The sequence below is a fragment of the Sprattus sprattus genome (assembly GCF_963457725.1).
Source record: "Sprattus sprattus genome assembly, chromosome: 12".
Classification (NCBI taxonomy): domain Eukaryota; kingdom Metazoa; phylum Chordata; class Actinopteri; order Clupeiformes; family Clupeidae; genus Sprattus; species Sprattus sprattus.
In genome coordinates, this window is record NC_137910.1 from 17,941,984 (window position 1) to 18,014,072 (window position 72,089).

The 72,089-nt window shown below is 40.6% G+C and overlaps 2 protein-coding genes and 1 pseudogene across 3 annotated transcripts; 2 read left to right on the forward strand and 1 right to left on the reverse strand.

The window, feature by feature from the left end:
• Window positions 1-32,945: 32,945 nt before the first annotated feature.
• On the forward strand, window positions 32,946-44,987 carry LOC308373561 (cytosolic phospholipase A2 zeta-like; annotated as a pseudogene). Its single transcript has 20 exons — window positions 32,946-32,954; window positions 35,394-35,475; window positions 36,024-36,160; window positions 36,843-36,968; window positions 37,073-37,113; window positions 37,253-37,295; window positions 39,498-39,546; window positions 39,743-39,861; window positions 40,175-40,246; window positions 40,380-40,414; window positions 40,857-40,995; window positions 41,106-41,242; window positions 41,892-42,114; window positions 42,245-42,359; window positions 42,632-42,769; window positions 43,014-43,112; window positions 43,428-43,607; window positions 43,803-43,972; window positions 44,453-44,643; window positions 44,753-44,987. The product of its transcript is annotated as a cytosolic phospholipase A2 zeta-like (transcript).
• A 5,676-nt stretch (window positions 44,988-50,663) lies between these two features.
• LOC308373562 (cytosolic phospholipase A2 zeta-like) lies at window positions 50,664-60,272 on the forward strand (the record flags this gene model as incomplete). Its single annotated transcript, XM_080849134.1, has 16 exons — window positions 50,664-50,783; window positions 50,871-50,911; window positions 51,204-51,246; window positions 51,568-51,616; window positions 52,018-52,079; window positions 52,587-52,621; window positions 53,196-53,334; window positions 53,456-53,592; window positions 54,548-54,770; window positions 55,227-55,344; window positions 55,635-55,772; window positions 55,993-56,097; window positions 57,662-57,841; window positions 58,256-58,425; window positions 59,472-59,658; window positions 60,025-60,272. 16 exons carry the CDS (start codon window positions 50,664-50,666, stop codon window positions 60,270-60,272), a joined length of 1,995 nt encoding a protein of 664 aa, XP_080705260.1.
• A 1,617-nt stretch (window positions 60,273-61,889) lies between these two features.
• Window positions 61,890-68,102, reverse strand: cdk1 (cyclin dependent kinase 1; the record flags this gene model as incomplete). Its single annotated transcript, XM_080848485.1, has 8 exons — window positions 68,065-68,102; window positions 67,302-67,350; window positions 66,352-66,508; window positions 64,956-65,079; window positions 64,042-64,212; window positions 63,624-63,787; window positions 62,379-62,520; window positions 61,890-62,003 (listed from the first exon to the last, which is right to left on the reverse strand). Exons 2-8 carry the CDS (start codon window positions 67,336-67,338, stop codon window positions 61,890-61,892), a joined length of 909 nt encoding a protein of 302 aa, XP_080704611.1. The 5' UTR covers window positions 67,339-67,350; window positions 68,065-68,102.
• Between the last annotated feature and the right edge of the window lie 3,987 nt (window positions 68,103-72,089).

Here is a 72,089-nt window from a genome sequence, read left to right on the forward strand (position 1 = left end):
TCTAATTAATAAGAGGCTTTGTAATTAATTAATCGAAATTAATCGCATTTTAATCGCATATAAATATTTGACCTGAGAACAGTGAGAAGTAATTTTTTTCACATGGATTTTTAGTATACCATTGAATAATGACTGAATACATAAGCTTAAGCAACAAAAATATTGTTTATTTTTGTTGAAGTCCAACAGACCAGTGCAATTTTTGCCATTAAGTGTAGCAATACCACATTTAGAAATGTAGTACATTTCAGAAATTCAGGTAGCCTATAGATAGGTAGACCTTCTGTAAACTATAATACTTTGGGTTTTTTAAGTAAATCACAATACTTTCAAGTACATTCAGAATATTGTTAGACTGTTAGAAAACATCTCTGGTGGAGTGTTGGTTGTGTGTGGATTGTACCCGGAGTCAGGCTTTGCATTGAGGTGATACTCGATGTGTGCTGCAGTGATATGCAAATTCCTTGTTGCATAGCCTGCACTGAACCATGTTCTTATCGACGCTTCCATCCGTTCGTTTTTTTGTAACAAAATGTCCCATCCACTGACTGGGCCAACCAACAAGGTCTCATCAGCTTTTTTCTTCATGTTCACTGTGCGCCACTGGTTTGTTGTTCAACTCATGGTTCAACTTGTTTGAACCGAATTTATCCGCGTTAGTTGGTGCGCCAGTATAATCGGTCCGTCTGAAACTCACCCAGTAAGAAACGTTCCGCGGTGCAAAAATAGATACGATTAAAATGCGTCAATTTTTTTAACGCGTTAATTTTTGTGTAATTAATTAATCTAAATTAACGCGTTAAAGTCCCGGCCCTAATACAAATGCAAAAATGTAAAATCTTCAACTCTCCTTGAGCTAGCCGGAGGGTCAAGAGATTGCGTCTTTGGTTTCCCACATGGTTGCCCTGGTGGTAAGTCAGTGTTAGAATCTAAATGAGCACGCCAAAGAATGGACTGGTGGACGCAGTCAGGATTCTGGACTTTTATTTCAGCGTGGACACCCCATCTCAGCTGATGCTCAGAGAATGGCCTACCTGATTGTAGACTTTGTTGGCATTTTTACATTATAGTCTGGTAGAATACAAGAGGGGAGGGGAGACCACAAATCTTAATCATCATAGCAAATAACATCAGTTCAGAAATGAGGAAAATAAAAGTGCAATGCCGTCAATCGTTGCCTCAAATCGGCTGAGTTCCAAAAATGATTAATAAAAAGGTCCTTCCATGCAATTGTGTTATCAATGGTAGGCCAAGTTAAAATCTCACTTGTACTTCGCTTTGGATAAAAAGGTCTGCTAAATTACTAAATGTAATGTAATGTAAAATTGTCAAATTCTTTCTTTTAGGTTGATTTTTTGGTGGATCAGCTTCTTTTTTGCCACTGGTACTATATCACAAACCTTGGGGATAAATGTCCTAGGCCAAACTATACCCGGGGGTGTAAAATAACCTAGGCCAGACAGACTTTACCCCTCCAGGCAGGGCTGGTCCTTCCTATAGGCAAGAGGTCGCCAAAACGTCGATCGCGATCACTTTCCCAGTCGATCTCCCAAAAAAAAAATTTAAATAAAAAATCATTTTCATTTTCATTTTAGAACATTTTCTGAAATGTTTTCTTACGGACTTCGGAAGACCATAGTCAGAAAAGATCTCTGAACACAGATGAAGTGTTCTCAGGAGAATTCTTAAATTGAACTTGAAATTGAATAAGGTGCCAGATTTCTAGAGACTTCCAGGCGAAAAACACACCGTTAACAGCCCTGTATCCAGGTTTGCCAAACAGTCGATCACTGGGTGTGCCTTCTTCTACTGTCTATGCCTGGCAAGTGTGAGAGCGCCTAAGTTGCGTAGAGGCCGAGAGCGGTTTTGCAGGCAGATAGATATTTCAATCAAATTAGATTTTTAGATTAGATTCAACTTTATTATCCTTGCACAGAGTACAAGTACTGAGACAACGAAATGCAGTTTGGATATGAATATGAAATCTGACACATAGTTTCAGCATTAAACTAATAAAATAATTGCTGTCTGTGGTTTTTAAATATGGGCTGTGAAAATAATTTTGAAAAATGATAGTTTGAGATTGATTGATATAATTGAGAACCCCTGATAAAGTGTGTTCTTGGTCACATTAATTTGAAAGCTGGACCAAAGTATTAGATTTCATTCAATTGCAACTAGGCCCAATAAAAAGATAAGTTTAGGTACAGTCTGGAGTCTGGACAGTCTTTTTCTCTCAACGCCTCAATAGGTAGATCTTGCCTTCACCAAGGCAAAAGTCGGTGATCTTGGGCCTAAAAAGGTTGGTGACCACTGCTATAGGCGATAAAGGTGATTTTCTAGTTTTTTGCATTGATGGGTATGGGTCGAGTGTGGGTAGAACGCAGGGGGCAGAGATCCCATTTCATTGTAGGGGGGGACCATACATAGTAACATTTCAGAGAGTAATTCCGGGGGGGGGACATGAAAAAATAGCTTTCACAAGAGCTAGCATAAACTGCTAAATAACAAATTCTCTTATCACATTTACAAACAGAAATTCAAAGTGATTTTTGAATGATCTAAACGGCATTAAATTCACTGACACAAAATATAAGAACAGCTCAAGGACGCCTCGACACGGCATCGAACTTGCATCCTTCTTACTACTAATCGACCTCTCCTCTGCACCACTGTCGCCCCTCGCAATTTGTACCAGCATGGTTGATCCAGCCTAGGAAAAAATAACATTACCTTCAGTTAATTTAGCTAATATGGAAAGGGAACTGAGATGTAGACCTACGTTTATTAACTAGCATTAACATGCTCCTGAAAGGACAGTGTCCTAACTGTCTAGCTAGCTATCTATCTTAACAGTGTTAATTACCGGCATGCGTTTGTTATGGCAAACGTTCACTTTGTCATGTCAATCCATTATTAAACATATGTATACTTGTGCATATCGATTGGAACTTCGTAAATGAAGTTTAGAAAAACTTCTTCTTTGCATGTTCTTACTGCGTTCTACAATGAGGTAAATCTCTTTACACATCTTGTATCATAACAGGAGTGACAGGGGAGTGAGGAGGAAAACAATCTCACAACCTGACCGTGTACTGGGCAGATTGACTGAATGCAGAGATGTTGGTAGCCCAGCCAGTTGGAAACAGCATATGAAGCATTATGATTTTTCAACACTTAAGCACATTGTTTTACGTTTATAATAAGCACCGCTTGTGTCGTTGTGCGTTTATTTCATATTACCTTATTTAAAAAAAATTATCATTTTTTTTTCAAATGTTTGTTGGGGTGGACAACTTTATGGTGAAGCGGGATCCCCCCGGGATCTCTGCCTATGGTCAAACGGACAATCCAAAATTGAATTTTTTTTTTTTTCGAAACTTGCATGCACCTTCTTAATATCATTGGTTAAATGTTGCCTGGTCCTGTATCCCTCCCACCCAGACATGCAAGAGACGTCCTAACAAACGTTAGATGATGGCTGAAGTTCAAGCACGCTGAACTCTGGTACTGGAAGAAAAATAATAGATATCTGACACTCTTTTATTATGACTTGACAAACTTTGTGTTTTCAATTTTTAATAACTTTATTCTTGGTGTGGGAGTGGTACAGTGGTTAGCATTGCTGCCTACTAAGTGGTTAATTCTGGTTTGTTTCCTGGCCACTACAGGGTACCTATATAAGTCGCTTTGGATAAAAGCGTCTGCTCAATACTGGACCTTTGTGATTGATCACAGCAATGACAGTCAAACATCCGCTCTTGAACAACAATTCCAATACACACCGTCGGCTCTGAACTCAGGACACACTCACATTCAGTGATCAGTGGCTACCCTTAAGAGCACAGCCTCAAATACTGGGATCAGATGGCCCTCTACAGCAGTGGTGCTCAACCGAGGGGTACGCGTACCGAAGGCAGTCCAGGGGGTACATGAGATTTTTTAAAGATACATTTAAAATTTGCATCCATTCAAAAATCCTTTAAAAATTGTTGTAATACGGCTCTTCAGAATGTTCCAAAAAGTTCCGTTGATTTGAATGAGCCATTTCACCTGCTTTCCTCAGGTGGATACTTTTCTCTCTAGTGAGGATGTGGACAGAGCTCCAGTCAAGTTGTTCATCGTGGTCCGGTACATTTGACCAACTTGTTTCAAAATTGTATTCCTACTTTCCTGTCTTGGAGGATAAATCTACACAGCTGGATTGACTGAGAAACCCATTTATCTTGTCTGAAGCAAACGGAAGCAAGCTACCTGTCACTCATTAGGAAACACTCCTGGAAGTGTCATCTGACCGTGGCCTCCAGATGAAGTTTGCCACACCCACACTCACACAGTTTTGGGTGTGTGTGAAGCAGGAGCATCCTGACCTGGGACAGAAAGCTTTGGAGCATCTACTACCCTTTGCCAACACACATTTATGTGAGGCCTCTTTCTCTGCAATGACTGTGATCAAAACAAAGCAGAGAAACAGACTGTGCCTGGAGAAGAGCTTGATCACAGCAGTTGCCTCCCTGCCACCAAGACTGACAAAGATTCTCGGTGAAGCACAAGTACAAGTTTCTCACTAAAATGTAATTGCAAAAGCACTCAGTTCAATCGGCAATGTTCAATGTTCAGTGTTTTATAAATCAGACAATGATGGCATATCGCAGTGTATTACATATTTTTTTCAATCAAAAATGCTTTACACTGGTTAGGGGTTACTTGGCTGAAATATTTCACAGGGGGTACATCACTGAAAATAGGTTGAAACCACTGCTCTACAGGAAAGAACAACAACAACAGATTCAGTGCTAAACAACGACACCAGGTGCTCATTGCTACATAGTGTGGTGTCTTTAATTAAGCCATAGATGTAAAACATTGGCTAGTATCACCTCATTGACTGCTGTTTTAGACTGGATGATTTAATAATTAATGGATTCGAGTAGTTTAACCCTCAGTTAAAATGAACAATACAGTTTACGATTCTACTAAAGAAGTGAAAAATGTTCATATTTTTCAATTGTTCATTGTGATAACTGGGATGATCATATGTGGATAAAACAAAAGCATTTAGAGATACAGTCCATAATTAGTGTATTCCGCCCGTTTTTCTTGCATCGAATCAGGCCTCGCTCGTTCGAGGTACAGATGCCGTTCAAACACCGAAACGTCCGGCCCGATCCGGTGCAACCTGCTATATCTTTTCGTGGCGGTTCTCCTTGCCACTCCTTTTTTATTCCTCTTTTTCATCACCTTTTTCTCTCATAGACTAACATGGGGGAATCTTGAGCCATTGTGACGTCACCCACTCTAGGACAAGAGACTTTATTTCTGTAACACGGCGGTGGCATCAAAATAAATAAATGACTAGCTGGGCTGAGAGTTTCAACCTCCTCTTACACAGACAGTAAGAGACAGGGTTAACACAACACACACAGCCATGGAAATGTAAAAAGCAAGTGAAAGTATGAAAGAAAGAAAGACAGCTTGATCAACAACTCATTCGCGAACACCATAGCTACAATATGCGAAGCAACTAGCCTAGCCCCATAGTAAAACAATAGCAGCTAGCTAGCCTAAGCTAAGCTATTAGCATACATGCTAGCGGGGGCTAACATGCAAATGGCACTCAGATTAAATGTCTGTGCGATTATTTCAACTGCCATACTGGAGATTTCGGTTCGGTTCGGTTTAAGAGGTAGGCAGGCAATCTATCTGGCCAAAAAATCGACAATTTTAACAATCCCAACCATCATTGAGCCAAATACACCTCTAGGCTACATCAATTAAAAACAGCTGTGTAGACCACGGCGATTTTTCAATGTAATTCAAGTCTGTCTGTAGCTAGATTTAGAACAGTGCATCCACTAAATTCTACTTCGGTGTGCGTCTTCCTACAAATTATCCATATGATCGCGTTTACATACCTGTTTTCCGTATGAACAAGCCACCGCATTCATTCCAATATTGTTGCAGAGATGTTTCCTTTTACCTAGATAATAATTTCTTACGAAGTGTATCAACACTTAGCTCAGTAAATCAGTATAACGAAACTCTGGAACTATTATCACCATGACAGCTGAAATGTTTGTGCATAGTTAATATGCAAGTTCCATCATACATCTGATTTCCACCATAGAGAGACAATAAATATATTTACATTTGAAGCACAGACAAGATTTATTGCAGCCGCAACACACACAATTAAAACAAGCAGATTAAAACTCAGCAAATACCTCACAATTCAGGTGCACTCATGGATTAACACGACCTTTGGAGGTAAATTACACATACACAATGAGACAAATGTAACTTGGAGTCTATTTTAAGACTTCTCCAAGCTAAATGTAACACACTAGACCCTTTCACAATAAACAAGCAAACAAAAACAGAACAACAAAGACACCGTCATATGTCTAGACGTCAGTGGAGCCAAAATATAATGGTTGAGCTTGGTTGCCATGTCTGATCTTTTGTGTGATGTTATGGCTGCAACGTCAAAGGTCATGGCCGCAACAGAGCAAGCACACTCTCGCAGTTCGTTCACGAAACGCATTCTAGTTTTAATCAGATTTTTTGTATTGCTTCTCCCAGCTCGACGAACTTTGAGAAAAATCATGAACTGTAGCTTTAAAAATAACCAACACAGTTGCGCCTAGCGCCAGGTACGTCCCTGGATCCTCAACACTGAAAACCAGAAAGACAAGTCTCATTTTCCGCAACGCATGAGATTGATTTATTACATGCACGAAATAATGGCTAACTTTTTCTTTAGAGCTTAAAACATGTAGTATTACAAACAATTCAGGGCAGCAATTAGTGGACATTTCTTGCCATTATCTTCCATTTTGTAGATACTTTGCATGTCACAGCTAGAAAGTAGCACAGTTCAGAGATGAGCCTATTTTTTCTGCCGTAATTTGAGCTGCAAGATGTCCCACTATAGCCTGGGTGCCAGCCGGACTTAGCCCCGCCCACAACATTTGAGGTCGTCAGGTTCGGTCTGGCATTGCTCCGTTGGGGTGAAACTATGCCCAAACAAAAGCTGTTCAGACCAATCAAATTGTCAGGGCGGGCCTTATACGATGATGGACAGATGATCAACAGTAACATAATCAACCACGTCACCAAAGAGCGCTTGGGCTTTCAACAAACATGGCTGCCGCTGGAGAGCTATTTGTTGTAGGTCTATCCAATTGAGGGAAGAGGCCTTTTTTTCTTCCTGGTTCGGTTGAAACACGCCCCATAATCACAGCCCAATGGAATTAAGGTAAGTCAAAAGCAAAACAAAAGAGAATATAGCTGCAAGCAGCAATGGGGTGGGCAAGCAGGTCAGATGACCCAGAAAAAACTTTCAACATCCTCAGAAGAGGGTTCCGAGTACACGCAGCAAGCTTGGCGTGAATCCATCAAAGATTTGGTGAGATACAACACAACTTTCTGTTTGGCCAAACGGTTTTGAAAATATAAAATCATTTTGATAGTTGGTCCGAGGAATGAATTGACTATACAGGTTTATAGAGGTGTGTGACGGTAACACAGCCGGTTCAATATAACGTGTACCAGGGCATAAAGCCCGTGCCATTTTGCATTGAATTTGTGTTTAATGCTTAGTAGTAAAGCCAACATTTATTACGCTCTTCAGTTATTTGTTACAATAATATATAACTGGGTATGATGTCATATAGTGCGTTGAACTCGTCTTGAACAGAAATCCAACGATACCTCATTTTAGAAAATGCGGCATATGGTTCAAAAGTAACGTGTGCAAGCACATCTTCAACTTTGACCCATTGGCAGCGCTAGAGGGTTCGAATGGGAGACATTAAACTTGGTGAAACTGATGAGGGGACTGGTCCCAAAGAGTGTGCCAAATTTCACAACTTTTGACCATGCGGTTCTAGGGGCTGCCAAAGACTCCCACAGAAGACGCTGATGAACAGGTGAAAAAAAGTGTTCTACACAAGACTGCAAGACAAACTGGATAAGTGCAGCACACATGATAGGCCGGATAGTCATCAACTGAGTGAGAAATGGAGTGGACAAGAGATTGAGAAAAGAACAAGCAGGTTACAGAAAGGGAAGAGGAACAACAGAGCAAGTTTTCATACTATGGAACATAATTGAGCAAGTGAACGAGTGACAAGCAACGCTATATCTAGGGTTTGTAGACTGAAAGAAAGCTACTCCAGAAACCAAGAGCAAATAACCATTGGCAGGATATCGATGAGGTTGAAGAATGTATTTACCTAGGGACTATAAAGAAGGAGGTGGCATGAAAGATTTTTAGAACCGTCTATTTAAAGCTCGGGGTGCATTTGTGAGATTAAAGAAGACCTGGAGATCAAACAACATATCAAGAAAAACTACTGAAAATTGAAATTGTGTAAGACGTTAGTAGTGACAGTCCTGTTATATGGGAGGGAAACGTGGAAGATGGATAAGGGGGACAACAAAGAGGTAGATGTTTTTCAAAATAAGTGTCAAAAGACAAATCCTACGAATCCATTGGGAAGATTGGTACAGAGAAACATGCAAAGGTTTTTTTCTTGGATCTTAAAGATATTGTTTGTTTGTTTGTTTGTTGTTACTTAATTTCATCTATGCAAAACTTTGTGCACCTGTGAAAAGGGCTTGAGAAGCATCTATGTGGGAATACCAGGGGAAGAGGGTCCTCTTATGTTACCTCTGAGCCACTGCTGAGCGCTCACACTGGCACCTCTCTGACTCCTGGGTGTCTGGCACCACCTAGTGGCATTTTCTATACAGTATATCTAAGGATATGATGGGATCCTAACATATGTTATGCACCACTATGAGCTTATGAACACATGCTCTAAGACTAGACTTGAAATGGGCCATTTACATTAGAACTTGTGTGTGTGTGTGTGTGTGTGTGTGTGTGTGTGCGGTGATGAAAAAAGGATAAGAGGCAGTGTCTCAGATGTTTAAAAAAAATTGCAAAGGTTTTAATTGCCAGTTGCAGCTGGTAAACGTGGCAGAATGGAGGAACTAAAAACCAAAGAAAAAAAAAAAAAAAACTCCAAACAGTAACTTTCAATAATTAACTAAACTTTAAAATGACAAAGTAACTGAAATAATCAACCGAAATAATCGTACCTCCCAAATCTGGCATTCTATCTATGTGGTCTGGAGGTGTTGTTGCCAGCCTTTACCATTGCACATATCTGCAAATCAGTTATCAATACAAATATACATATAGGTCTTCTCCACTGCCTGAGTCTTTTTAAAGTGAACACCTGGACGTCCTGTGATAACTAATGCATCATAGAAGATGGACACCCCCACCTTCCATGACTAAATTGTCACTCACAAACACACACTATTTAACACACACGCATAAACTCTTACAAACAAACATGTGGTCTTTATCATCTTCAGTAGCATACTACTGTACAATGTTAGCAAGCCGACTGGCTTTTTGTAACTTTAAGACGTAAATAATACCATCCCACACACACACACACACACTCACACAGACACACTCAAACTCTCACACATTCACAAATACTCACAAAACACAAACGCTCACACACTCACACACACACACACACACACACACACACACATACACACACACACACACACACACACACACACTCAAACTCTCACACATTCACAAAGACTCCCCAAAACACAAACACACACACACACACACACTCAAACTCTCACACATTCACAAAGACTCCCCAAAACACAAACACGCACACGCACACACACACACACACACACACACACACACTCAAACTCTCACACATTCACAAAGACACACAAAAACACAAACACACACAAACACACACACACACACAACCTGACTGGTCCTTCCCTATTCCCAAATATGATGTTGACACGAGAAAATGAGAGAAAGTGCCCAACCCATACAGAAACAAATTGAAATATTAACCAATTTGCCAAGATAAGAACACAGTTCAAAGTAATCAGGGTGTAGCCGGGCTGACCTTGCAGCGATAAAAAAAGGATAAGAGGCAGTGTCTCAGATGTTTAGAAAAATGGCAAAGGTTTTAATTGCCAGTTGCAGCGGGTAAACGTGACAGAATGGAGGAAAGAAAAACCAAAGAAAACAAAAAAAACCTCCAAACAGTGACTTTCAATGATGAACTAAACTTTAAAATGACAAAGTAACTTAAACTAGAAAATGCATTTCCTGAAGGAAATACCAGTGCATGAAATGCAAAGGTTAAGAAAGGAAAGAAGAAAAGAAAGAAGAGTGAAAGAAGGAAAGAAGAAAGGAAAGAAGAGCGGAAGAAGGAAAGACAAAAGGAAAGAAGAGTGAAGAGTGGAAGAAGGAAAGAAGAGTGAAATAATGAAAGAAGAAAAGAAAGAAGAGTGAAGAAAGGAAAGAAGAGTGGAAGGAAAGAAGAAAAGAAAGAAGAGTGAAAGAAGGAAAGAATAAAGGAAAGAAGAGTGGAAGAAGGAAAGAAAAATGGAAGAAGGAAAGAAGAGTGGATGGAGGAAAAAAGAAAGGCAAGAAGAGTGGAAGAAGGAAAGAAAAATGGAAGTGAAAATATTGAAAAAAGGAGATAAAAATGGAGTGAAGGAGAGATTGAGTGTGAGAGAAAGTTGACAGAGAGAAAGATGGAGAGAAAAAAAATAGAGAATGGATGGTGTCTTAATGTTCCTAGTTACAGTTAAATTGAGAGGGACAGAGAGAGAAGAGATTCCTTTGATTTGGCACAGGTGTCAGTAAAGCACAGGTGCAAGCCAGTTTAAAGACCCTATTATGATGTCATAATGGCCCAATGTAAGTCAATGGGAAAATTTATATTCGTTTTTCTTTAATATCTTAAAAAGTATAAAGTTTAGAAAAGTGAAAAATACATAGCATAAGTGTCTTTTACAAGACCTACGCGACAAAGTTTGAATGAAGTTTCTACGTTAAGCGGTTCGGGCTGAATTAATCGCAGAAAAAGGTAACAAGAATAAGAAGAAGAAGAAGAAGAAGAAGCCTAGGAATAACAATACAGGGCATTTCATGCACTGTAATAATCGCTTATCCCACTGTCTATTCCTGTGAGAGCCCCGAAGTTGTGTAGAGGCCGAGAGCGGTATTGCAGACAGATAGTGATTTTAGAAAAGTTATAGACTTCACGAGAAGCGGCCATTAACAGCAGTGGAGATGAGAGCGCTAAATTGTCACTCACAAACACACACTATTTAACACACACGCATAAACTCTTACAAACAAACATGTGGTCTTTATCATCTTCAGTAGCATACTACTGTACAATGTTAGCAAGCCGACTGGCTTTTTGTAACTTTAAGACGTAAATAATACCATCCCACACACACACACACACACTCACACAGACACACTCAAACTCTCACACATTCACAAATACTCACAAAACACAAACGCTCACACACTCACACACACACACACACACACACACACACACATACACACACACACACACACACACACACACACTCAAACTCTCACACATTCACAAAGACTCCCCAAAACACAAACACACACACACACACACACTCAAACTCTCACACATTCACAAAGACTCCCCAAAACACAAACACGCACACGCACACACACACACACACACACACACACACACTCAAACTCTCACACATTCACAAAGACACACAAAAACACAAACACACACAAACACACACACACACACAACCTGACTGGTCCTTCCCTATTCCCAAATATGATGTTGACACGAGAAAATGAGAGAAAGTGCCCAACCCATACAGAAACAAATTGAAATATTAACCAATTTGCCAAGATAAGAACACAGTTCAAAGTAATCAGGGTGTAGCCGGGCTGACCTTGCAGCGATAAAAAAAGGATAAGAGGCAGTGTCTCAGATGTTTAGAAAAATGGCAAAGGTTTTAATTGCCAGTTGCAGCGGGTAAACGTGACAGAATGGAGGAAAGAAAAACCAAAGAAAACAAAAAAAACCTCCAAACAGTGACTTTCAATGATGAACTAAACTTTAAAATGACAAAGTAACTTAAACTAGAAAATGCATTTCCTGAAGGAAATACCAGTGCATGAAATGCAAAGGTTAAGAAAGGAAAGAAGAAAAGAAAGAAGAGTGAAAGAAGGAAAGAAGAAAGGAAAGAAGAGCGGAAGAAGGAAAGACAAAAGGAAAGAAGAGTGAAGAGTGGAAGAAGGAAAGAAGAGTGAAATAATGAAAGAAGAAAAGAAAGAAGAGTGAAGAAAGGAAAGAAGAGTGGAAGGAAAGAAGAAAAGAAAGAAGAGTGAAAGAAGGAAAGAATAAAGGAAAGAAGAGTGGAAGAAGGAAAGAAAAATGGAAGAAGGAAAGAAGAGTGGATGGAGGAAAAAAGAAAGGCAAGAAGAGTGGAAGAAGGAAAGAAAAATGGAAGTGAAAATATTGAAAAAAGGAGATAAAAATGGAGTGAAGGAGAGATTGAGTGTGAGAGAAAGTTGACAGAGAGAAAGATGGAGAGAAAAAAAATAGAGAATGGATGGTGTCTTAATGTTCCTAGTTACAGTTAAATTGAGAGGGACAGAGAGAGAAGAGATTCCTTTGATTTGGCACAGGTGTCAGTAAAGCACAGGTGCAAGCCAGTTTAAAGACCCTATTATGATGTCATAATGGCCCAATGTAAGTCAATGGGAAAATTTATATTCGTTTTTCTTTAATATCTTAAAAAGTATAAAGTTTAGAAAAGTGAAAAATACATAGCATAAGTGTCTTTTACAAGACCTACGCGACAAAGTTTGAATGAAGTTTCTACGTTAAGCGGTTCGGGCTGAATTAATCGCAGAAAAAGGTAACAAGAATAAGAAGAAGAAGAAGAAGAAGAAGCCTAGGAATAACAATACAGGGCATTTCATGCACTGTAATAATCGCTTATCCCACTGTCTATTCCTGTGAGAGCCCCGAAGTTGTGTAGAGGCCGAGAGCGGTATTGCAGACAGATAGTGATTTTAGAAAAGTTATAGACTTCACGAGAAGCGGCCATTAACAGCAGTGGAGATGAGAGCGCGTTTAAGAAACAGTAAGAGAGGTGGAATCTATCTAAATATAAAATGATTGGTCTTGTATTGAGATTATACCGATACAAAAATGTTAGAACCGATGCATCGCGATTCATCTCACATTGTATCCGGTCCACACTTTTTTGATCCGGGCCATCGTATCGTGAACTTTTATGCCGGTGCATCGTGGCAAACCGGTGAATCTTCCCATCCCTAGTGTTAAATAGTGTGTGTTTGTGAGTGACAATTTGGTCATGGAAGGTGGGGGTGTCCATCTTGCGGCAAGCCTCCAAGGGTCCTCTTCTCTCTGTACCTCTCCATTCAACTGTATAACTAGGAATATTAATAGACACCTTCCATACTCTACTTTTTTTTCTCTCTATCACTCTCACTCTACTTTCTCTCACACTCCATCTCTCTGCTTCCCTCTTTTTTTCTCCTTCTTTCAATATTTTCACTCTCTCTTTACTGTCTTTACCCAGAGCCACTCTTGTTCACTCTTCTTTCCTTACTTTGTTTCTTCCTCTCTTCTTTCCTTCTTTCTACTCTTCTTTACTTTCTTCTTTCCTTCTTCCACTCTTCTTTCCTTTCTTCTTCCCTTCTTCCACTCTTCTTACCTTTTTCTTTTCTTCTTTCCTTCTTTCACTCTTCTTTCTTTTCTTCTTATCTTCTTCGGCTCTTCTTTCCTTCTTCCACTCTTCTTTCCTTCTTCCACTCTTCTTTCCTTTCTTCTCCCCTTCTTTCTTTCTTCCACTCTTCTTTCCTTTCTTCACTCTTCTTTCCTTTCTTCTTTCCTTCTTCAACTCTTCTTTCCTTCTTTTATTGTTCTTTCCTTTCTTCCTTCCTTCTTTCACTTTTCTTTTATTCGTTCTTTCTTAACTTTTGCATTTCATGCACTGGTATTTCCTTCAGGAAATGCATTTTCTAGTTACAGTGCATGAAATGCCCTGTATTGTTATTCCTAGGCTTCTTCTTCTTCTTCTTCTTCTTATTACAGTGCATGAAATGCCCTGTATTGTTATTCCTAGGCTTCTTCTTCTTCTTCTTCTTCTTCTTCTTCTTCTTCTTCTTCTTCTTCTTCTTCTTCTTCTTCTTCTTATTCTTGTTACCTTTTTCTGCGATTAATTCAGCCCGAACCGCTTAACGTAGAAACTTCATTCAAACTTTGTCGCGTAGGTCTTGTAAACGACACTTATGCTATGTATTTTTCACTTTTCTAAACTTTATACTTTTTAAGATATTAAAGAAAAACGAATATAAATTTCTCCCATTGACTTACATTGGGCCATTATGACATCATAATAGGGTCTTTAAACTGGCTTGCACCTGTGCTTTACTGACACCTGTGCCAAATCAAAGGAACCCCTTCTCTCTCTGTCCCTCTCAATTTAACTGTAACTAGGAACATTAAGACACCATCCATTCTCTATTTTTTTTTCTCTCCATCTCTCCATCTTTCTCTCTCAGTCAACTTTCTCTCACACTCAATCTCTCTTCTTCACTCCATTTTTATCTCCTTTTTTCAATATTTTCACTATCTCTTCATCCAGAGCCACTCTTGTTCACTCTTCTTTCCTTCTTCCACTCTTCTTTCCTTTCTTATTTTCTTCTTCCATTTTTCTTTCCTTCTTCCACGCTTCTTGCCTTTCTTTTTTCCTTCATCCACTCTTCTTTCCTTCTTCCACTTTTCTTTCCTTTCTTCACTCTTCTTTCCTTCTTACACTCTTCTTTCCTTTATTCTTTCCTTCTTTCACGCTTATTTCTTTTCTTATTTCCTTCTTACACTCTTCTTTCCTTCCTTCACTCTTCTTTCCTTTCTTCTTTCATTATTTCACTCTTCTTTCCTTTCTTCTTTCATTATTTCACTCTTCTTTCTTTTCTTCTTTCCTTCTTCCACTCTTCTTTCCTTTCTTCACTCTTCTTTCTTTTCTTCTTTCCTTCTTTCACTCTTCTTTCCTTTCTTCTTTCCTTCTTCCACTCTTCTCTCCTTTCTTCACTCTTCTTTCCTTTTGTCTTTCCTTCTTCCACTCTTCTTTCCTTTCTTCTTTCCTTCTTTCACTCTTCTTTCTTTTCTTCTTCCTTTCTTAACCTTTGCATTTCATGCACTGGTATTTCCTTCAGGAAATGCATTTTCTAGTTACTTACGGTGTTTTTCGCATGGAAGTCTCTAGAAATCTAGCACCTTATTGAATGAAATTAAAAAGAGTGAAGGTGCAGTTCTTAGACACCAGAATGAACACGCTCACGGTATCGTTCATCAGGCAGTAATACCCTACGTTCAGTTCACTTTCACCAAAATTATGAACGAGTTCATGAACTTTCATTCAATGAACGCGTTCAGACACAACACTGGCGCTTGAACCACGTTTCAAAGACCTGGCTTTCTTGGAAGACCACGGCACCAAGGACATGGTATTTTTAAAGATAATAGCAGAGGTGATGATGGAGGAAGAGGTAAGAATATACTCCATATACCGTAGCTAAACTCTCTATTTGTTACTTGAATTGACCTGTGCCTTCCTTAAATTGGAAAAGGAAATCTAGCAGCTAGTCTCCATTATACTTTTTTCTTCATCCTGATCATGTGGATCAACTCAAAACCTAAAGAAAAACCTTAAAATAGGGCAAATAAGTTAAATTGATTGCGTGAGGCATTTGATCCACATGTTTAGGATGAAGCAAACTGTGTTGTGACTGCCTGGTAGGCCTATAGTTAAAAAAAAAAAAAAAAAAAATGACATTTAGAGAACACTTACACACGTACATATACATGTTATATTTTGTCAGATACCTTTTTAATGATTTGTTGTATGACAAATAAATGAATCATTATGAATAATATAAAATTGTATTATTTTGTATCGCACCTTGTTGAATCGCATCGTGTCGAATCGCATCGTGTCGAATCGTACTGCATCGCAATAGGGGTGAATCGTATCGTATCGCATTAGTAGCTGCTTTTATCAGGCATGCAAACTGGTCAGGGGTGAAAAAGGTGAGAAGGTTGCGTGAGAGGAAAAATTGCCGCTTCTTCACGTGCGAGTGACATTATTAACGTTGAGTATGAAATGGCTCAAAAACAGTAATTTACAAAGAAAACAAACTACAGAATGACTCATTCTACAGAAAGGCTTTTATTGCAGCCAAACAACAAATAAACAACAAAACATACAACATTTATTTCGTTTTTTTTTGCTTGGACCAAAGTTTGGAGCGCTTGCTTCCGCTGTTTGGCAGCATGCTTCAGCCTGGCCCTCCTCTCCTCCTCAATGGTCTGTTTTTTCCTCTCCAGAGCACTGCCAGGTGAGGTAGTCTGCAGCTGTCCCCTTTTACCTGGAAGTCTAACTTCAGCCAGGCCCAATCCCAGGGACACTTCAGGCCTGCATCTAGCTGTTTGACTGTAAGGGCATCCTGCTCTCCAAGATCTCTCATTCTGGAATAAAGCCATAAGAACAGTTTAGGGTCAGGCAAAAGTTTTATTCAAATGCTGGTCTAATATTATCATATTAGACACATATATCATATTTTTATATTTTAAATTATTATCTATCAGATACATCACAAACACATTATCATATCAAATGTGTTATTTACATAATATTAAATGCGCTAATCTTAATTACCGTACAATAACTGACATATAATCATTACTAAATACTAGCTAGAAGGCTATCTCCACTGCATTAGCATATTGTTAATGTATGTCATAGTCCTAAAATAGGAGAGAAATTAAAACGACCACGTAGTACTAATGAAACAAGACACACCTGTAATATCCATTACAAGGCAACATATGTGATATTTAGCGAAAATGTTCGTCTATATTTTCTGTTTTCCCAAATGTTTGCCTACATTAACATGGGTATCTAACGTCAACGCGATCCTATGCAGCACAAGCCTAATTGCAAACGAGATTAAACCCGTTAAATTAGCTTACTTTGACAATATGACGAACTAGTCAACAACTTTCCTAACACAGTCACACATCAAGCAACTGCAACATAAGACAAGGCAAGACGACAAATACGACGGCAAATAAGTAACTTGCTAGGCAAAGAGTAGTTACCTGGTGGCTCTAAAGAAAACTGCAGCATGGAGAGGTTCGCTTGTTGACCCCAGGCAGTAGTATCAATCTAAGATCACAGAGCGCGTAGCGTGGTATCAATAAACGTCAATTGTAGCGGCACATTTTTTTTAAAGGTGTTTACGTTAAACATGATAATAATACATAATTATAGATAATTTCATGTCGTGAAGTTAATGTAACATCTGATGCAATATCTTAACATTAGGCTCAGGGATTCTAGCAGCAGCCATTTGAATGGAAATTACAGGCGTGTCCAGGTTTATTAGTACGTATTATTAGTAAGAATTCTCTCATATCTTACGACGATGATATACATTAATACTTATGCAGTGGAGATTATAATAACACACAATTCACTAATGTGAATACTAGCTAGCTAGTAAAACACGTTTGAAATAAATAAAAAAGGTAACAGCTCACGCCACACATAACGTTGTTTAAGTAAGATTACGTAAGTAAGATAATGTTGCTATAATGCTGTGTAACTTAAGTCACACATAGCATATATTACTTCATTGCCAGATACCGATACTCACCTCAAAAGTAATGCAGCTGTTCTTCATCTTCTTCTGAATGTAGCTGACTTTGTCCATGGGAAAGATGACGTTCTTGATTATAGGCCAAATGACAACAAAGATGTTCTCTTTTGAAGATGACAGCTCATATGGTCGCACGCATAAATAGAACGAGGTGGCGGGAGGGAGCACAGGAGTGGCGTAACCATGGCGCGCATGTAAACAAGGTGGCGGGAGGGAGCACAGACTGTGGGATGGAGGGGCAGGAGTGGCGTAACCATAGACATCTAGAATTATAATTCTATATATCTATGGGCGTAACCATAACGACAATTGTCATTTGCCCCCCCCCCCCCCCCCCAAAAAAAAAACTCCTCGGATCTACACGATTCACGTAAATGGCATATTTCGGTGGGAAAACGGCGAATTTCGCCGAAAAGCGACAAGTTTGCATGCCTGTTTTATGTATCTTTAATGTATCGGATCGTTGGCAGTGCATCGAGATGTGTATCGCATCTTCCTCAGTGATGAGATGCACATCCCTATTTAACACACACCGGAAACACTTACAAACAAACATGTGGTCTTTATCATCTTCATTAGCATACTACTGTACAATGTTAGCAAGCCGACTGGCTAGCCACTTAAGAAGGCTATTGTAACTTTAAGACGTAAATACCATCCCGCAAACACACTCACACACACACACTCAAACTCTCACACATTCACAAAGACTCACAAAACCCAACCGCTCACATTTTATGTACTTTATTTGATTCCACATTACAAGTTAATATCAATTTTTTAGGAACCAAATATGATGAATTATCCAACAACTATTTGACCAACAAAACATCTTGTTATGGGAATGCATCATTAAGGGTACAGGAAACATCTCCTTCTCCAGATGAACATGCTCCCTATAACAGATGATATTGAGCAGTACTTAGCTAGCTGTCTGGCCCTTCTTTTACTTAGTCCACTGATGTTAAGTCCACTGACCACCAGCCTATGCACATGGCCTAGACTGCCAAAGACAAGAACAATGAGGACACATTTATAGCCACAGCTTTCAATGGCAGATGTTAGAGGATGGTATTTCAATTTTTTTGTACAATAGGATTCCTCCATGAACAGGTCAAAGGCACAGGCTACTTCAAAGAGTCTGACTATTTTTTCCTCTTGTGATATGCAAATGATGTCTGGTGTGTTGGGAATTCCTGAAAAGCAGTTTGTGGATGAGTTAAACCAGTGGGACTTGACAGAGGTATGTTTGTATAGTTGTTCCTGAGGGGCACAGGGGATCTGGGCAGCGATGAGGTCCACCAGTCTGTCATGTCTGGCAATATACAGTCCTTTGTAGGAAGGGCAACTGTTCATGATGTGGGCTACTGACTCCAGTTGTTGTAGTGGGTCATGTAGCATGCATAAGGGGGAATGAATAGATGGAAACCAGAGGGAGAGATTGTATTTTGTGGGGAGAACCTGTAGGCGTGCCTTCACACAGAAGATGAGTATCTCATCACTGATGGTGGCGTTATTGAAAATGGCATGTGATGTGGAGTGATCTGCACAGGTGAGTTTGGCTAATTTTCCTTGTAGTTTAAGGCTGGACCAGTACTCCATATTGTGGCCCCTTTGGATGGTAAGAAGGGTTTGCCTGGATGTTGATGGTAACAGGAGATGGGTGATGTTATTGTGTTGCAGCCTGGCTTGCACTGTGATTGATGAGTCATCCACCACTGCATCGGTGACCTCTACTGGTTGGTGGTTGGAGATCCATTTTAGCTCGGTGCCTGTCCTCCAGCACAAATCATTCAGGTCACGCCAGTCTGATGACACACCAAATCCCTGTGCCTGGGTATCCAGCTTGCCACTGCTCTTTCTTCTGAAACCCAGGAAGTTATCCTCACCACTGCCTGCACAAGCCACTTTGCGTTTCTTAAAGTCCAGCAGTAACGATGCTCTTGCCAGGTGTCTTACACTGTTGTCATCACAGTTTAGCATATTGACTAGATGTGACTGCCTCGCTGCTGTGTACTCCCACATACAGTTTGGAATGCCAAGCCCACCGTCCTGTTTCTTCTGGAAAATAAAACATCGTGTAGAATGTGTGTTAAGGCCCAGCCATTTCCTTACAACTTGCACAGTTTTATTGTCCATTGTGCGCAGATCTTTTTGTGGGATATGAACATTCGCAAAGAGATGTTGTATTTTGGCGAAGGCTATATCTCTGATTGCTTGGACTTTCAGAGTTGCTGGGAGAGGTGAGGTGTCAATCAGGTCCAGTCTGCTAATAAACTTCTGAACCAGATTGGTCACTTGTTCGCTCCAATCTCCCGCGATGTTGAATTTATGCCCTAAGTACGTGTAGCTTTCTTGTCTGGCATACACTCTGAGTGGCTGGCCTGAGATGGTGAGGGCAGGGGGTTGGTCAGTCTTGGCTCTATACCAGCGGTTGCCTCCGCTCCTCCTCTCCCAAAACACTGCACATTTACTCTGTTTTACTTGTAGGCCAGACCAGGACCTTGGTCATTGATTTTTAGTTATTCATATTTCAAAATGTTGATCAATTGCTGTGTCCCACGATACAGAACAAGAACATTTACGAAAATGACTTCTTGTATGGTGCTGATCAAGTCAAATAGTAAGAACAGTTAGATGAACACGAGAAACACCCCTTATCTCTGAGCCTTGTATGTTTTTGCACGGGCAAATTAATCTAAAATCTAAAAATTAATCACACACACACACACACACACACACACACACACACACACACACACACACACACACACACTCAAACTCTCACACATTCACGAAGACTCCCCAAAACCAGAGGTGTCAAGTAACGAAGTACAAATACTTCGTTACTTTACTAAAGTAGAAATTTTGGGTATCTATACTTTACTGGAGTATTCTTTTTTCAGACGACTTTCTACTTTTACTCGTTAATTTTCACGCAAATATCTGTACTTTCTACTCCCTACATTTTAAAAATAGCCTCGTTACTCATTTTGGTTTGTTTTCATTCCGGCTTGTCATCGTTCAAAAACACACGTCACACACAAAAAACCTAGCCGGATAAATCGTGCCATCCGGATAGAGTGAATTTGATTGTGGTTGGATGAGAAGTATGAACATATACCATTCCGACACCCTATTGGTTTTCTACGCAATGCACATGCGGATGACACAAATCAACCGTACAAATCATGTCACTCTCCAGCAAGGACAGCAGAAAAGCCCCTTACAAAAATGTCCGTGTCAGAGAACTCCTTCACCAGCGAAATATCCAGCGAAATACCCTGAGACGCGGCTTAAATGTTTGTCCTTAATGGAAAAAACAATCTTACATTACTTTTACTTTTCTACTTTTAAGTAGTTTTGAAAACCAGTACTTTTATACTTTTATTTAAGTAAAAAGCTTGAGTTGATACTTCTACTTTTACAAAAGTATTTTTAAACCCTTGTATTTTTACTTCTACTTAAGTAATGAATGTGAATACTTTTGACACCTCTGCCCAAAACACAAACACGCACACGCACACACACACACACACACACACACACACACACACACACACACACGTACACTCAAACTCTCACACATTCACAAAAACACACACAAACACACACACACACACACACACATACACTCACACTCTCACAAAGACACACAAAAACACAAACGCACACACACAAACACACAACCTGACTGGTCCTTACCTTTTCCCAAAGATGATGTTGACACTTCCAGAGAAAATTAGAGAATGTGCCCAACCCATACAGAAACAAAATGAAATATTAACCAATTTGCCAAGATAAGAACACATTTCAAAGTAATCAGGGTGTAGCCGGGCTGACCTTGCAGCGATAAAAAAAGGATAAGAGGCAGTGTCTCAGATGTTTAGAAAAATGGCAAAGGTTTTAATTGCCAGTTGCAGCGGGTAAACGTGAAAGAATGGAGGAAAGAAAAACCAAAGAAAAGAAAAACTCCAAACAGTAACTCTCAATACTTACATTAACTTCAAAATGACAAAGTAACTTCAACAATCAACCTTACAGCAATAATCATACCTCCCAAATCTGGCATTCTTTTTATGTGGTCTGGAGGTGTTTTCGGCCGTACACCTCAGACTAATCTCTCACAGATATGTTCTGCCCTGGTATTTCACTCCCCCAGCCAAACCATTGCACATATCCACAAATCAATTATCAATACAATTATACATATTCCGATTTATAATAATAATAATACTTTAACTGTATAGCGCTTTTTAAGTACTGAAAGATGCTTTACAGAGGGCGAAGAAAGACAGAAACAAAAAAAAATCACGAAGGAGCGAACAAGCAAACAAACAAACTGAACTTTTTAGTAAAATGAAAACTGGTCAAGCTGTGCGAATTGAGTCATGTGTACAACAGTACAAAAATTAATGTATTATAATTACAATAAAGGCTGGTATTTGGGGCAAATCTCAGCATCCCGAGACTTAAAAGGCTGACTGATTTCTGATGAAGTAACTTCCTGTCAGAAAAACAGTAACATTTAATTCAAATATGTAATTTTCATGGAAGTTCACAGAGTGTAAGTGAGCCTGTGTGTGTATTTGTGTCTCATTTTGAAATATTTAATGAAAGGGGTTCATGATGCACCCTGCTTTGCCATAAAATGTGTTTACATGACTGTAGGTGTTAAGTCACAGTAAGCCTTTTACAGTCAAGCTGGTGAATTGCAATAGATTTTGTAAATGTGGAAATCCTCAAGCAACACCCTTTAACTGGACAATGTCTGTGAAGACAACCTGACTAGTATCCCCCTACTTGGGCATCACTGAGGGAACACCAAGACCAATATTTTCATTCAAATCAGTTCAGTTATTCACTTTTATTATTAAGTGAAAGAACTAAAATGAAATACACTGATATCTCTGGATGGTGAACTGTATGAGAAACATGAAGTGTGAGTTTTGTCCCTCGTCTGTTAGTAATCTGTATCTCACATTCAATATACCCAAAGCAGACAGGTTGTCATCTTGCTTATTCCAGCCATGTATCATTCCAGTCTTGCAAAGGAGTGCAGGAGTGTACAACATGCCGTTTCAGTGAAATTATCTTTCATATCATAAAATCCATAGCTTTGCTTCACAATCTGAATCGACAGGTGTAGGAGTTGAATATCAATTTGAAGGTTTCAATACTTCATAGAAATGTGTCATATTCTTATCGTATTAATCGATTAGAGCTTATGCAGAGAATTGAGATTGGTACAGAGAAACAGGCAAAGGTTTTTTTTCTTGGATTTTAAATATATTGTTTGGTTGTTTGTTTGTTGTTACTTCATTTCATCTATGCAAAACTATGTGCACTTGTGAAAAGGGCCTGAGAAGCATCTATGTGGGAATACCAGGGGAAGAGGATCCTCTTATGTTACCTCTGAGCCACTGCTGAGCGCTCACACTGGCATCTCTGTCTCCTGGGTGTCTGGCGCCACTTAGTGGTATTGTCTGTGTAGTATATCTAAGGATATGATGGGATCCTAACATATGTTATACACCACTATGAGCTTATGAACACATGCTCTAGTCTAAGACTAGAGATTGAAATGGGCCATTTACAATAAAACTGCACAGGTGTGTGTATGTGTGTGTGATCATTCTATCATAGTACACTAATATAGCTGTTTTAGTGGAAGGGAAAGGGGGGTCAGTACATAAATGCCACCATCATACTGAGGAGATTTGGTTGGTTTTCTACTTAGGGCCTCCAAACATTACCTAGTGGGGCACCTGTGAAAAGGGCCTGAGTGAGAAGCATCAGAAGGCCACAGGAAGGGCTCAGATACACATACGCGTTTTTGTAAAAACGAGACGCGAGCAAATGCATCGATTCCTATGGTACGGCGTGTTTAAAGCGTGCACCCCTTCTCCACCACGCGTTGCGTCCAGTGGCGGTTTTAGGCACGGGCGACCCGGGCAGCCGCCCGGGGCGGCACTTTTTCATGACACGTGAGGGGCGGCACGAGCACTTAAAAAAATAGTAATAATAATCTGGGCCGCGAAGCGCTTTTCTATTTCTATATATCATATCACTGCGTGAGGAATTGGCAAATTGGCGCCCCCTGCAGCTGCAGGCGCACCTGCTCGCTAAGAAGGTGCAGCGCAATCCTGGGTGAAAGGGGGAAAGAGAGAAAGAGAGAGGGGGCGGCGGGCAGTTCAGCTCTGGGTCTCCCAATAAACATTATAATTACCCTATACTTTTTGTTTTTCTGAATTGTGTGAAATGGCTTATACAAATAGGTAATACAGAACGATTATGTGGTCACCAAGGGCAAGGTTAATTGGTGGAAGGAGACCACTAACTGCATCAATTTATCCAACTGGTGAAGGTAATAGTGAGCAGAGTATAGATAGATAGATAGTCAGATAGATACTTTATTCATCCCGAGGGAAATGTAATACATCTTTAACAGAGTAGTCTATTACATTATCGATAAAGCTATTGAAGGATGCTCGAGTGGACAAGGTAAAAATGTGTTTTATTTTATCAAGTGTAGCTTAACCAATACTCTATTACTGTAAGGCAACCAGCTAATGTTGAGCACCAACTGAGTTGTTTGCTAGCTAGCGTTAGCTAGCTGATTTGACCATAGGGTATGAACATGTTCATTCATCTGACACTAGGCTAAAGCGAAATCCCGCTAGCCACAACTACATAATGTAACAGCATACAGAGTACTAGTATAATCTTAATAATTAGCAGGTCGATAGCTAGCTGGTTAGACCACAGATTTCCTTTTGACACCACTAGACTAGCAAGCGTTAGCGAAATCCCATTAGCCACTATTAGCAAACTCAACTAACTATAATGCATGTTGAGTGCTTGCACAACATAACTTGCAAAGAGCTGGTGTTAGCTAACATTAATGCACATGATGTGTGCATTGATTATCTAAAGTGTGTTATTTAAATGCTCTATTGAAAGAGTTGTGCAATTGAAAAGCATACAGAGTACTAGTATAATCTTAATAATTAACAGGTCGATAGCTAGCTGGTTAGACCATAGATTTCCTTTTGACACCACTAGACTAGCAAGCGTTGCACTTGCACAACATAACTTGCAGATGGCTGGTTAGCTAACATTAATGTAAATTATGTGTGCAATAATTATCTTAAGTGTGTTATTCAAATGTTCTATTGAAGGATTTGTGCAATTGATACATTTCATTTTTTCTTTCACTTATATTGTTATAGGGGGGGGGGGGGGGGGGGGCGCTCGGAGAGGATATCGCCCGGGGCGTAATTCCATGCAGAACCGCCACTGGTTGCGTCTTTGAAGCGTTTTTTAGGTGCGCTTAAAAGTTGAACTATTCTCAACTTTCCAGCGCAAGGCAGGGAAGCGCACCGCTTCTGTTTTGGCCGCCGCACTTTGCCAAGGCGTTACTGAAGCGTTTCTGCCTGAAAAAAGACGCGTATGTGTATCAGGGGCCGTATTCACAAAGAATCTTAGGGCTAAAAGTAGGTCATAAGTGGCGAATTTAGGAGAAACTCCTAAAAATAATGGGCGTGTCAGTCTTAAATGTAGGACTCCTAATTTTTTTTACTAAGAGCAATTCACAAAATATTTTATCCCTAAAAGTAGCACCTAACTCCTCATGAGGACTCCTAAATCACTAAGACCTATTCACAAAAAAATCGTAAGATGGCTGCAGCCGACTTGGAATTGATAAAAGACATTGCTTAAACCGTGAAGGTATTAATATTGTCGTAGAATTAGCGCGGGATGCAATGATGCCTTTAAACAACGATGTGTCCCGAAGTGAAATGTTTGGAAACATAAAGATAGCCTATTTGGCTTCGCGGAAAACGCAACTGACGACACTGGGAATCATCAGTCAGCCGTTTAATTCATCAAACTATCAACGCACTGTAGACCCCACATCATCCAACAGTTTATCCAGTTGCTTTTGGACAATCGCCTATTACACAATATCAAAGTAAATTCCATGGCGATCGCAGGAATGTCCAGTGACGGGACACACATTACAATAATTCGTCCACCGTGGCCTGGATGTACCGATGACTCGTGCATTTCAACGGAGAGCGGTCGCAGGTTTTTGAGAACTTACCAGCTGGATGCCGCTGGGGTGACAGTGGCTATTGGTCCTGGGACCAGTAGGCTTTCGCCTAGGCTACGGTTCACGTTCGTTTCGCTTTGATCAATTAAGATTGGAGGGCTTGAAGGGCCGTATGTGCTGATATTTGAAGTGGTCAAGGGCTGGAAATATAATAGCCTAACAGTTTGCTGGGTGCTTTAATTATTACTGCCTTGATTACATGCGATTGCCATATTATATATTGATCGCTTTCTATTTATCTTATCGTGCAAATTGTCATTCCCGTTGGATGCACAAACTTGTCATCATGCTTGTGCATTCTGCTAACTGCACTGTCCATAACTATTTAATAGGACTTAATTTGAAGCCTAGGTTATTCTCTTATTTTCAGTTGATATAGTGGGATTGTTAGAGGGACGTCACGAATGAGTTTTTAATGAGAGAGCCTGTCAACAACCAATCACCGTCCTCACCCCTTCTAAACTCGTGCATGAGAATCGTCGTCATCCATAGCAACAGAGTTTTTATCTTAAGCTTAGGAGTTGGTATTATCCTTAGTATGAGTAGGTCTCAGAGCCGTTGTGAATCACTTTTAAGAAATTACTCTTAACTTAAGGTTTTAGTGCGAGTTAGGAGCACTCCTAGTGGTAAGATAAAAGGCTTTGTGAATACGGCCCCTGAGCCCGAAGAGGATCCTCTTTATGTTCCCTCTGAGCCACTGCTGAGCTTTCACACTGGCACCTCTCTGACTCCTTGGTATTTGGCGCCACCAAGTGGCCACTTTAATGTGGTATATCTAAGGATATGATGGGATCCTAACACATTTTATATACACCCTATGAACAGATCAGGACATCTTCATAAAACACATAATATTAGGCACAAAACAAGCACATCTGACAAATTGTGTCATCCCAGTCTCTGGAGATGCAGGTAAATCTGGGATTTTATGACACATCCACACATTGTAGTCTGAGATCAGTGGAAGTCAGCAGTGGGCCCATCACAAGAGCTGCACATCAATGAGCACCACTCCAACAGTTTTAGTCAACATCTACCGTCCACCTAAACCTAATAAGGATTTCATTGATGAATTCACCACATTTCTCACCGACATCTGCTCACTCTCATCCAACATAATTGTTCTGGGTGATCTCAATATTCACATGGACAACATTAATAATGCTTCCACTAAGGAGTTCACTTCTTGCCTGGACAGCTTTGGCCTCCAACGATATATTGATTTCCCTACCCACTCCAAAGGCCATATTTTAGACTTGGTCTGTTGCTCAGGTGTCACTCCTTTTAACCGTTATGCTGTCGATCTCCCCATCTCTGATCACATGCTTGTTTCGTTTAATCTGTCTTTAACACTATCCAAAACCAAACAGTCACATTTTATGTCCTTCCGTAACATAAAAAACATTAATTTAGCTGATTTCAGAACAGGCATTGACAATTTCCCCATCATCAGTTACCCATGCACCCCGGATCATCTGGTCTCTCTCTACAATAATGGTCTCCAAACCCTGTTGAACTCACTTGCTCCCCTCAAAACTCGGACTGTCTCATTCACCCACCCTGCCCCTTGGTTCTTCCCTCACCTACGTCAGCTGAAAGCCAAAGGGCGCCAGCTGGAGCGGCTTTACAGAAAATCCGGACTCACTATCCACAAGCAGATCTATCATGCCCACATCATCAAATACAAAGACGCCCTCTCCTCAGCCAAATCCCAAGACTTTACAGAAAAAAAATCACTGCTGGTGCTGGGAACACTAGGGCCCAGTTCTCAGTGGTCAACAGCACACTGCGCCCCCCAGATTCCCTTCCCCCACACTTCTACTCCACTGACCACTGTAACGCCCTGATGTCGTATTTCAACACAAAAATAGCCACCATCCACCAGCAACTAACCCCTCACATGTCTAGTTGTCCATCCCCTCCAGGTCTCCACTCCCCCCTCTCTGTACCACTTTCATGCTTCCAAACTCCCCTCTGCCGCCGAGTTATCAGATGCCATCCGGAAATCCAAATCCTCCACCTGCCAACTCGACCCCCTGCCATCCTCCCTGGTTATAGCCTCCCTCCCCTCTCTACTGCCCCTGATAACTGCCATTATCCATTCTTCCATGACCTCTGGTTCAGTCCCATCTTCTCTTAAATCTGCTGCAGTGACAACGATGCTGAAAAAACCTGGTTCAGACCCCAACAACTTCAACAACCTTCGTCCCATCTCCAAACTGCCATTCCTCTCAAAAATCCTGGAAAAGGTAGTGGCATCACAGGTCCATGCCCATCTCTCCAACAATAACCTCTATGAACACTTCCAATCCGGTTTTCGCCCCCGCCAAAGCACAGAAACGGCCCTCCTCAAAATCACCAATGACCTCCTGATGGCAGCTGACTCCGGACTATTATCCATCCTCATCCTCCTCGACCTGAGCGCAGCTTTTGACTCCATATCCCACTCCACCCTCCTTGACAGACTAGCAATCATAGGCATAACTCACACACACCTCGACTGGTTCTGCTCATATCTCTCTGGCCGTACTCAGTTCATCCAGTTAAAATCATTCTCATCCCACCCATCCCCCCTATCCACTGGTGTTCCCCAGGGCTCTGTCCTTGGCCCTATCCTATTCATCATCTACCTCCTCCCACTTGGACTGATCTTCCGTAAATACAACATTCATTTCCAATGTTATGCGCACGACACCCAGCTCTACGTTTCCACCAAATCCACTTCCACCTTTCCACCCTCCTCCCTCTGTGCGTGTTTACAGGAAATCAAATCCTGGTTTTCTTCCAATTTCTTAAAACTTAACACTGAAAAAACTGAGGCAGTCCTCATTGGACTCACCAAACACCCCAGTTTCACCCTCACCATAGACAACTCCTTGGTTTCCCCCTCTCCTCAGGTTAAGAGCCTGGGTGTCGTCCTCGACAGCACCCCATCATTCCATACCCACATCAACAACACCATCCGATCTGCCTACGTTCACATACGCAACATCAACCGCCTTCGCCCCTCACTCACTCCCAACACCGCCGCAATCCTGGTTCACTCCCTTGTCACTTCCCGCCTGGATTACTGCAATTCCCTTCTCTTTGGTCTCCCACACAAACTCCTCCATAAACTTCAACTAGTACAAAATGCTGCTGTCCGTATCTTCACTAGGACACCATCCATCAGTTACATCACCCCCGTTCTACATCAACTCCACTGGCTGCTTCCCATTAAACACCGCATTAACTACAAAATCCTCCTCCACACATTCAAGGCAATCCATAACCTCGCTCCTCCATACCTCTCTGACCTCCTCCACATCAATGTCCCTACCCGGTCTCTCAGGTCTACCTCCTCCATCACCCTGACCGTCCCCCGAGCCCATCTGTCCACCATGGGATCCAGAGCCTTCAGCCGCTCTGCCCCTCACCTCCTGTAACTCCCTCCCCCCTGACATCAGGAACATTGACCCTAACTCAATTGCTCTTTTTAAAACAGACATCAAAACACACCTGTTTAGGCAGGCCTATGACCTGTAAAGTTCTGAACTGAAGTTATTTTGTGCATTTAAAAAATATTTGTAACTGTATTATTCACTGTTGTAAGGTGACCTTGGGTTTCTTGAAAGGCGCCCTATAAATAAAAATGTATTATATTAAACTGCAGCACATCCTCTTCTTCAAGGGGATGAAGATGTTTGCCTCGCAGTGAGATATGATTTATGCTGACAAAACATCACCTTGAACAATAACCTGAACTGGCTGTGGAAATCCCCCTATGTCATCTAGCAATGATTGATGAATCTGATTGATCAGGTTTTCAATATTAATCAGGTGTGAATTTAGTCCTCAGGACAGCTGAGAGGAATGCATACATTTAACATAAGGCATATTTCATAACTAATCACATACTAGGTTGCATGATCCACCTTTTCGCATTAATGTACATGTAATGAGAAATAAATAAATATTTGAATCAACTGTCAGTTCTATCAAAGGGTAAAGTGTCGAGGGTCTCTAGGCTAGGTAAAAAAAAAAGATGCAGAGACAAATATTCAGTGGCTTGTAATTTATTCACCCACCACAACAGGTTTGTTCTCATGATGCACTTACATCCACAGTTAGGGCTGATTACTTTTTGCCTGATATCTGATGGGGTTGTTGGACACGTTTTTTTAATCCCTTAAGCAAAGTTACCTTTGGAGTGTTTGTGGGAGGCTCTGGATGTCCTGACTAAGTATGTCTGGGGTCGGGATTGATTGCTGGGATGTTTGCCAGTTAGGCCCTGTGGAAGTCCTCCAGCAAGGCAGAGAGCTAAGTTGTACTGTAGAGTGTGTTTGATACAGAGTAGATTCATGTAGGTGTGCGTGTGAGTGTGTTTCACTCCGGTTATGTCCTTTTCAATGATGTTGAAAACAAAACAAATTAGAGTCAAAAATACATTATTTGTCCTGAACTTTCAAATCTACAGGATTTCTACTACAGTTTCTCTTGACTGCCAAGACACAATATTGAACACAATTATCAATTAAATGAATAACTAAGGGGGCAACTACTTTTTCACATAGGGTCAGGTAGGGTTGGATAGCTTTTGAAGTAATTTGTAAATTAAAATTACTTTGATGATCTGAAACATTTGAGTGGAACAGATATGCTCAAATAGAAGAAATCGGGAAGGGGACAAATACTTTTACATAGCACTGTACTAGGTAAGATTGATACTAAACAAACTTGCTGATTTACACAAATAATGACAGAACACACTCTCTCAGTGACCAACAGCAAGAATGAACGTGCAAATGTTTCAGTCTGAAAATGACTCTCTACTCCTACTGACCAACATTGAACGGAGGTGAGTCAGGCTTATGTAGTGGTGATGGGACGATGTGATTGCAGGTGAAGGGGGTATTATGATAGGCTTTTGATTATCATTGGGATCTGGGGGAGCTGTGAAACCATAGACATACAGCCGCGGAAAAAATTAAGAGACCACTTCAAAATTATCAGTTCCTCTGGTTTTACTATTTATTGGTATGTGTTAAAGTAAAATGTACATTTTTGTTTTATTCTATAACCTACTGGCAACATTCCTACCAAATTTCAAATAAACATATTGTCATTTAGATAATTTATTTGCAGAAAAATGACAATTGGTCAAAATAGCAAAAAAGATGCAGTGTCTTCAGATCTCGAATAATGCAAAGAAAACAAGCTCATATTCATTTTTAAACTACACAATACTAATGCTTTAACTTAGGAAGAGTTCAGAAATCAATATTTGGTGGAATAACCTTGATTTAAAATCACAACTTTCATGTGTCTTGGCATGCTCTCCACCAGTCTTTCACATTGCCGTTGGGTGACTTTATGCTACTCCTGGCGCAATAATTCAAGCAGCTCGGCTTCTTTTCATGGCTTGTGACCATCCATCTTCCTCTTGATCACATTTCAGAGGTTTTTTATGGGATTCAGGTCTCGAAATTGGGCTGGCCATGACAGGGTCCTGATCTGGTGGCACTTCATCCACACCTTTACTGGCCTGGCTGTGTGGCATGGAGCATTGCCCTGCTGGAAAAAACACTTCTGAGAGTTGGGGAACATTGTCAGAGCAAAAGGAAGCAAGTTTTTCTTCCGGGACAACGTTGTACTTTGCCTGGCTGAGGTTTGTAAAAGACCATAAGGATTGAAAAAAGCGGACTGGAGGTTCTTCTAAGTTCGTCTTCTCTGATGAGTCCATTTTCACAGTAGGTGCAAGACTCTGTGGCTTGTAGGCCTCTCCAGGTCTCCGTCTAACCATCAGACGACCATGTGTTGGGCAAAGCTGAAAATTGGACTCATCAGAGAAGACGAACTAGAAGACCCTCCAGTCCGCTTTGGTTCAATCCTTATGGTCTTTTACAAACCTCAGCCAGGCAAAGTACAACGTTGTCCCGGAAGAAAAACTTGCTTCCTTTTGCTCTGACAATGTTCCCCAACTCTGAGAAGTGTTTTTTCCAGCAGGGCAATGCTCCATGCCACACAGCCAGGCCAGTAAAGGTGTGGATGGAGTACCACCAGATCAGGACCCTGTCATGGCCAGCCCAATTTCGAGACCTGAATCCCATAAAAAACCTCTGAAATGTGATCAAGAGGAAGATGGATGGTCACAAGCCATGAAAAGAAGCCGAGCTGCTTGAATTATTGCGCCAGGAGTAGCATAAAGTCACCCAACGGCAATGTGAAAGACTGGTGGAGAGCATGCCAAGACACATGAAAGTTGTGATTTTAAATCAAGGTTATTCCACCAAATATTGATTTCTGAACTCTTCCTAAGTTAATGCATTAGTATTGTGTAGTTTAAAAATGAATATGAGCTTGTTTTCTTTGCATTATTCGAGATCTGAAGACAATGCATCTTTTTTGCTATTTTGACCAATTGTCATTTTTCTGCAAATAAATGATCTAAATGACAATATTTTTATTTGAAATTTGGTAGGAATGTTGCCAGTAGGTTATAGAATAAAACAAAAATGTACATTTTACTTTAACACATACCAATAAATAGTAAAACCAGAGAAACTGATAATTTTGAAGTGGTCTCTTAATTTTTTCCGCGGCTGTATATATGTCTATGTGTGAAACTGTTCTGGGGGAACACTAAACAGTCTTGTCACCTTCTGTGCACGTGAACCCTATGGAACACTGGGAACACAGGATTGGTTGACACCTCTGTGTCCCCAAGCATCGTGCGTGACCTACACAACTATAGACATAGGTATATGTACACAACGGGGCTGCACAGCTGAACACGGCTGGGAACGGAACCTTCTGAACCGGCGATATATTCACTTGTCTTATGGTTTCAATTTCCTTTTTTTAGTTGAAGGAAGTTTTGCATAATTTTTCCAATAGGATTATGTAAAAGTCTGCATGTTTTTAACAAATGAATTACAGTTATCAACAAAACACCACTTTTTTAATTCAAAATCTCACTTTTATTTTGGGGTATGAAAAGATGCATAGAACAAATATATTTATATTCAAGAGAGACATGCCTGAAAGCCAATGTAAATGAGAAGATTGCAACAAAACAACAGAATATAAATTCACGTATAGGCTACATTCCCCCGAAAAATCCAAGAAGCCACTCTGCCCAAGGGCGGGAACTGTATACATTCTCTTTTGTTTTGCTTTTGACTTACCCTCGATTTGACATCGCTGGTCTCGCTGAGATAGACTACCATGTCGAAGGTAAGCAGACTATGAAGTCTTCGCAACTAAAACATGAACAGAGAGCTTGCCAAAGGCATTTGGCTAAGCAGGAAATCATGTGTTTGAATTTGAAACCACTGGTATTGATTTCTAAGAAGGATATTAGTTTAACTAAGTAGGAGTATAGTTTAGTTTAACTTAATGCGAAGTGCTCTGATATTTTAAGTGTAACCAGCTGTCCTGTATGTCCACTAGATCTTGTGTTTTTTCTGATGCGTATTAACATGTTTTTTTATGACCCATTACCGAATAATAAGACAGGGAATTGTTTGTCACATAAACTACATGTTCTAAGCTCTAAAGACCGTCGTTAGAGATTATTTCGTGCATGTAATAAATCAATCTGATGCGAGTCAAGTCAAGCAAAGACTTGTCTTTCTGGTTTTCAGTTTTGGGGATCCCGGACGTACCTGGCGCTGTGTTTATTCTTCTTAAAGCTACAGTCAATGATTCTTCTTTAAGTTAGTCGAGCTAAACATCCAATCAATTTACACCCCTCCCTTCCGTGCTCCCGAAGCAAAGTGTTGATAGGCTGGGATCAGTGCTGTAGTGGTAACATTAGAGGTGGGTAAACTATTAATTTTATGATCAGACAGGCCTCGACGCGATGCGACGCGAAGCAACGCAACACAATGCGTCGCGACTCTGTAAGGCTCTCCTGGCTATATTACATTATGTTATCAGTTAAAGTCATATTTAATCAATGACAGTGAATATATGTGTTTAGAGTTTGTAGTTCATTACATTTCAAGAAAACAGTAAAGAAAAGTATGTGTAGGCCTCACAAAAATTAAGGGGGTTGGTGGGGGAGACAAAAGAACCTCTACAGGACCTAGAAAAAATTAAGGCCTTTGGAAACAGACCAAGGGTGTAACAGCTGAAAGGTAGATTATGAAAATAAACCATGCTGCAATTAAACGCTTCCCCTGTTCTTTAACCATTGGATTAACATCCAATGTCAACACAACAAGACAATTGCTGGATTAAGAACTATCTAGATATGACATAAAACCGCAGTGAAAAAACACGGATTGGAGGCAAACAGTACATCTGCCTAAATGAAGGTGACGTGCGAGGGCCCACCGGTCGGGTTTATGCTTGTTCTGCCGTTGCTATTCTTCTACACTTATATTTGACCTTGATCGTGAAAATGTAAAATTCTATAGGCAAGCTAAAACATTTCACTTAGCAATGTCTAACTGGCTTGCAAAGAATCTGTCTACAGTTTCCAATGAATTCGCCTTATCTGCAGCGATATGCGTGAGGATAATTATTCATGCATCTTAAATTGCTAAAAGAATTTACGTTTTATTAGGCCTATTTAGATGGAACCAGGAAGGCTGGCTTGTTTCCTGCGTCATTGTATTTGAAAGCACGTTCTAAATAGCGTTTGACTTGTCCCTGTCTTAATGCGATGTTGTGCGAACCAAAACAACGTTTAAAAATGTGAATTGATCTTCTTCAGTCTTACTTTGTACTTGAGGCCTTTTGCAGGCATCTGTCGGAGTGGTCGATGGTCTCTTCAAAAATCGTCTGATATCCATGGCTAATTAATCCATACCGAAAAGGGAGGCAGGCAGGCTACGACGTGAACGTCAACCACAACGTGTATGTGTTTACATACTTCCTGGACCCTGATTGGTGTCACCATTGCAGCAGCAAGGCACTGATTGGAGGGTCACAGACCATAATACGCAGATGAAAATGATTCCGGCTACAGCCTTTATATGTTCAACAATATTGGTTTTAGGTGTTTAAATTTAAATTACACCAAATTTATTTTGGATTGTTCCAACGGAAGAATACAAGGCGCAGGGAACTTTGAGGTGCGTAAACGCCACTTATAAGTGCGTAAACGCTATTTAAAGGTTTGTAAACGCTATTTCCAAATTCCAGAGGTGCGTAAACTGCGTTTACGTGCGTTTACCCTCCACTACAGTCCTGGCTGGGATCGTTCTGAACTAGAAGACTGGGAGAAGAAAAAAAATGGATTAGAATTATGGACTGTATCTCTAAATGCTGGTGTGTGTCTGAAAAGGTTAATGTTGTTTTGCCAGCCAGTGAAAAAGCTCTTCTCTGGAAACCTCACTCCCAGTGCATAGGATTTCACTTGAGGGCTACTGTGTGTATTGTGTTTTGACACTTATCTTAATGACATTTGGTCGTAGGTAGTAGGACCTCCGACTTTTGTCTCCTGCTCGTACATTTTGCATGGCAGGTTATAAAAAATGGGAAGTGCCGAACCAGCTGAAATAACACCAATGATCGCCAAGCGTCAATAGCGTTATCTTTGGCGCGCACCACTGTACGCAAGTACGGGAACAGTGCTACTATCTACGGTGACAAACTGTAGCTAAAAATGTGACAATAATTACAAGAAATACTGAAGCGTGACTGAAGTATTTGTTTTACCCTCAGTGCCACCAGCTCGAGGTTGTGCCCTACTGGAGTCTCTTGGTTACTGTCCTGCGAGCAGAGCTCCACCACTCGCATGACTACTGTGAGTCCTGTCAATCAATCTCTCTGTCAGTCTTCATTGTTTTAAAGTTGCAGTTTCTTTTCAGCTGTTTGTTTTGTTTTGACAGTAGATAACCTGGTATGCCACATGTCTGAATGTGATCCATGACCGTGCTCTTACTGTTGTTGTGTAGCAGAAATTATGATTATAATTTAATTGATCACTTAAAGAACGAGTACATGCAAGAATTAAAAAAAGTATGTAAAATGTTTTGAGACATGTGGATAATGAAAAAGTGTGATAATTTAATGTGGAGCCACATCATGTTTGCTTATGAAGGCTCCTGAATGTACCTTTCTTCCATAACGTTCCACCTGTAACTTGCTACTCTAGCTATGTAGAAAGAGGGGAAATATTACTGTTGGTTGCTGCCAATAGTGGACAAAAAGGTATTGCTGTATGAGTAAATAGGCTAACTTAATGTACCCACTGAAAGGGGTCGCCTTAATCATCATCAAAATTGGCCCCCCTCAGATTTTTTTCAGGTGCCGCCCCTGTGTATTTAGCGCTTCCTCAATGCTTCTCCTCAGTTTCGGAGTCGGACTGCTATGTGATTCTGAGGCTCCCCACGTCCTCTGCTTGCTCTCATCGCACCCAGACAGTGCCCAACAGCAAAAACCCTGAGTGGAACGAGACGTTTCACTTTCGCATCCACAGCCATGTCAAGGTCAGACCCAACAGCAGTCACTTTGTGTGAGCACGAAAGACAGCAGGACACGTCATGATTTGCACCGGTGACTAGATGGTGCGGAGGTTGCAAGGTGCCTCCATAAGGAAAAAAGACATGTAACAGTTTTGTACATACTTGCAAGAATTAAAATAAATGCTTGAAGCGGTCTTAATTGAAAATGCATTTTAAATGAGCCACAGGCTCTTGTAGGCAATCAATGGTGTTTTGCTGTATGAGAAATACACTTATTGTTTTAAAAATATCAAGAATTAGTCAGTAAATGTCCCACAGCAACTGAGAAAACTGCATTTACTGTACTGTATAAATTAGAGGCACCTAATCCATGACAGACCCCTTTCATTGGCCAACACATGACCACATACCAGTCTAAAGCTGTAAGAGTTTTCACCTCACTTACCAGCAAGCAAAAGGCATCATAACCTACATACAGTAGTTTTCACTTTACTCAACAGGAAAGCATTATGTTGATCAGTACAGTTTCTCAGTCAGTTGTTACACATTTCTGTTACACAACTCCTGTTTCCCTGTCTTTGTACCTCCATGCTCATTATATTTCAATTGCTTTATTTGCCACTAAATGCTAAAACCTTATTTAGTTCCAAGTCGATGACAACTGCAGAAAGATATTGATTCTGCTATATCTACCCTTCTCTTCCAGAATGTTCTAGAAATGCACGTGTACGATGAAGACTACTTCACGCAAGATCTTTGCTCTGTCGTCTTGTTTGATATCAGCAATCTCACCATGGGCCAGCAGACCAAAATCTTCATAATAAATGAAAAGGTAAAGCCCTCGAATTGAAGCGTAGATTGAGGCAAAGTGACATTTTACCCCCTAAAATACTAAATATGTCTTCAGATCTGACGTGCTGTTCTTTCTGTGCTCAGACAAATGATAAGCTGTGGGTTGAATTTAAGATGGAAGAGAGGTAAGAAAACAGACACTTCAAATCCATTGCTGCCCTGAATTGTTTGTCATATGTTTTAAGCTCTTAAGGCCGTCGTTAGCCATTATTTCGTGCATATAATAATGTTGCTGAAGAAGTGACTTGTCTTTTTGGTTTTCAGTGCCGAGGATCCAGGGACATACCTGTCCAATGGAGTCCTGGTGGTAAGCGTCTGTGCTCCCAAAGCAAAGTGTTGATTGGCTGGGATAGTGTATGGCTCATTCTGAGTCAAGCTCACACACAGACTGTGAAGGAACATCAGTTTTTCTGAGCGCACACACAGAACAGACAGCTAGAGGACTGGGAGAAGCATTTTGCTGACTTAAAAATAAGTGGGTTGGATTTGAATTGTGGACTGTGCCTTTAAAGGCTGGTGTGTGTCTGAAAAGTTGCATGTTGGTATGTGGTCTTCATTATTTATGCATTTAGGAATATAAAGTTTTCCATTCAGTTGTGCCAGTGAAAAACTCTTCTCTTGAAACCTCACTTTAGGGTTTGTGTGTGTATTGTGTTTTGACACTTCTCTCGATGACATTTAGTGGTAGGTGGTATTCTGTGAATTCAATTGATATATTGTATGTAAAAAAAAGTGTGTTGATGTGGGCTTTCCATCATGCTTTCGGTTAAAATGTTTGCTATGCAGTTGTGCCAGTAAAATATTCACTTAAAAGCATTTTGACAGCTAGGCTTGTTTCTGTGGAGTCCTGATGGTAAGCACAGAGAGAGAGAGAGAGAGCGGGAGAATTTGGATTTTCAAAAGACCTTTATTACAACACAATAATTATTATTAAGACCAACAGATAAAAAACATTATGAGGTCAAAGTAATTTATTAAAATATACAAACAAACTAAAAACATTCATTTATACATTCTTCCTTTACAACTGAACATAAAACTCCTTTTAAGCACCAAATATTTTCAAACATTTCGACATTTTCAGTTGCTTTATAAAATTAAAAACTTGAAGCAAATTTAGAATTAAAACGCATCCTGTTCCTGCACTTGTTCTTTTTACTCTCCTAGCTTGGCAAAAAAAAATAAGTTAAGCAACTGACATACAGATCTGCATCTTTTGACATAATGGAATCAAAAAATAAAAGTTTTCTGTGAAAAAGTTTCATTAAAACATTAAAAAAAAAATTCCACAATCCTAGAACACTGTATAAACTCATGTAAACCATTTTTCATTTCAAAATAAAAAGGACATTTCTCTCTCATTTCAGGACTTAAAAGAAAAATATAAGCATTCACTGTAATAATTCCATGTTATATTCTCTGTAAGTCTCAAATTATTTTAGCTAACAGTGGCTTCTACAGTGCTCTCCGTTCTGGCTTTACCTGACTTCCCAAACCAAGTACAGAGTGTCAAATTTCTGATCTATCAGATCCATCCGTCCTAGGTGCCTTCCCACAGTCCATGCCCTGGAGTGCCTTTTGTTACTCTCCAAGGGTTATAACCCTACTGAGCATCTCATTGGACTGATCTGAGACTTTGGGAATCCCCTTTAGGAAGCACTGTTTATCGGTGGTCTTGTCCTCTTTGTACCCACACGTATAAAGTTTGGCATAGAAACTGGGTGCCCTTTTTCGAATTTTAGCTGGATCTGACAGCATGTCACCAGTTTCAGAATTTAGCGTGTGAATAATGCGTTTTTGTTATAATAAAAAAAATCCCTCAAGATTAAAAAAGTCCTTTGAAGGTGCATCCATTTCATTTTCATTGTGCTTTCAGCCCTAGCAGGTGAGACAATTTAGTTTTTTGTTAAAACAAACTATCAAAAAGCGCTGAGTCTCAAGACTGTGACTGTGTCAAATGTGCCCTAACCTTTAAAACTCTACCCTTAACAATATCTTCGATTGTATGAGAGTAGGTGGGTAAAACTATGGGAGAACAAGATGGCAACACCACAACGAGAGAATTGTTATGACTTAAAACAACATGGCCATCCCATTCTATTTCACAGTCCAGTTACATGTCCTCGTCAGCATGTGTTTCTTGCATAAATAAATCTATTTAAAATCATCTTTGATCACAAATTCAAATAACTCCGCCCTCGGCCTTCCCTTGCTCAATTTAAATTTAAAGTGACTATCTGAATATAATTAATGAAAAAAAAATAAAAACGTTGAAAAGAAAAGGAATCAAACAATGACTGTGGTTCTTCTTGGCCACTTTGTTACCAGTATTTTTCAGTAGAGTGTAAAAAAAAATCAGCATGGCAGTGCTTTTACTTTAAAAGTGCTGACAAAGCATGTAATATGTCATTGACATAAGTTTTAGTAGAGAAAAGTAATAAATGATAGGGTTTTCTTGACTCATTTTAACTGTGGTAGTTGACATTCCTCCTCATTCTTCTGCTTATAGGCAGCACCATTCTCCACTCTAAACATCACCGCAAATCTTCTTGGAACAGGTGATCAGCAGAGCGTGTTGAAGAATAAAAACATAATTCATTCTAGTACAGGTGTGAACTTGTAAGAGCAACACTCAGTGGGAAACTCTCAGCTCAGCTGTAAAAGAAGTCTCTCTCTCTCTCTCTCTCTCTCTCTCTCTCTCTCCTTTGTGTGTGTGTGTGTGTGTGTGTACAACATTTATGTGTCCTGCTACAGCACTCCAGAGCCTTATACTGAAGTTGAAAGGAGCTTATAAAGAGGAGCATGTTCTCACTTCTGGCCAGGTGGAACGCTACTACATCAACAGAGACCTAGAGACAGAGTTCTCTGCCCAGGTAGCAAAGACTGATTACCGATCTTCATCAAATAAAGACAATCATCACACAGCAAAAAATAAAAAGTTATGAATTGTCATTGATTTGTTAAATATAAATGTGTTAAATATCTTTTGTAAATTCTACACTGTCATATTAACTAAATGTAACATATGCCTAATATATATACAGGAAATTCTACACTGTGCCTAATTAACTAAATATAACATGATTAATATATCTATTGTAAATGATATATGCTATAAAAGGTCTTGCCATTGCCATTTCATTAAAAAACGAAATCATTATTTTGTTTATTCACTTTTGTTGTTAGGGTGACGATACGGTTCAGCCAATCAAACTTTTACCAGATACCAGACAGGAAGTTAAGGTGCCTGTCGGAATGGTAGTACACTTATCTAATCTGAACATTCATATATTGCTTATTTTGTTAGACTAGACACTCATACAGTGGAATAAAATATCTTAAAAAATCTTGCCAAGAAAACCAGTCAAAGTAACACCAAGTGTTTTTACAGGATGTTGTTGACCTGGAACTGAAGAGTGAGGAACGGTAAAATCTTCCCTTCCTATCTTAAGCCTACAATATTCTTAAGCCCCTGCACAGATAGAGGTAGATAAACTTCTCGTTGGAGCTGTCAGTATGTTTTATTGCATATAGAGAGGAGAACGTAAATCACTTATACAGCTTTTTAAATTACCACCCTATTAAATCACAACTGGAAAAGCAACTCTGTCACAGTTTTGGTCACCTGTACATACACCACCATGACCTTTGACCTTAATCCAACAGTCTTTCTGATGATTTTCAATGAGCCATATGTTCACTGTGTTTGAAACTGTGTATGTTTATTAATTTATCATCGCCTGTTTTATTTTTGCTTGGCCACCGTTGAAATGACGAATAACAATATTATGTAAATAAAGTGAAACTGAATTAAATAGGCTGTAACCGTTTCTTTCCTGACTGCTGTTTTGTGTCGGTGACCCTACAGGCTAGAGCAGGAGCTGGCAGTGCGTCTGGACTTTGACATCCCGTCAGTGGAGAAGGACTTCCTGGAGAAGAGGAAGGTGGTGGTGGGGCAGGCTTTGCACAAGCTGCTGGAGCTCAGTTCCCCTCTACAGACAGATAGGGTAAAGTGTGTTTCCCAGTTCAGATACTCAGATTACTGGAACCTGGTTGAAAACATTGAATTTTCTTAAAAGAACAATGACAAGAAAATAATTAACTGACTGTATTGTAGGTTCCTCTGGTGGGTTTGGTTTGCTCAGGGGGCGGGACCAGGGCGATGACTGGCCTTTTTGGGAGTCTGAAGGGTCTCCAGACTCTGGGAATCCTGGATGCTGTCAGCTACATCACTGGTGTATCTGGGGCCACTTGGTGAGTCCCCTCATAAGTAAGGGATAATGTATAGTACACCATCAGCTACATCACTGGGGTCTCAGGGGCCACATGGTGAGTCCCCTCATAAGTAAGGGTTAATGTATAGTACACCATCAGCTACATCACTGGGGTCTCAGGGGCCACATGGTGAGTCCCCTCATAAGTAAGGGTTAATGTATAGTACACCATCAGCTACATCACTGGGGTCTCAGGGGGCACATGGTTAGTCCCCTTATTATGAAGTTATTTGCCAATAAGATAAAATAAATTCCTCCAAAAATCTCTTTTGAAGAATTTTGTGGATTCCGCTGAGAAGTAGAACTTTGAAGTTTCAGGTGTTGTGTAGCAAAGTATTACTTGCTGACTTCAAGTTAAAATACATTTTCGAAAAAAAGTTACGAAAAGTGAATGGACTGCTCGCAAAATTATATGAAATAGGTGGATTAGAGGCACAAAACCTGTGGCCAATGGCAGAGGTCATTAATTTCTTGCAGTGGTCATCAGAATATCAGACCTCTGAATGTTGGGATGGCTTATTCCTCAACATTCAGAGGAGCCGTGTAATGGAAGATTTTAGCATGTAACATCACCTGATTTTACCGGCATGATTTCCCGGCATATGACATGACAATGTGCCATCTTATAGGGCCATGTCAACCCTGTACGAGAATGCTGATTGGTCGCAGGGGGACCTGGGTGTGGTTACTGAGCCAATGAAGGTTGAGATGATTAAGAGGTACCAGGACATCCTGTCCACGGAGCAGCTCTTTTACTACAGGGAGGAGATGGGGCAGAAGGAGAAGGAAGGACTTCCAGTGTCCTCCATTGACATGTGGGGTCTGGCCATCGAGCACCTCATCTATGGGAAGGTACTGCAGGATACATACAGGACAAACAAAGACACCACACACACACACATACACAAACTGCAGTTATTTTCCCAGTAATCAATAGATTATGCAAATCCTAAAGTGTAGTGTCTGGTCTTTGCAAGTGCAGAAATGGGACAGTACCCTCTCTGACCAGAAGAGGTCGGTGTCAGGTGCACAGAATCCTCTGCCCATCTACACAGCTGTGAACATGAAGACCAGCCTGAAAGGCATCACAGAGGCCGGTAGGCATTACTGGAACTCATGATTTTGTGCAAAATGATTAAACTTGGAATGTGATACTCGTGCATGCGGTGCACGTTCCTCCGAGAAGATCATTCTGAAACAGCCGGCCAAATGTGCTTGGACATTATACAGACAATGTATTTCTTCATTTAGTAATGCATTCTCTGGAACCTGTACCAATCTATTTTACTTCTAATCCCTCTTTGGATTCAGGTACCTGTGTATGTTTGTGTGTGATTGTGTATGATTGTGTCATGTCTTTGTGTTGCAGAGTGGTGTGAATTTACCCCGTATGAGGTTGGTCTTCCGAAGTACGGTGCATTTGTACCCACTGAGGACTTTGGCAGTGAGTACTTCCTGGGTCACCAGGTCAAAAAACTTCCAGAGACTCGTCTGCCTTTCATGATAGGTGAGATATGGAATGAAGCAAGGAGAGAGGAAGGGTGTGTGTGAGATTCTGGACACTCTGAGATTGTTTTGAATGAAGAGTGTGTTACAAATCAAATTAATTATTATTATTATTATTATTATTATTATTATTATTATTAGAGAGAGAGAGAACGTCTGTGTGTGTGAGAGAGAGAGAGAGAGAGAGAGAGAGGAAGAGAGACATTTTGTTCATTTCTTTAGATTTGTGTTTGTGTGTTCTGTAGGAATATGGTGTAGCGTTTTCTCCATAAGCCTTACAGAGCTGTGGCACCTTGTCACAGGCTTTGCTCCATTCTGGATAGGTGGTGATGTCGCCAACACAGGTACTGGTGCTTACAATCTACTCATTTTAAAACAACCACAATTCACAAACACATTTTCAGGTTATGACATACAGGCACATAAAAGCAGCCCAAAGCATGTAAATGCATGTAAAGCAGCCCAAAGGCCTCTAAAGGATAGCGCTGGAAGGACGATTGAAAGCCTAAAAGGGAAATGTGGAAGTTCTTGTCAAATGTTGACACACTTTCAGTACAACAGTTAAAACTAGCCGTCTCCAGACTGGACTGAACTCTCTTGTCATGAAGTGCTGGAGTCATATCTGGCCCAGTGAGATTGGTGAGGTTTGTCCTCCACAGAGACCGACAACAAGCCGTCCACGCTGGACACCTTCCTGATCAAACCAGCCACCGACATGGTGCAGATGATCACCAAGTTCTTTACGAACCGACCCTTCATCACGAAGAGTTACAACTTTATGCGAGGCCTCTTTCTCCACTGGGACTACAACACCAGAATTGGTTTCACCGTAGGACAAGGTAATTTCTTTATACCACATCGTAAATATAACATATGCCATATGTCGCATCACATATAATATGCATATTTACGTAAATAAATAAATACTTAGATAAGCATATAATGTATAAGTGTGTGTGTGTATGTAATATGTCATTAGCTGGACAATCTAACAGCCACATGACATATATCAATCCTTTGTGGCCCATGTCCAGACACACACCCTGATGCCTTTCCGAACCAGTTGACACCAGCGGACCCAACCCTGAATCTGGTGGACTCAGGGTTGGCCTGTAACTTGGGGTTCCCCCCTGTGCTGCGACCCCACAGATGTATGGACCTCATCCTGTCTCTCAACTACTCCTGGGAGTCTGATCCGTTTCTGGTAAACGTCTGCTACCCCTAGTCTCAGAAATGCACGCTTGAAACGCTTTCTCAATTCTATTGAACACCGTTCAAATTTGTTGCTCCTTTCATTCACATGTGAGATGTTGCTATAGTAATCACAACTGACCTGACACATTTTAAAGGTAATATGCAGCTATCCTGATACCACAACATAAACTAATTCAACACTATATTGACTACTTAACCATATGTGCCTGCTGTTGATGGTGTCATCACAACTGTGAATTTCCAAAAGGAACAGTCCTGTCAAAAGGTAGACCTTTCGTGCACATGTGCTGTATCTCTTACAGTACTCATCAAACTTTTTTTTTTCTCAGAGCCCAGCCCATATTTAACCATGTTAAGCGGTTTCTCAGGTGTGCAGGTGTTTAACTGTAGGTCAGGTGTTAAACAAAGACTGATGATCTTGTTTTTCTCAGAGCCCAGCCCTATTTAACTGCGTTTTACTGTTTCTCAGGAGTTGAAGCAAACCCAGAAGCACTGCACTGATCACAGGATCCCGTTCCCTCACATCGATTTCAGCCGCGTGGAGAGAGAGCCCATGAAGGAGGTGTACGTGTTTGAGGACGAGAAGAACCCCAAAGCTCCTATTGTGGTTCACTTCCCTCTGGCCAACCTCACCTTCAGAGAGTTCAAAGCCCCAGGTTAGTGGACATGATACGCGTGGTAGCCTCCACTGTCGGTGTGTGAATAAGAAGATGTTTGAGTAGAAAAGCAATATATACGTAAATGCAGTCCATTTATTTGAAGGTGTCAGGAGAGAAGGGAAGGATGAACTGAGGATGGGAGAGCTGGACGTGAGCAGCAGCTCCTCACCATACATCACCGAGAACCTTGCCTACCAGCCCGAGGACTTCCAGAGGCTGATGGACCTCACGTGCTACAACGTCCTAAACAACCGTGACACCCTCCTGTCAGCTCTGCGCAGGGTGCTACAGAGAGAGAGAGACCATGAAGATGAGGACGAACAAAAAGACCACTCCTGTCCCTGACTAGATCCCTCTCGTTATGTCATTCAGATAGGCACAGGGTTGGGAGGGTAACTTTCAAAATGTATTCCGTTACAATTACTAATTACCTGTTAAAAATGTTATTCAATAATCTTATTCAAGTATCACAATATTTGATAACTTTCCGTTATTTTTGGATTATCTCAATGCCAAATTTGAATGAAAATGAAGACAACAGAACAGAGTAGTATAGCATAGACGTAAAGTTTACAAATGCTGTTCGACTGTTGTTTAAGTGATAGTCGTGGTAACAGTGCGCATTTAACTTATATGTAAACTTGCCAAACTTGCTTTGTTAATAAACAGATGTTGCTGCCACTTCACGCTGAAACTTCAATTAAACTGCCACGAATATATTTTGGTCAGATGCTTGTGTTTTATTCACATACGATCATCCCAGTTATCACATTCTCCCTTTTGCATTACATTAGAAGGCAAGCAATACTAACAGGTTAGCTAACCAACTTTAACCTTAACTGACTGGATGTCTGTGTACTAGTGCTGTCAGTTTAACGCGTTATTAACGGCGCTAACGCAAACCCATTTTAACTCTGTAAAAAAATTTAGCGCGCGATTAACAAACAATTTTTTTCATATTTGGGTAGATCTTACACAAATGCAGACTTGTAAGAAAGTCACTAGGCAAAAATGTCATCCATGGGAGCTTTGCCAAGCAAAAACCAAACCATTTTGAACAGGTTCATTGTTATAGAAAAGAGGAACAAAAAAATTGGCATAGTTGATTGAGTTGGTTGAGGACAGAATGATTTTTATGTTGGCCTCAGCAATTTCACCTGAAAAACACTTGTGACAACTCACAACCTGTTCAAAATGGGTTGGTTTATACTTGGAAAATATTCCATGGATGCCATTTATGCCTAGGGGAAACACTGGTAAACGTCGTATGACTTTATCAGAAGCAACCTTCCCAAGCAAACTAATTTGCACTCATGACATTCACTTACGCATGTAGATCTTACACAAATGCAGACTTGTAAGAAAATGACTAGACAAAAATGTCATCCATGGGAGATTTGCCTAGCAAAAACCAAACCATTTTGAACAGGTTCATTGTTATAGAAATGTATAAGGGGAACAAAAAAAATGGCTTAGTTTTCATTGGAGGACAGAATGATTTGGGTGGAGTTTTTATGTTGCCCTCAGCAATTTCACCTGAAAAACACTTGTGGTTAGAACTCACAACCTGTTCAAAATGGGTTGGTTTTTACTTGGCAAATCTTCCATGGATGCCATTTATGCCCAGTCTCTTTCTTATTAGTCTGCATATGTGTAAGATCTACATGCTTAAGTGAAGGAACCTCTTGTCTTTGTTTGGGTGACATCAGTGGTTATAGGAAGGGTCAACTGTGCCTTTTTTGACCTTGTTTAGAACTGACATCCTTTGGAAGACAGGAAGCTCAGTTAGAGATCTAAATCAAGAGTGGCTACTATGGCTGAGATGTTAAACATGTATGGCGTCAGGACTAGATACATCTTAAGTACAGTGCCCTCCACAAATATTGGCACCCCCTAGTGAATATGAGCTAAACAGGCTATAAAAAAATATGTCTTTGCTGTTAATCCTCTTGGTTTTTCACTCAAAATATTCACAAAAATCTTACCTTTTCATTGAAGTAAAATTATTGAAAGAAAAAAAAAACTGTTGACATTAAATCAAAAAAATTCCCCAAAACATGTGTGCCACATGCAAAAACCAAACTATTTTAAACAGGTTCATTGTTGTTGTTACCAGAGATGCGCAAAAATACATCAAAATGTATTTTGATATAAAATACCCCTCAAATAAATGTATCAAAATAAAATACAAAATATTGTTGCCAGAAAATGTAACAAAATACAATACATGAATTTTGTATTTTTAAAATATAGGAAATACTTTTTCTGAATTTTCAGTTTTCTCACAATTTGGTATAGCAGAACATTCAGGTTTGGGCTATTCAGTGGCGTAACGTAGTTATCCAGGCCCAGGTGCAGGCTATTATGACGGGCCCTTGTCAGTGGTGTAAGGCAGTGGTTCCCAAACATTTGAGTCCCGTATCCTTTTTTGCATGTTTGTAACCATAGACATGTATATATAACCTATACATGTCTATGTTTGTAACCGCCGTCACCACGCCCCTCCCCCCGCACACATATTCCGCCTATTTCACCTGTCAATTTTCTCGCTGAATATAGGTATACATCAGTATTTTTTGCGACTTGGCTATTAAGAATAATTTGATTGACATAAATATGTCTACGGGCCCTGGCTACGGGGCTATATAATGTACACAAAGCTCTGTTGCACCCAGTAAAAAAGGAAGAACAGTCACATAATATCAGTGTAACTAAGCAAAGCTATTAAAAGACAACAACTTGATTGATTTTGTATATATACAGTGGTGGCCAAAATTATTAAACACTAGGCATATTTAAGAGGTTCAAGTTGTTTTTGTTGAATTGGCCATTAAAATACCCTTACAACTAATGAAATACCTACAAGGTCATCATTATGCTCTATAAACCATAGAATAGAGCTATCATAAGTAGATTTAGGTCAATTTCCGTACAAAAACAAACTAGGCCTATTTCCCTGTCAATGTCACACAATCATGTTCCTTCACAGAAGAAGCCAAACAACTTGTTTAATCATTGTCAGGTGTGGTCGTGGTGATGCAAGAGTCTCAGGACACAGCTCGGTGATTCTTTTGAATGTACAAGGCCTATCTTCTGAGAATTGGTGACGAGATCAACACCACAATGACTAATGGTTCAATAGTGTTCCCAAGAACTGTGCGTCAGAAGCTGTGAGAAAAATCACTTTTTGGCAGAATAGCAGCACAGAAACATTACTGAAAGACAAGAATAGAGTGAAATGCCTGAAATTTGCAAAAGAACACAAGAAATGGACAAAGAAAGATTGGTATAAAGTGTTGTGGACTGATGAGTCCAGGTTTGAATAGTTTGGCAACAAGCGAAGAGTGTATGTTTAACAAAGTGAGGGGGAGAGATATAAAAATGAGTGTCTCTGGCCAACAGTTAAACAAGGAAGGGGTTGTATTATGGTGTCGGGTGCCATTTAATCCTTAGGAACAGATGACTTTGGCGAAATTGATGGCATCATGGATAAGAAAGTATACCATAACATTCTGGTGAGGCATGGAGTACCTTCTGGGAGTGCTGTTAATGGGCCTGGATTTATTTTCCAAGAGGACAATGACCCTAAACATTCTTGTAACTATTGCCAGTACGACCTGTGACAGAAGGAATCTTCTGGAACATTGAAAATTATGGACCGGCCCCCTCAAAGTCCGAACCTCAAACCCATCAAGCACATTTGGGGCGAGTTGGAAAATAAACTGGACAGATCAATTGTACATTCAAAGGAAGGGTTGAGAACCACTGCTATAGTTATTGTGTATATGCATAGGAATGCGTTGATCCGTCAAGGTTGATTCAAAGTGAATGATAGGTTGCTCAGACACGTTGCAAATCCTCTCAGACTTCAGTTACAATAATTGGGTTTTTACATTGTACAGTGTCTATTTCTCGGAAACTTTCTAAAAATATAAGCAAAAAAAAGTCAAACAAACTGGACTATTGTAATTCACTTTTCTTTGGGATCACTGGCAAGAACATCCAGAAGCTGCATTATATCCAAAACAGCGCTGCCATTCTGATGAAGGTCCGGAAATATGAGCACTCCCTGTCTCTTTCCGGATTGACTACAAAGTCCTTATAATCACCCATACATGCATAAATGGTCATGCACCTCCCTACCTGCAAGAATTAATTACTCCCCAAACCTGGGAGAGTTGGCAGCTCACAACCTGTTCAAAATGGAATGCGTTGATGCCCATTTCGGACACTTGTTAGAACTTGAGCTCACTTCCCATGCCAGTTTACTGAAATGCACCACCCTATCTACACACCTTTCTAAGAACTATTTATAAAGCGCCTGTCTTCTAGTTTCACATTTCTACCAAAGAGCTTATTGAGCAAAGACGCCATTATGTCGAAGGTAAGCAATTCAATTTGAAAACTCAACCGTTATTATTGTTGGAAGTATTAGTACTAGCATTTATTTATTTACTTATTTATTTTAAGCCTTGTCACTTATTTTAACTTATAAAATTCAATGCAGTAAGCCAGGAGGAAAAATGGCCTGCTGCTTTATGCTGCTTTATTTATCTTTCTACCCCACCTTCTAGGGCAAAGCTGTACCCTACTGGAACCTGTCGGTTACTGTCCTTCATGCAAAACTCAAATGGTCACATGACTACTGTGAGTCATTTAATTTACATTACAGTTTACACATTTAAATAGGATAGGATATATTGCTAGCCTATCATCATTCTGTTTAGAGTTGGAATCGGGATGCTTTCAGGTAAATTAATAGACAAATGTACAGACAGAGAAAGAATGAGATAAAGGGAGAGAGAAACAGACTCACCATTGTAGTGTTTTAATGTTGGTTAAAAACGGAACTAAAAGCTAAATGGCCTGGGCATTGCATCTGAGGCTTTGCAGTCTATTAATTGTGGTTTTAGCGCAATGGCTGTAACTCTTTTAACCACGCATCTCCAGTTGGGCACGGGCGCTTCATATTGTATAGTGGGGTTGCTCATGTTCTTTGAAGTTGGGTAGTTTCTGGTCAATTTAATGTATACTCACTTTGTACAGATTACTATTTTTCTACAAATCCTAAATGCAATATTGCTAATATTTATTTTTCCTAGTGTTGTAACGGCAAATTTGGTAAATATTTATTGGAAGCATATTTGCACATCTCATTCATGTATTTGCACAGGATTATAGCATATTTGCACATTTCATCCATGCATTTGCATTTTGCACATTTATTGCATTTTGCACATTTATTTAAGTGGCAACTAACTACTGCTCTGTCTATCTCCATGGCTGTTTATCTTAGGTTTTTTACCTAAGGGCCTAGAAACTAATAGGACTAAGAGGACAAAAGAAAGTGGTTCCTGGTGCTAACTGTTAACCATTGCAACCCTATGGACTTGTGCTCTGTATTCTTTTCGAGTTGGGGAAAAAACACAGTGTTTAAAACTAACCAAACAAAACTGAGAAACTCACCAAAAAAACAAAACAAAACCGTACAACTTGACAAGTATACTGTATCTAACTCCTTCGAGATGCTTCTCCGCAGTTTCAGAGTCGGACTGCTACGTGATTCTGAGGCTTCCCACGTCCTCTGCTCGCTCTTATCGCACCCAGACAATCCCCAACAGCAAGAACCCTGAGTGGAACGAGACATTTCACTTCCGCATCCACAGCCACGTCAAGGTCAGACCCAACTTAACTTCACAAAGGTTCTGTGATGGCAAAAATATTTTAACGTTGCCGTCAGAAGTAATAGTGTAGTTACATATGTCAGTATGTATATGCTGTGTACTCACACGTTTTACTGTAAAATATGTATTTATTTATCTAAAGAGATGATGTGATATATTCATAATTTGATATTTGAGAAGATAGATAGAGATAGATATTTTAGAACTGAATATGAATTGAATTCATCTATACATAAAGCTGTTCAAAGGTATTAACGGTCTTACATGATTGTAAGATAGAAGTTGTACAAAGATTAGTTTTGACATGTCCACTGCCGACTTTCAGAATGTCCTGGAAATGCGGTTGTATGACGATGACACAGCCGCTCGAGATGATCTACTATCTGTCGTCATGTTTGACATTAGCCAGCTGAGGCTGGGCCAGAAGGAAATTCAAATATTCACAACAAATACTGAGGTAAAGCTGTCACACTTACATCTTGACATGTTTCATGCAAATTCAAATATTTAAAATAGCAATTATGTTTTCTGTTTTCATATACAGACCCAGGATAAATTGTGGGTTGAATTTGAGTTGGAAGTGAGGTAAGAGTGCAAAACAATATATTATTTAAGACACACACAGAGCATACGCATAGAGTAGGTCTGAACAACAAGCATCTCAAAGATGACCATTAAGAAGATAATAGTGCCCACGTTGTTGATGGTCACAGTGGCTGCATTGTGACTGCAGTGCTTCTCATAGTCTAGGACAGGATACAGTGTATTTCATTACAGCTTTGAATAGAGAGAAAGTCCTCTTGAGTTCAGAAGAGTGGAAAGATACGCGGGAATGATATACGTATTTGCTTATAGTCCTTGTCTTTCTGTTCTCCAGTCCTCAGAGTTCAGGGGTGTGCTTGTCAAATGGTGTACTGTTGGTAAGTTTTTGCCAAAGATGGGGTTTGCAATGGGTTTATTTCCAAATATCAATCACAGAGTTATCGCATACATTATTCACCCATTGTTTTGGTGAAGAAAAAAAAATATTTTTGAAATATATATATAATATATATATATACATTTGTATTAATTTATAAATATACAATATTTGTCAGTTACTACTGGGACAAATGAAGAAAAATACATGGTACATTTTCTGAGAGAAATATAGGTCCCTTATTTTTGATATGTGCCAATTACAAATTGGATAGATGTCATAATAAATGGGACAAAAAACATTCTGCACTTTTTCCGTTTAGGCAACACCATTCTCTGTCCTGAAGGCGAATAGTAACCGTTTAGGTGCAGGTAGGTTAAGAACACATGGACACAGCACAGGAAATGACAGAGTTGACAGGAACAGAAGTTGAAATCATGCGTATTGGACTGACAATGACCAAGAACTTGACTATGAAGATGCATGTGTTTAGTGTTTTTTTGTACTGATGATAAAATTATGAGTGTCCAAGATGGTGGCTGACACATGACCAAATCTGGGCCAGATAAAGCCCTGGCCTGGCATGGTTCCACTGGATACGTTTAAGCGTCACCTGGTTTGGTGTTTGTGTGTATGCAAGTATTTGTGTATCCAACGCTTGCATGTAAACATTATTTTTGATTGAAGGTGACAGGATAAGGGTGTGTGAGTCTGTGCACTTGTTACCCATGCCAATTTCAATGCAAAAAGAGTAACGTTTTTTTCACCTCAGGTCTGGTGGACTCCTCACACTACAACATCAACAGAGACCTGGAGACAGAACTCTCAGTGCAGGTAACAAACACTGGATTCCGCGCTACATAAAATCACAATCATCTCATAGTAACCTATCAGACTGACAACAGGTTTATCCATCACCATCACAGTGATTACATTAACTTCAGAGACAAAAATGATCTAAAACCCTAAATTGAACTAGATAATAGTTAATATAAAATAAGTTGTATGCAAAAAGAACTCGATGGGAAAGTGACTCAGAAGGATTGGTCACAGGCTGCTTTTTGTGTTCATCTTCTGTCATCTGGGTGACAACCCAATTCAGCATATCAGCCATTTATCAGCTTTTCTGAGCCCACCCAGAGCTGAACAGGTCTGTGGTAGAGGAAGAACATATTTATGGACAACAAAAGACACATCTGCTGTCATTTCATCATTTGTCCTTAATGGATATTATCTGTTTCCAGACTGAAGCAACCGTTTTTTGTTTATACTAATATACAGCAGAATGTCTTAAATATATTACCAGAATTGCAAGTGATAACAATGCCGAACTTTTTACAGGACTCTGTTGACCTGGACCTGAAGACTGAGGAACGGTAAATATTTAATTTGAAAATGTATAAATAATTGTATCTATGATCTCACCTTAGAATAACAGACAAAGGTAGATTAAACTGTAAATATAGTTCAGTGTGGGGACTTAAGGATTAGCACATCTAACCCTTTCTGACGAATGAAACAGTGTGTATACTAGACTGTCATGTTTTACACTTTTGTACAATTAGCCATAAGTCCACCACTGGTGAAGTTCAAGGAGTTTTTGTGCAAAACTAGCCACTGCACTACCAAACAGTCAACGCGTTTGCCTGTCTATCACAAACTGCACTGTTGACACAGATAAAAAGTAGATAAAATGATGTAGTTTTGAAAAGATTTGAAAAGATTGTTGTAACACTTTAGTTTTTGGACCTATCCTGGGAAGCTAATGGGAATGAGAGCTGTATTTGTCTCTCCTTCAGCGGATCCATAAACCATCAAAATGAATATAAGGATGTTGTGAAATCTAGTTACATACAAAAATATGCCTAAAATCGTGAATAATGTCACCTTAAAATGTCACAAGTTTTCTTTCACAATCGCAAGTATATTATGACACCTGTGACCCTGCAGGCCAGAGCAGGAGCTGGCAGTGCGTCTGGACTTTGACATCCCGTTAGCTGAGAAGGACTTCCTGGAGAAGAGGAAGGTGGTGGTGGGGCAGGCTTTGCACAAGCTGCTGGAGCTCAGTTCCCCTCTACAGACAGATAGGGTAAAGTGTGTTTCCCAGTTCAGATACTCAGATTACTGGAACCTGATTGAAAACATTGAATTTTCTTAAAAGAACAATGACAAGAAAAAAAAACACAAAAAAATAACTGATTGTATTGTAGGTCCCCCTGGTGGGTGTGGTTTGCTCAGGAGGCGGGACCAGGGCGATGACTGCTGCTTTTGGGAGTCTAAAGGGCCTCCAGACTCTGGGAATCCTGGAAGCTGTCAGCTACATCACTGGCGTATCTGGGGCCACATGGTGAGTCCCCTCATAAGTAAGGGTTAATTTATAGCACACCGTCAGCTGCATCACTGGGGTCTCAGGGGCCACATGGTGAGTCCCCTCATAAGTAAGGGTTAATGTATAGTACACCGTCAGCTACATCACTGGGGTCTCTGGGGCCACATGGTGAGTCCCCTCATAAGTAAGGGTTAATGTATAGTACACCGTCAGCTACATCACTGGGGTCTCTGGGGCCACATGGTGAGTCCCCTCATAAGTAAGGGTTAATGTATAGTACACCGTCAGCTACATCACTGGTGTATCTGGGGCCACTTGGTGAGTCCCCTCATAAGTAAGGGTTAATGTATAGTACACCGTCAGCTACATCACTGGCGTATCTGGGGCCACATGGTGAGTCCCCTCATAAGTAAGGGTTAATTTATAGCACACCGTCAGCTGCATCACTGGGGTCTCAGGGGCCACATGGTGAGTCCCCTCATAAGTAAGGGTTAATGTATAGTACACCGTCAGCTACATCACTGGGGTCTCAGGGGCCACATGGTGAGTCCCCTCATAAGTAAGGGTTAATGTATAGTACACCGTCAGCTACATCACTGGGGTCTCTGGGGCCACATGGTGAGTCCCCTCATAAGTAAGGGTTAATGTATAGTACACCGTCAGCTACATCACTGGTGTATCTGGGGCCACTTGGTGAGTCCCCTCATAAGTAAGGGTTAATGTATAGTACACCGTCAGCTACATCACTGGGGTCTCTGGGGCCACATGGTGACCACTCCTTACCTGAGTGCAGATTTGCTTATATGTGTTAAGTGTGTGTGAACGTATGAGGTTTTTTTTACGTGTTCACGTATGTGTGTTTTTGTGTGTGTGTGAACGTATGTGTGTTTTTGTGTGTGTGTGAACATGTTATGTCAGGTATTGACTGAAACAAGATGATTTGACTGACAACAGAAACTCTTCTTCTTCATAGGGCGATGTCCACCTTGTATGAGAAGCCTGATTGGTCTCAAAAGGACTTGGCCGTAGTCACTGAACCAATAAAGAAGGAGATGTTTGGGAGGTACCAGAGCATTTTCGCCAATGAAAAGCACTATTACTACAAACAAGAGATGGAAGAAAAGGAGGCAGACGGCCTGCCGGTGTCCCTCATTGACCTGTGGGGTCTGTTCATTGAACACCTTATCTATGGGAAGGTAGAGCAAGACCTGAAATCTGCACATACACACACACACACACACACACACACACACACAGACATACATATGCTAAAACTCACACGTAAGGGTGACAAATACCTGCACAAAGACAGAGATGATGAACATTAGCATTAAAAAAAGACATACAATAAATCCACATACACACACACACAGTCTGTGTTACTGTAGCACGACTGGTACTGGAGGATACTAACAACTCTAAGCTCAAAATGATAATTATGGGTTCACTTCCAGGGCAGACGCATACTGATAGAAATATAGATGTTTGTGTGCTACAATTGACTTTGCACAAAACAAGTGCTTGGCTGCTAAAATATAATATCGGCTCACACACACTCTCTCTCCTTCTCGCTCAAACACACATACACACAGTTTGATCTACCTTCAAAAGTCTCCTCATGAGATTTCTTTACCTATGATTGTTTTGCACAGAAATGGGACAGTACCCTCTCTGACCAGAAGAGGGCGGTGTCAGAGGGACAGAATCCTCTGCCCATCTACACAGCAGTGAACATGAAGACCTGCCTGAAAGGCGGCCTCAAAGCGACTGGTAGGGTTTCAGGGGATCAGACATGAGCATTTGAGTCCATTTTCTACCACTGCGCCCATTGCAAGTAGTGTGGAGACTGATGTTTTATTTATAATGTGCATTAATAGCCTTTAGACACGACTGAACATATTCTATATTATATTATTGATATGGCAATACATGTAGGTACATTAAACCATAAAATGTAACATTGCATAAATATCAAACTAGATATTAAATCAAACTTTACAGACAGTGACATCTATTGAATATATACTGCTGCTCTCTCTCTCTCTCTTTCACTGTTGCAGAGTGGTGTGAATTTACGCCGTTTGAGGTTGGTCTTCTGAAGTACGGTGCATTTGTACCCACTGAGGACTTTGGTAGTGAGTACTTCCAGGGTAAACAGATCAAGAAACTTCCGGAGACTCGATTGTCCTTCCTGATTGGTAAGAGATGGAGGGAGAGTGAAAGAAAGTCTCTGTGTGTGTGTGTGTGTGTGTCAGGTGCAGACATAAGTGTGTGTATACAAATGCATATTGACATGAACAAGCTTGTGTGTGTGTGTGTGCGTGTGCGTGTGCGTGTGCGTGTGCGTGTGTGTGTGTGTGTGTGTGTGTGTGTGTGTGTGTGTGTGTGTGTGTGTGTGTGTGGCTATGTGTTTTCTAGGTATCTGGAGTAGTGCATTCTCTGTTAGCTTTACCCAGTTGTGGAGCTTTGTCACAGGACATACCCCATCATGGAACCCCATTCGTGAAACCATAACTGACATAGGTAATGTCCCTTTATTTCATTTCATTTTACAGCTCCTCCGAATGTTGCAAAAAGTTCCATTGATTTGAATGTTTGGAGGTATTTCTTTATAATGAACGCAGCAAAAAAGAAAATTCTGCTGCCATTGGCAACAGGTTTTGTGCTTCTAATTCACATCTTTCATATCATTCAGCAAGTAGTCCGTTCATAGCCTGGGTGCCAGTCAAACTTGAGAGCTGAGATGTGTAGATTCGAGTCTGTTTTAGAAGACATCGACAGTGCATTAACTTTGAAAGAGGAACAGAAAAATGTGATCAAGGCTTTTGACGATTGAAAAGATATTTTTGCCATCCCTCCTACGGGATCGGGTAAAAGTTTAATTTATCAGCTTCAGCAGGGTTTTGTGGAAACCCTGTATGAGATACCCTCCATAGTGGTTCTCTACTACAGGGGTCTTCAACGTTTTTCAGGCCAGGGACCCCCAAACTGATGGCGAGATGAGCAGGGACCCCCTACTATATAAATTGCATAACAGTTTGTTTATAATATACTGGGCCTAGTGCCAAATAAACATAGCTACCCTGTTATTGTGTCGATGGCACACATCCTCCCACATTAGTGAGATGTATCTTCTTTTCAATTACTCCTGACTGACACGATCCAACGGATGACGGAGGAGGAGTCTGGCGCATGGAGTTGTGTTGACAACATAGATGTTATAGTGAGATTGACAGGTCAACAAACCAATCACACCGCTAGCAAGTTGTTAAGATTGTAGGTAGTAGCATGCTAACATTAGCTAGGAGGCTCACACACCTTGCAAATCCTCACTTATTTTTCAGTTACAATTAACGTTTTTTGACCTTGTACAGTGTCTATTTCTCTTTATTTTTTTATTTTTTTTAAATCTAAGCAAAAAAATGTCAAACTAACAATGTACAAACAAGACCAGCTATGGAGTTTCACGCTCTTTAGACTTGAGCAGAAACGCGATCTGATTGGCTAGTGCCTGTGCATGAAAGGTGCTGTGAGTGAACCGGTGCCCAGCTTGAGAGAGCTCCTGTGGGTAGCTGAATGTGTCGATTGGACTGAAAGATAACGTCTTCTCGATCAATTTATACGTTCGCTACAATATGTTGGATTTATGTTAATGTGAATTTAAAGGGAATAAATACAATTCTGATTTGGAAGACATTTAAATTTGTGGAAAAAAAATTGGTTGGATTTTTTTTTTTAAATATTAAAAAAATTATCTTATCAACCAAAGATTTCGCGACCCCCCTGCAGTACCTCCGCGGACCCCCTGGGGGTCGCGGACCCCCTGTTGAAGACCCCTGCTCTACTACATGATATGTGAACTTCCCAAAACTACCCTTAACAGTAATCCCCAGTTGCAGTCAGTGACTGCAAACCACAAGACCTCGTCAATGACAGTTGTAGAATGAAATGTCTGTGACAGGCACTTTACTATCGGCTACTGAAAAGTTGTGAAAGACCTATCACAAAGAGACCTAAGACAAAGTGACCTTTGACCCTGGAGCACCAGCTATGTACCTACTAAGCCTCTGAAGCTTGTCCTCCACAGACACAGACACCGAACCGGCCACACTGGACACCTTCCTGATAAAACCAGCCACGATGATGTCAAAGGTGATCACAGAATTCTTCAGCAGCCGGCCAATCGTCAGCCAGGTGTACAACTTCATGCATGGCCTCAGTCTCCACTGGGACTACAACAAGAAGAGCAGTTTCACAGACGAGAAAGGTGTGTGTGTGTGTGTGTGTGTGTGTGTGTGTGTGTGTGTGTGTGTGTGTGTGTGTGTGTGTGTGTATGTGCAGATTTCAGGTTTCTTTGTGTGTGTGTGTACTTCGGAGGGGTTTCCCTGGGGCATTTTCAAGGCCATTAGTTTATGGATATTATAGATATTTACTGTATGAATAACTTTTGAATTAGCCCAAGGTTTTGATGGATTTAGAATGATCCTGCTGCTTTGTCAAAAGGTATTACATTCATCAATAAATGAATGTCCATCATTCAAAACAAGTTGCAGCGAAGAAAACATTCATAACTTTAAGTGCGATAGATGTATCTACATCATTCTTTAACTTAAGGGTCGAGCTATGACAGCAAGTCCTCTCTTTGCTTTCTCTCCTTTCATTTTTTGGTTTCTTTGTTTAGACACGCACCCTGATGCCTTTCCGAACCAGCTGACACCAGGGGACCCCATCCTGGATCTGGTAGACTCTGGGTTGTCCTGTAACATTGGATTCCCCCCTTTGCTGCGACCCCACAGACATATGGACCTCATCCTGTCCCTCAACTACTCCTGGGATTCAGACCAGTTTATGGTATATAAATTATCCAATCAAGCATATGCCTTCAGACTAAAGTATGCTGGCCTGCTAATCGTAGCATATTGAAATGTTAAATTAGGAAGCGTACATTTAGGCCCAATCTCAATACTTCCCCTTACCCCTTATCTTACCCCTTACCCTTGAAATTGCGCGTTCATGTGAGAGCTAGTGGTGTCTCAATACCCAACTTGATCAAGATTAAGGGGTAAGGTTAAGGGGTGTATGGCCCTCGTTTTTGAGATGATCGGAGGGCTACCTTAACTCCAAGGGCTATCCCAGAGCACACCGCGAAACCAGCTCGGGAATTTTCAAAAAAACATGGCTGCTTGAAGCGAGGAATATTTTACATGAATAAAGCTATCTACACAACTTTTTATATGTTTATAATGACTTATAAATACTCGAACGATGTATAGTATTTTAGGTCTTAACTGAAGCTTTCAAACGGTAGTTTTAGGATACATTTAGCGCGTATACCACCACTCCATTGGCTTATATGGTAGCTTGCCAGCTATCATGCTAAATACACTACATGTAAGTATTTTTGGCTTATAATTAATTTAAAAATGACGACAGTCTTGTTTCGTGCTCTACACAGTTGTATACATATATATTTGCAACCATGTTCTTCATTAGACTTTTTTTTAAATCGCTAGTTTCATAGCTCATACAGTCACGCATGACGTACCCGAAACCTAGTGGCGTCTTATTTCATAGGGGAAAGATCTCAGCCCTTGGCCCTTACACTTGCAAGTGCTAGGGTTAAGACTAAGACAAGATTAAGCAAAAGGGGCAAGGAGAAGAATCGAGATTCGGCCTTAGACTCATACCCAAGTGTAAGGGATAACTGATTTAGAGGAAGCATATTAAGGGGAATTAAAGGAAGGAAAGGAAATCAGAGCCCAGCCCTGTTTAACAGTGTTTTACTTTCTCTCGGGAGGTTCAGGTGTTTACCTGTCAATATGTCAGGTGTTTAATAAAGACTGATTATATTTTTCTCTGAGACCAGCCCTGATTAACTGTGTTTAACTTTTTCTCAGGTGTTGAAGAAAACCCAGCAGAACTGCACTGATCACAGGATCCCGTTCCCTCACATCGATTTCAGCCGTGTGGAGAGAGAGCCCATGAAGGAGGTGTACGTGTTTGAGGACGAGAATAACCCCAAAGCTCCCATTGTGGTTCACTTCCCTCTGGCCAACCTCACCTTCAGAGAGTTCAAAGCCCCAGGTTAGTGGACACAAACCAAATTTATAACAGATTATTTGAACGTTGTAGTTGGACCCAAGGACATAGCTAGAAGCTCATCTCACTACAACCCTTTTTAGTAACACAGAGAAAGATGGCAAATACCTTGAACTATTGGTTGGGAACTTCACCAGTGTTTCGTTGAATAAGGCCCATCACACTACCAGAATGCACCTCAAAATACACCTTGACAGGATTTCACATATCAGTGTTTGTTCAGGTTTATTCACATCCCCAGTCTGTGAACGCTCAACCACTGGCTCACACACACACACACAGTTTCTTGTTTCTAGTTTGTGCAAAAGTTTCATCAAATGATAACTTTGTTTTCCTGCTTTTTATTTTAAGGGATCAAACGAGAGGGGAAGGATGAACTGAAACAAGGAGACTTGGATGTCAGCACTAAAGACTCGCCATATCGTACTAAGAACATGGCCTACCAGCCCGAGGACTTCCAGAAACTGATGGACCTCACTTGCTACAACGTCCTGAACAACCGCAACACCCTCCTGTCAGCTCTGCGCAGGGCGCTACAGAGAGAGAGAGTCCATGAAGATGAGGACGAACACAAACACAAAGACCACTGCTGTTCCTGAATAGATCCCTCCAAAGAACAATTGCAATGCCAAATAAAAAATAACAGAAAATGATTAGTAAAGGTGCCATGACAAGGTGATAAATGTGGTATAGTTTGCCATTTGGTTTTGTGAAAAGGTTGTTGATATAAAAAATAAGACACATTACTCCCCTCCCTTCCATGCGGTTGATTGGCTAGGATTGATTATGAATCGGTTCAAGCCGGTTTGTTTCCCCATTTATAGAGCCATAGCTGTGTTCCAACACCAGAGTTGTTTTTGTGAGCAAACACTGAACGCACAGCCAAATGACTGTGAGGAACCATTCTCTGCATTTGCCAAAGGTGTATGGGATCACAATAGTAGACTGCACCTTTAACACACAGATGTAAAACTGATTATTTATAATTACTATTTGACCTGGTACCTAGTTAGTTGGCCTATTTTACATGAGTAGGCCTACTTACTCCCTGCATAAACTGCACAGAAATTACTTTTTATATATTGTTTTTCTTATGTTCTGTACTTACTGTAGTACATTTTTAGTATGTTTATTGTCTGCACCAATATGCCAAAGCAAATTAGCCCCAGATGACTCACTCCCTGCATAGACTACACAGCTCCTCCATTTCATATTCTGGAAATATTCTTTTCCTTTTTCTTATATTCTGTAGTACTTGTGTTTTTATGTTTATTGTCTGCAACCATATGCCAAAGCATCCTGGTATGCGTAAACTTGTTTGTGATGGAACAGCTAACACATAGATTAAGAGTACAGGCAGAACAATGTGAAGAGAAATGGGTAAGTGGACTTTAAAGGTCAATGACTGATTTTGTCCATTTGTTTGTTTGTTTACTTTTGTTTCTCTATCTGCACAATAAAACTATAAAAAGTATTAAAAAAAAATTAAGATGTGACAGTCAGTGTTTCTCGTTATTCCTGCAGATACTATACAACCATCTCACCGTGTAAAAAAAGAAAAAAGGATGTTGCCCTGCAATAGACTTGGTCTACCCCTATACAATTGTTGGGTCCGAGCTCCCCCGATCAATGGTTGGAGGTAATTGGACAAATTAGATTACATTTTAAATAAAAGAATATTTTTGTATAGAAAATCCACAATCTCCTGCACTCTTAACTCCTCCACCAAATCCCAAAAACGTGGGGGTGACCGCTTCGTTCACTCAAAGTCTCGATCAGAAAAAAATGTAATCAAAAAGTAGGACAGAACAGTAAAATAAGAATCAGGACTAATGGTAAACACGGTCTTTATTTTGCCATGTCACTTATATATTTTCAAATTAAAAGGCCTTTCAGGAAAAGGTTTGTCAGAAATGAAAAACTACACACCACACCTTTACGGCTTCTCTCCAGAAAAAGTACAAAAGCAAAATGATGTTTGATGTGAAAAGTGCACTTTACTGGAAACATATACAAACTGCCATTTCACTCCAAAAAAGCACAATAATGTATGTACACAAATGCCTTCTATTACACAAGCGAAGGCATACAAAACATTTAAAGAAGACAAACACAACAATTAACATAAACATCGACAAACAAATTCCGAGGTGAGTATTGCTCCATAGTTGCATTGTTTGCCATGGGCACCATCTCCATGACAGCCGGTTGCTAGGTTAGATCCTCGTGTTGCTGGCAGGAAGGGTGCTCTTATTGAGGTCATCAAAGTAAGGATGGTTCATGGCCTGCCGAGCGGAGATACGCTTTGGTGGGTCGTAGATCAGCATTTTCTGCAAAGGAAAAACACATGGCTTTAAATTCAGCTTATAACAGGTCTCAAAACAGGCCATTCGGGGACGTTTTTTAAGCATCTTACTGGGGTTTTCCCCCCCACAGTTTTTAAAGTAACAGTATAGAGGTCTAGTCTAAAACTAGTGAGACAACTACCTGAAAGGCATGCAAAAACATTGCACTTACCATCAACTACCTAGCTGGTACTAAGAAGAGCTACCATGGCAACATAACTGGTGAGGTCATGCTATGAAAGCTTTTCTTAAATTTTAAATGCTTTAATTCGCTTAACACAGCTAAGCCGTCGCTGCTTATTTTCTCCCGATGCCTTTCTGATCCATTTCTTGCTTTGAAGACTTAAGAACATGACTCACCCCAAGCAGATCGATGGCACTCTTGTTGAGATTCTTAACTGTGCTGGACAGGTTTCCCACCTTCCACTTGGGGAAAGTGTTCTTGTAGTCAGGCAGGGTTTCCACCTCCGGCCAAACATCATTATTTGGTGTTCCCAGGGTCCTACAGAAAGTAAATTGTGGTTGAAATATACACTTACATGGAGGAGAGAAAAGACAAACAATAAAACTAAATCCATAAAGGACGCAAGAAATATATGTGGGCGAATCACATGAAACGCATACATATTTACATAAAACGTAACAAAGCAGACAGAACAGCTTAATTACAACCTCACTTCCCTTAGCTTTAATGTACAACTGATATGGCTATTCTTAGTCTTACACTCATTCTATTACCACTGTACATAGTTGCAATTCATGTCATTGCACACAGAATTTGCATCAAATGCGACTCCTTTTTTGCACCCCTTGGTGATGATTATGGCCAAACACGACAATTTTAACCTCACAGCACTTGAGTCCAAAATGACCTTGGCTTATCCAGATTCTGCTTTGCACAGGCCTCACACCACTTCAGACACTGAAGCCCTGATTTACTAAGATTTGAAATCAAGAGTAAGCTAGTAGGCCTAGTTTGCTCACACTACTATATTGCAACAGCTTTAGAGCAAAACTAGGACAACTTGATTTAAATCAAGATTTCAGGTGTTTTGATGGAGAAGGCAAATGGAAACAGACAAGACAGATAGGGGAGGGGGAAAAAGGAAAGAAAAAAAGTACTGTGCGGAGATCGATTTTTAGTCTGGGAGTAATGTTGGGCTCTCAAATGTGTATCACTGAAACCTGACGGATCACAATGTTCAATGCTGGCAGTACAGTAAGAGTTATCAACCCTCTTACATCAGGTTTTTTTTGGTTTCTGACAGTTATCTTTGCTTCTTTTTTTGCCTACGTTTAGCTAGAGTACTTTTTATAGTCTCTTGAAAGGAGGTAAGTCTAAATCATTTTGAGTGGTGTTTTGAACATGTTCACCCTCATTGAGAAAGACCCTTCTCCCCATCTGCACTGGTTTCTCTGATGTCTGCGGACATGAACTATAGCTATAACTATAGATGTTCTCACTCACACTGCTCACAATTATTAGACTACCTTGAACCAACTACCTTCAGTTGTGATTAGAACATTCAAACACATCATGCAGAAAACACACCTTGATAAAAGGCATTTGATAAAACACCTTTATTTTCAGTAAGGAAGACGTACCTGAAGATCCTGAAGAGTTGGTCAATCTCAGAGTCACCGTGGAAGAGGGGTTTCTTGGTGGCGAGCTCGGCAAAGATGGTGCCAATACTCCAGACGTCTACGGGTGTAGAGTAACGAGAGGCGCCCAGGAGCACCTCTGGCGCTCTGTACCACAGCGTCACCACCTGCACGGATGCAGACACACTCACGTTAGTGCTACTGTACACAGACAAAGAAGCTGACTGAACAATACCATGAGGTACCTTTGGTCCATAAACCTTTTGTATCCTTTCTGGACTCTCACAAGCTGAATAGGCCACAATGAGTGTGTTCTCAGAAACACTATCACTGTTTACCAACGTGCATTCTTCAACTAAATACGAAATCCATCATTAAGATCCCTCAACAATAACAGACAGTTAGCGCCGTTGTGCTGTACCTCATGTGTGTAGACCCTTACTGGGACCCCGAAGGCCCGAGCGAGCCCGAAGTCGGCCAGTTTGATGACACCCTTGTTGTCGATGAGCAGGTTCTGGGGCTTCAGGTCTCTGTGCAGAACCCGTCGGCTGTGACAGAACAGGATCCCCTCCAGGATCTGGTACAGGTAGCTCTGAGGGAGATGGCACAGGTATTCAGAGGTGACACAGGGAGACAGCACAGGCATTCAGAGGTGGCACATTGACAACGGTACATTTTAGCAAGGGTTAGGCTTAAATCATAGTTCAAAGTATCCCAAGTCACTCATAACGCGACACACATCGATAGATCCAAGTGCTGGAATTCATGCTGCCACAGCGCTGCTGCAGACAGGTTAGAGATGGGTATACTGAAGATGCTTGTCATAAAGGGGTTGAATAATTTTGAGACTGCAGTAAATTCATTAAAAGTATTATTTTTTGTTGAATTTGGATAAAACACTTCTAATATTAGTTTAATTAACTATTTAAACAATTCTTGTGTAATTTGTTTATTGCAAAGAGCTGAGAAATTGTATATTTTGCCAATAAACCTTATGTGCAATGGGGGTTAATTTGATTGCAACTCTAGGTTGGCTCTTGATACAAGCCTTTCCTAAATAGCCATATTGATGAAAAACCGATTGATTTTCTGGCAAGGTTAGCAATTATAATTAAGACTAGCTATTTTTATTTATTTGAGCCCTATAAGTTTGCCTAAACAAAGCAGCAAATGTGAAGGTGGGGGTTTCTGGCTAGTACTGCCTGGAGTCTCCTAGTCATACTTCATTGTGTTACATATAACTAGTACCTAAACTTAACTGATGACGACTGTGGTGATTTGTGTGTGTGTGTTTTTGTTTTTTAAATGCATACTATACTTAAAAACCCTTCTTACTTTTACAAGCATAGGTTCCATGAACTGGCCGGAGGGTATCGAGTCCAGGTACTTCTTTAGGTCCATGGAGAGGAACTCAAACACCAGGTAGAGTTTGGACTCCTGCATCAGCACATCTAGAAGCCTGTGCACCCATGGAGGAGGGTGGGGAGAGTGTTTGTGTGAGAGAGAGGAAGAGTGTGTTTGTGTGTGTGTGAGAGCGTGTGTTTGTTTATGTGAGAGAGAGAGAGAGAGAGAGGGGGGGAGAGAGAAAAAGATGAGTTTTGCTCTAAAGTGCTTCAGACCCACATTAACTCTAGATTGAAACATTTTGCATAATATCTGGTCATAATTGTTATGTGAACTGACTTGAGTGCAAATAGGCACTAATCTTCAAACAGCCAGACACACTTTGCTTTCGGTGTTTACTCCTAGACTGGCGTTTTATTTGCAGTGTCACTCACTTGCGAGTCACAATAGATGAAAGCACCTAATGAAGGAAAAATGTATGCAAAGCTCCTGTGTGTGTGTGAGAAAGGCATGCATGAATCTCGTCTCCCATTTTAACGAGTCACTATGTTTTGTGTGAGTGTATGTGTCTTACGTGCGCTCAGTGTGCCAACATGAAGGAAATGTGTTTTTTTGTGTGTGTGACCTTTCCAGATTTAGTTCAAAGACAGAAATATGTCCATGTTAAAGCTCTACAGTGAGGTTTATACATCTCCGTTTATTAGCACATCCTGCTGAAGGTCTTAACACCTCTTAACCCACCCGGTTTTAATGAGGCAGCCCACCAGAGCAGTGTAAAAAAAAAAAAAAAATGCTGCCACTATGAGTAAGCAGTTGGTAGAGTTATACTATATGAGTAATGCACTTCACCATCCACTCCTCAATCCCTGTGCCGTTTTTCTTTTACATTATGCAAATGGAGATTATAACTGTCCACTGGTGACAAATCCAGCTGTCAAACATTACTTTTATGGTTGCTATTGCTCCCTCAATAATGTACGGTGGGGGTTTGTTTAATCTTAATACTTTAGGCCTTGTGAAAATTCTCTCATACAACACAAGAAGAGATCTAGTTTCTCATGGCCAGAAGCATCCCAAACATATGAAGCGAGAATACCTCTGGGTATGATTTGTTGATAGAAAATGTAGAAAGTTGATTAAATCCAAATCTTCCATTTAAAAAGCTAAAGCCAAATGGCTTCCTTGAATAAAAAAAAATGTTGCCAAGGAACATGGGAAGCCCTATTAATTCTTTTAGCGGTAGTTTGGCATTTTGCAACTTTAAGCTAGTGCTAACTGATTGCCTTGAAGCCCGAAACAAAGGTACCAGTGCTTTTTAGAAATCAATCATTCTAGCTATATAGATCTGTCAAGCCCAATCTCTCTCTTGGGAACAGTGATCCCTTACCGTACAACATTAGGATGCTGCAGCTCTTTGAGCAGAGAGATTTCCCTGACGGCAGTGCTGGGTACACCTTCCTCTTCACTCTCCAGACGGATCTTCTTCATGGCAACCACCTTGCCCGTGGCCTTATGCCTTCCTTTATACACCACTCCATACGTACCTAGGGTCGCAGACCATGACACAGCAATCAAGCAGCGCATAAAATGCACTATGAAAATGGACACACTTATCACCCTAAATCCATGACCGAAAGTAGTCAATTTACAGTTACTGAGGGGGTGAGGTTGGGGACAACAAGCTCTACGTCCATACACAACCATGTAGGTATTTGGTCTTCGTGGAGGTGAGGCTAATTTGCATGTAGAATGTTTTGGAGAACTCCACTCCAAACCAACTCATTGTGTTCATCATTGCTCACATTAAAGTTAGTCATAAATACACCATTGGTGTTACTGATAGGTGCACTCTCATTCATCTGTTTTAAGCATTCCCCATTAAACTAGACAGAACATTGTACATATTTATAATAACTTCTTTATCAAGGTATTCATTCACAAACACATTAAAACGTAGAAACAGACACGCTAGTGCAGCCTTAGTCAAAACCTTCCCTTTAGATAAGTAGGGCAGTGTGTTCAACAAGGTCGTTAACTTCAGCTTAAAGTGGTCCATTTTACATCTGAATCGTGTATTTACAGTTTAGACAGGTTTTTAAACAGTTCCAGAATTAGTAGGTATATTGGATTACCAAAACTTATTAGAGTGAAATTTGCCAAACAAAGACCCTTCTCCCATTAATTGGTCTTCACAGAACACATCTCTCAGCAGAACATTTTGGAAAATGACAAACGTTATCTGGCTCACAAGGTCATATAGGAACAAAACAGTTGTTTAACAGTTGGCGGATACTTGCTGTGAGAACACAGTGTTGGCTAATGTAACTGTAACTTTACCTTCGCCGATTTTCTCAATCTTCAGGTAGTCCTCCATTTTGACTGGTTCCTGAAGGGGTGGAAGAGTTAACTGTTAGATACCAATTTGTATCGAGGCTTAAAACAACGTATTAGAGTTGACACACTAGATGTTGTCAAACATGTAATTCAAAGTTTTAACTATGCTAACTATTATGGAAAGCTCAAGTGTAATGTTAACGTTAGCCCAATTGTTCGGACAGTGAGAAGCATTCTAGCTAGTAACTTATCGACAGGATAAGTCATTTTGATCACGACGACAAAAGTATACTCTTCAAATTGTTAACTAGCTTTACTGGGATACTAATGTTACTTATAAAGTAAGTTAGACGAGATATCCAACTCAGCTCAATAAAAACGTACGTTTCCGACAAAGTTAACGGTGGCTTGATACCCTAAGCTACTGATACATTTCTCAAAATGCAACTTAACACTCGTTAGGGAAGCATCATAGCACTTCTGCTATTAGTGATTTCACGATACCGATGGAATTGGATCATAACTACCGATTGTTGAAATCATACGACAGGACTGCAGTGGGATAACTTAGTCAAACGTTAGCAACGTGACAGACAGTTAATGCTGGCTGGTTAGCTAGCAACAGCTAATCAGATAGTTAATATGCATCAAAACATCTGGTACATGCAAGTTAGCTAACATCGGACACTTATTTCATACATTTTAAATACTAGCTACAACCATGTCTAGCTAAACTTATATTAACAGGTAAAAGATCAATTCTCACCGCTTTTCAAAACTATTTTCTTCGGGATAAGATGGTTGGCGAAGACCTACCCTCAGCTGCTGTAGGTTTTCTACTAAGCTGTTTTCTTCAAACTAACCGCGCTCGACGTGTTTGAAAATTGACCAATTGCGTGAGCCAGCTGCTATTCAAAAGGGCCAATGATGCAGCAGGCGGGAGATGGCTTTTAAAAGGCGGTGCTGTCGGGAAATGTTTCTACATCCAAGTTGTTGTCTATTTGAGATGGTTGTGCATGCATTAAGGGAAATTGTTTCGTTCAGTTTTAAATAATGTATATGGTAGCAGTTAGCATTTTTTAACATACAAAAAATATTCGTTTGTGTAGCCTACTGTCAAGCTAAAATGAGAGAGCTCAACGTGACAATTTCTACTATAGTCTTTTTTAATTATTTGAATAAGTGAGATATATATATATATTGATATGTTATTGCACAGGGGGCTTATGGCAACATGGTGTTGACTTGTAACCAAGGCTACAGTATCTATAGTTCTTTTGATCTTCTTAATGTTTTGTTTCATTGTTTCCATTTGGTTGGCTTCTAGAATTAGTTTGTTCCATTTCTTGTATTCGTCCGTTTTGAAGGGATGCCTCATGGGGCCAGAAGATGGCAGTGTTGACGTGCTTATGACGGGCTATATTTCCTACGTGCAAGTATGTGTAGGTGTGTCTCATCTCCTGCACGAGTCCAATGGCAGGGGAGGGAGATGGGTGGAGAATGATGAAGAGGGAGAGATAAAAGGAGTGTTGGACCAGCATTAGAGAGGGGGAGTACATTTTGCACAAACACACACACACACTGACATTTTAGCCTGTCTAGATTATATCCTCTTTTCAAATCAATTTGGCTTTAGATTGGCACACCACAGCCTCTAGACCCTTCTCAGTGTCTCTGTTTTCCATGCTTGTTTGTGTGTGTGCACGTTTATGAGGCAATGTCTCGCCAGCAGCCTGTCTTAGATTGTGTAAGGGGTAGCTGTAATAAGCCCCCCATTCTGGAGTCGAGATGGCAGCGACTCAGCCCTCGACTAGGTATGTGGGTAAATCTGTGTCACTCCACTGAGCCTGGAGTTAGTGGCTAATCCCATCGGGAGATGAGGCAGGCTCGGGGCTTTTAGACACATAAATATGAACCTGGCAGGTGAAAGAGTGTTAACAATCTAGCACCGGAAACACGCTGTGGATAATTCTCCCTCAGGAGGGGAGTCCTCTGCAACAGGGCTACACCTTCTCAGTTACACACACACGGGCAGATTACTGTCTGTGATGGCTGTCTGTGGAATGTCTTGTTGCACCTTGCTGTGCCTCAGGTGGTCTCAGTGTGGTATTGTTCTTTACTGAGCATTTCTCTCTGGGTGACACTCAATTTAGTCTCAGAATCTGTCTCATCTCAGTTTTTCACTTTTTGGTTCTGTGTGATCCTGCCTTGCTCGAGTGCGAGTTGAGTATATGTCGGCAAGAGAGGGCGTGGTCCTCTATCCTCTCTCTCTGTCGCTCACATGCTGTCTCTCTCTCCCCCTCTATCTGTCTCTCACATGCTGTCTCTCTCTCTCTCTCCCCCTCTCACTCCTTCACTCCCTCTCTCTGTCTCACACACTGTCTCGCTTTCTACCCCCCTCCCTCACTCCCTCTCTGTCTCTCACACGCTGTCTCTCTCTCTCTGCTCTCCCCTCTCTCTCTCCCTCCCTCTCTCTTTATCTCTCTCTCTGTCTGTCTCTCTCGCTCTGCTCCCCCCAACTCTCCCCCTTCTCTCTCTCTCTGCTCTCCCCTCTTCTCCCTCTCTTTCTCCCTCCCTCTCTCTTTCTCTCTCTCTCTGTCTGTCTCTCTCGCTCTGCTCCCCCTTCTCTCTCTCTCTCTCTCTCTCTCTCTGTCTGTCCACCAGTAAGCTGATCTGTTGACAGAGTGCCCGGGGAGAATTCCTTTTCTGGAAGGACCTGAGGCACCCTGCTCCCGCTCTTGTCCCCTCAGGGCATCTGAAGCACTGGGTGTCACATTTAATATAACGCCACGCGCAACTAGCCACGCACAACACACACACACACACACACACACACACACACACACACACACACACACACACACACACACACACACACACACACACACACACACATGCAAACATGTTCCATGCGCACTCGCATTAAGAAGACTGACTGGCAGTGAGCCGTCACTCATTTTCTCTTCCTCTGGTTCTCTAAAATCCTTTTCTCTGTCTTTATGTGTCTGTATTTCTCTGTCTCTCTCTTTCTCCTCCTCTCCATCCTTTGAATAGGAGTTAAGGGGTCTTTATTAAGGTAGCAGGTAGGAAGAAAACACCATTCATCAAGGAATCATTCTTTATTTTTGTTACTCACTTGAATCACTTTGTTAATCCTTTTCTGTTTAAAAAAAATTATAATTATTTTGTATTTAATTCCACCACCATTTCATCATCCCCATTCTCAGGTTCTTCCTGTCCTCCCTCTCTCTCTCTTTGTGTGTCTCTCTCTCCCACCCTTTCACTCTCTCTCTCTCTCTCACACACTCACACTCTCTCCACGCCCCGTGTTTTGAGTGAGATGGTGAGTCTCTTTGAGCGCTGTAGAAGGAGAGTGTGTGAGTGAGACTGAGAGTGCGCGCACATAAGCATCAGTCAATTTCTTCCTCTCTCTTTCTCACACAAACACACACAAACACTCTCCCAACTGATCATCTGTGTTTTTCTCTTATCAGGAATATTCTGGATTTTTTATTGAAATTTTCAAATTTTTCCTGTTGATTCCTTGGGAACTCTTCATGGTGGACTTTCATGTTGGAATGACGGGATCGCTGAAGAACACAGCACAGCACAGCCTGGACTTCCAACATGAGTGAAGAAGCAAAGGAGAAAACACTGGGCACTGGGAAAACAACTCACAAGAAAAAGAAGGGAAAGAAGGTAAGAAAAAGCAGGAATATTCTTCCTCTTGATGGATCTCTTTCAGTCTGCCTTGGCTTGTTCACTGGTTCTGTCTCCAGATAGTTTGAAGTGGAAGTGGGCATGGGCTGGTGGTAGGTGTTATTAAGTGATAGCCTACTGTTGTTCTACAAGAAGACAGTTTTAAGTTTACTGGGTGTTTGAGTTGTCTGTCCTTTCTTTGTTTATTTTTTTTTGCTGAAAATGAAAGGTTCTTTTGGGTGTACTGTGTAGAGTGGCAATCTGGAGTTTGGTTTTGTTCTTGACGAATGAAAGGGCAGCGAACATCGCTATTTGTATTGACATTCTTACCAAACAGGAAATGTTCTATCAAAGTAAAGTCATTCTATTTGTGAATGGAATCATTTTAACCTTGTGCTTCAAAACAAAGTGTTTTGACGGCCAATCGTGTGCCGTTTTTCTTTATTGTTTAAATATAACCATAATCATTACACTGTGCATATCTGCACATTCTTTTGGTATTAAGTTTGAGTGCGTGCAAACATGTGTATGGTTACGTAAGTACAGAGTGTCTTGGTTGATTTGAGGTGTGTGCTTGTCATTTCTGTACACATCTGGCTAAATGGCAATTACATGTAGAAATGCGCTTTAGAAATGCCCTGTTCGGTATGTATGTATATGTGTGAGTGTGTGTGTGTCCATGTGCGTGTGTGTTTGTGAGTCATTTGTTGGTCTAGCAGAAGCTGTCTAGGCAGTTTTACTTAGGCTTTTAGACAGATCTTATCCCAATCTTGTCCTGCGGGGAAAGCGCTTTTCTTGCGTAATTAAAGGCTTTTTAAAAACTACTGGGACTGACTCATCAAAGGCGTGTGAGTGTGTGTGTGTGTGTGTGTGTGTGCGTGTGTGTGCTCAGGTGAGTGTTTTTGCTCAAACATGCAAATTAATGTGTGACTTTGTGTGTGTATGTGTGTGCGTGCATGCATTCAATCATATGTAAGTGGGGGCTGTGTGTGTGTGTGTGTGTGTGGGGGGGAGGGGTCGGGTCTATACATGTTCACTCGCTTGTTTATAGGCTGTGAAGAGACGTATTTAGATGGTACTGTAAGTGTGTGT